General features: G+C 45.9%; 3 protein-coding genes across 3 annotated transcripts; 2 read left to right on the forward strand and 1 right to left on the reverse strand.

Annotated features, from left to right (window-relative positions):
* Window positions 1-14,665: 14,665 nt before the first annotated feature.
* On the reverse strand, window positions 14,666-15,192 carry LOC130046229 (peptidyl-prolyl cis-trans isomerase A-like). The gene has a single exon (XM_056139155.1). The coding sequence runs from the start codon at window positions 15,190-15,192 to the stop codon at window positions 14,698-14,700; it is 495 nt and encodes a 164-aa protein (XP_055995130.1). The 3' UTR covers window positions 14,666-14,697.
* Window positions 15,193-18,304: 3,112 nt separating this feature from the next.
* On the forward strand, window positions 18,305-32,092 carry LOC130046090 (monocarboxylate transporter 1-like). Its single transcript, XM_056138998.1, has 5 exons — window positions 18,305-18,413; window positions 25,599-25,859; window positions 27,169-27,312; window positions 29,051-29,917; window positions 31,860-32,092. Exons 2-5 carry the CDS (start codon window positions 25,643-25,645, stop codon window positions 32,090-32,092), a joined length of 1,461 nt encoding a protein of 486 aa, XP_055994973.1. The 5' UTR covers window positions 18,305-18,413; window positions 25,599-25,642.
* Window positions 32,093-38,778: 6,686 nt separating this feature from the next.
* On the forward strand, window positions 38,779-40,043 carry LOC130046205 (mesoderm-specific transcript homolog protein-like). The gene has a single exon (XM_056139125.1). It carries the CDS (start codon window positions 38,804-38,806, stop codon window positions 39,782-39,784), a length of 981 nt encoding a protein of 326 aa, XP_055995100.1. The 5' UTR covers window positions 38,779-38,803; the 3' UTR covers window positions 39,785-40,043.
* Window positions 40,044-71,790: the final 31,747 nt, after the last annotated feature.

Here is a 71,790-nt window from a genome sequence, read left to right on the forward strand (position 1 = left end):
TGGATTTGCAGGTGTCTGCCTGAGTACCTGCTTTATTTTGGCATAAATCCAGCAGTGGGATTGCGGGATCATATGTTCATTCTGTTCAGCTTGTTACTGTTTGTGTGTGGTGGGTGAGATGGGACGAGCTGGCAGATGCTATGCTCTCTTTTCTATTGGTCATTTATTAATCTTTGGGATTTTTGTTTGTTTGGTTAGTTTTTGCTGTTGTGGTATTTGGGCCACAAACTGTGTGACTGGGGGCTCTGGGCTCACCCCTGGTGATGCTTGAAGAATCCCTTACGTGCTACAAGCCTGGTCGTCCTACATGCAGAGTAAGTGCTCCAGCAAACTGAGCTGTGTCCTGGCCCCACATAGGTGTATATTAGAGGAATGTTTAGTTCTTCAGTTATTTTTGACTTGGGTTGTTTGAGCTTCTGTTGTCAAAATGTGGGCTTCTTTCAGCTAGCACGGAACCCGACTGTGATCTCACCTAACCTCCTTCTCATGCCCTGGCCCGAGAGCACTCAGCGTCATCCATACTACGTGTCACCTCGAGATTCAGACCCTGTACTAGGAGATGCCTAGACACCACCTACATCAACTCTAATGTCCTCCTGCGGCTCAGACTCTTATCTGGTTGGAAACAAGACACAGCTCCAGAAGGTGGAACCCAGGGCTGGGGCACTAACTCAAAAGGCTAGAGCACATGCTTTCAGTCCCTACCACCATCAGATCCTCAGAGCACTATATAGGTGTCGTTCCCAAGCACCATCCGATATGGTCCCCAAACTGAATCCAAAAAGCCAAAACAGAATGTCAAATTTATTTGCCGCTTCACCTCTTTCCTTGCCATTCTCTTTCCTACTTTCCCCCCTAGGATCCCTGGATTGGCAGCAATTCTGCATCTGTGCCAAGCTGGGCCTCTCAGAGAAGCAGATACTAATCTGCAGCCAGACCCCAGCAGGTAAACCCAGCTCTGCCTCGAGGACCCAACTTTGTCATGCCTCAGTCCCACATCTATAGAACAGGGAGTGAGAGGGCCAGCCTTATGTTATGGTGAGGATTCATGGAGAGAGTTCAGAGGCACAGTCCCTGCTCTGCAGACAGGACATCATCCAGACTAACTGTTCAGTCTTTAGGCCTTTCAACTTGCTCTTCTCCCATTTAAGATAAAATTTTTTCAACCACAAGCATGTGGGGGGCGAAGGGTAGATAAGATAGAGAAGGGACAGTATGACAATGATAGCTGGAAATTTATCACGTTGAACAAGAACTGAGTGTTGAAACTAGGTAAAGGGATATTAATGAAAACTTATCATTATGTATATTGCAAAACACAATGCCCAAAAGGAGAGAGAGAGAGAGAGAGAGAGAGAGAGAAGAGAGAGAAAAGAGAGAGAGAGAAGGGAGAGAGTGAGAGAGAGAATGAAAGTGCCTGCCATAGAAACAGGCTAGGGGATTGGTTTTTGGGAAGGAAACTGGGGACACTGGTTCTGGGAAATGTACACTGGTGGAGGGATGAGTGTTGGAACACTGTATGACTGAAACCTAATCATGAACAGCTTGGTAAAGGTCTAAGTCACAGTGATTTAATAAAAAAAAAAAACTTTTTAAATTAAAAAAATGATAAAATTCCTGGCCTGGGTGATAATGCAGTGGAAGGGACACGTGTCTGGGCGTGTACCCAACCCAGGTTCTATTTCTGGCACCACGTGGTCTCCCAAGCATCAGTGGATGCAGACCTGGAGACCCCCTTACACTGCCGGATGTGGCTCTGGAGGTCCCCAGCATAAGAGGCTGCTGGAATCCCCAGCACCTGAGCCACATTGCTTCCTCCAGTCCTTCCACTAAACTACAGGCCCAGTTGTCAGAGAATCTCTGACCTGGGCACTGTTTGAGAGGTTGCCCTCCCCGCCTCTTCTAAAATGAGATGAAATTCGTGGCCATCATTGGCTTCGGACAACCTTTGGCATGTAAGATCCCACTTCAACCACTGCCGGTTCTCCACCAGGCAGCCCAATGCAACAGTTCTGCCATCTGCAATCCAGCCACGCTGCAGCCAGCTGTGAGGGAGCTCCTCAGACCAAGGGATGTGGCCGGAGACAGCACAGGAGTAAAGTGCTCGCCAAGCACGCAGCCAAGCCCTGCTTGATCCCCAATCCTGCATGTTCCCCCTCACCCTCAGCAGGACAGGAAGAAACCCCTGCTGGGTATATGGCTCAACTCCAGCTTAATTCCCTGCACCCCTTATGGTATGGTACCACAAACCAGGAGTGATCCTTGAAGGCAGAGCTAAGAGTAAGCCCTGAGCACCACTGAATGTGGCCCCAAAACCAAAAAATAAGTACAATAGTGAATGTAGAGTTTTGCAGATTATATTTTTATTTTCAAGTTTTATTTTATTATAGTTTTTGTTTTGAGGCCACACCTGGCAATGCTCAGGGCTTATTTCTGGCTCTGTTCTCAGGAATCACTCCTAGTGGGCTTGGAGGAATAATATGAGTTGCCAGTTATAGAACCCAAGTGCAAGACAAGTGCCTGACCTAGTGTACTATCTCTCTGGCCCCACAGATTATGTCTTTTAAAAATGTTTTATTACTAGTGAAATAATGTTATGAAGATGGCTTCATTTTAATGTTTTATTTTTTTTTATTTTGGGGAATACCCAGTGGTAGACGGTGCTGGGGTATCACTCTTGGCAGTGTTCAGGAAACCAAGTGGTTCCAGGGTTTGAACCTGAGCATCCTGATGCAAAGCATGAACTCAGCCCACTGATTTATCTTCCTCATATGGATTACCTTACTCCTTCCCTCCAAGATATGGTGGAAGAAGAATTAAATAAGGCAATGGGAATGATGCAGCTTAATATGTCAATAAAAATACAACAGAAATATCATTTAAAAATTTTGTCATTTTTTAATTTTGCAGGTGAAGTGTTTCACCAAGTAATAAGTAATACGTTCCCAATTTTACTTTTTTAAATTTTTTATAATTTTATTTATTGAATAACCGTGAGAGCAATTACAAAGTTTTTGGGTTTAAGTCTTGGTCATACAATGAAATATCCGTACCTTCACCAGTGCCCTTTCTCCACCACCAAAAACCCCAGTATACCCCCATCCTACGCCTTCCCCCTACCTGTGGGGCAGATGATTTCCACATCACTCTCTATATATACTTTGATCACTTTCAATATTTTGACACCAGACCCACCATTATTATTTGAGATTTTACCCCAACACTCAGATCTGCTGAAAAGGCAACAGTAGACAATTTGTTTTCTATTGCTGGTTAATAATAACATATGATGTTGCACGACTGCAGTAGAGGCCACGCGATTTTGAAATTCTGAAAATTTAACACTTAAATCTGGAGGGATTTCTGCCAAAACCTGCTGGGTTCTGAGATTTGTTCCTGAGTCTCTGGGATCATGGTCGTTAAGCAGCTTGATCAGGAGCCAGAAAGGCCATTCATGGGCGGCGACTTGGAGTTTCGTTGGGACAGGGAGGAAAGAGCTGGCTTCGCCCCCATCCCGTGAGGCCCCATGTGTCTCGTCACTGCAGGCCCAAATCTGACTGTCCAATGGCCTCTGGCGGATGTTGGCCACCCAGCCACCAAGAGGGAGCAGGCGAAGGGACAGCACCCTTTCCTCCCTGGGATAGCCCGGCGACAGTAACCTACTGCGGGGTCTGGACACATTTCTGCCTAAAGCTGCTGGGTTTTGAGATTTGTTTCTGAGTCTCTGAGATCATGGCCGTTTTTAAGTAGCTTGATCAGGAGTCATAGAGGCCGTTTGTGGGCGGCAACTCGGGGTCTCGATGGGGTGGGGAGGAAAGGGCCGGCTCCACCCCCATCCCATCAAGCCCAACATGTCTCATGCGGGCCCTAACCTGACTATCCAGTGGCTTCTGGAGGATGGCGGCCACTGGGCCACCAGGGGGAATAGGCCAAGGCACGAAACCTATTCCCACCTGGGTTGGCCCAGCACTGGTAACCTATTGCAGGGACCAGATGCATTTCTGCCAAAAGCTGTTGGGTTTCGAGATTTTTTTCTGAGTCTCTGGAATCATGGCCATTAGGCAGTTTCATCAGGAACCAGAGAGGCCATGTATCCAATTATATAGCTGAGCCCGACGTGGTTTGTGCATGTGTCTCCCACAAACCTAACTTTTGGCCATTTACTTTCTTGGTAAACTTTGCCCCAAGTTTTTGGAGTCTGACCAAAGGCACAGCAGCAACTTTGGGGTATCTGGAAGTCTGAAGGCGCCATGAGGCTGCTGATGCACTCGCCTCACAGGTACAGATTGACCTGCTGGCGCCACCATACCCCTCCAATTTTACTTTTATAAAATTCTTTTCTCCTTTAATGATGTTCCTTATCCTCTTATCCTATTTCAAATTACTTGAAACCATCCTGAGTCTGCAAGTGACTTTCTCTAAAGCCGTCCACCTGGTATAATACCATTTCAAGTTTTCCATCTTTAAAACGGAAATATAGGTGCCTCTTCCTGTTTGTCCCCAACGCTGTACGAACTTCTTCCCCCTCCAGATTTGTTTATCCCTCAGTATTTGAACCCAGGACTTGGCTTTCACTGTGCACACAAACAGGTGTCCTCTAGGACCCTGGGACGCTCGGCATCTCTGAGCCCCTTCCTGTTCCTCCCCCAACGCTGTGCCAGTCTTCTTTCACCGCCCCCCCAGGTTATACCCCACACACATACCAAGTTACTGTGGGGGGTGGCCTCTTCAGAAGAGGGTGTGGCTTCCATAGAAGTGGGCGTGGCCGAATTTTGGGCCATAGAGCACTCATGCGACCACAAGTAGTTTACTCACACCCAGAACTCTTGTGTAACATCTCAGTCTCCATGCCTCCACACCAACATGAAGAAACAATGAAAATCCCCACCACGTGGGGAGGACAATGAAAAGAGTCCAGAAGCCTCAGTAGGTGCTACTCCCCTAAGGGACCTCTCTGAGAAAGAATTCAGATATGAAGTACTGAAGATGTTCAATGAAGTAATGAAGATGTTCAATGAACTCAATAAAACAGTGAGACAGATATCCAGTAAATTGATGGAGGACATGAAAAAAGCAATGGATCAGACAAATCGAGAAAATACAGGAAAAAATGAGAACAGATATTGGAAAGCTACATACAGAAATGTCACGAATAAAAGATTCCATAGATGAATTTTTTAAAAAACTCAGTCTGTGCCCTCAACAGTAGAATGACCACAGCTGAAGACAGAATCAGTGAGCTGGAAGATCAGCTGCACCAAGCCTACAGGCAATAACAAACAATGCCAAGAGACCTCAAAATAGCTCTAGAGCGAATCAGAGTCCTAGGAGATGATTCCAAGAGGAAAAATATTAGAATCATTGGAGTACTAGAAGGTCAGGGAAACAATACCAATGAAAAAGCCACGGTTAAACATATCATTGCTGAAAAATTCCCAGAGCTGGACAATGCAGCCATTCAGATTCAAGGAGCCCGAAGGGTGCCAGCTAAAAGAGACCCTAACAAAAACACTCCAAGACATATCATAGTTAGAATGGTGGATGGTGCTGATAGAGACACAATACTGCAAGGAGCAATTTCAAAGAAGGAAATCACATACAAAGGAGCACCCCTTAGATTCACAGTAGACCTGATCAGAGGAAACCCTCCAAGCCCGAAGGCAATGGTGGGATATAGTGAAAAAACTCATTGAAATGAACGCTTCACCAAGAATATTCTATCCAGCTAAACTCTCACTCAAACTAGAAGGAAAGGTACACTGTTTTCTGGATAAACAGAAGCTCAGAAACTTCATAGACTCAAAACCAAACCTAAAAGAAGGGCTAAAAGGGCTACTATAAGACAAGACAAACATTACAAGCACAACAGGCCCTTACAGAAAGATAACTCAAACCCCATAACAATAATCTCTCTCAACACCAATAGTCTAAATTCACCAATTAAGAGACACAGAGTGGCAAAATGAATTCAGAGACAGAACCCAACATTCTGCTGCCTACAAGGGACAGTCAGAGCAAACACAGACTCAAAGTTAAAAGATGGAAAACAATCCCGCAAGCAAACAGCTCCCTCAAAAAAGCTGGGGTGGCCATACTTGTATCCAACAACATAAATTTCAGGTCGAAAAAGATTAGAAGAAACAGCAAGATTTTCTATTCATCAAGGGATACGTACAACAGGAAGAAATCACACTCTTAAATGTATACGCACCTAATGAGGGAACAGCTAAATATTTAAAACATCTGCTAACAAATCTTAAGGAGGACATTGCCAGCAACACAATAGTAGCCGGAGACTTCAACATCACCTTATCACCTCTAGATAGATCAACAAGAACAAAACTCAGCAAGGAAACATTGGCTTTGAAGGAAGAAATAGGAGAGGGCTTATAGACCTATACAGGGCTTTACACCCCAAAAAGAAAGAATACACGGTCTTCTCCAGTACACATGGAACATTTTCCAAAATAGACCATGTGCTAGGCCACAAAACATACCTCAATAGAATCAGGAAGATAGAAAATAGTATCAAGAATCTTTTCAGACCACAATGCACTGAAGATAGAAGTGAATCACATGCAGACATGGAGAACCAAATCAAACATCTGGAAATTAAACAACTCAGTGTTGAACAACGAGGGGTTAGGAAGGAAGTAAAACATGAAATCAAAAGATACCTGGAAACAAATAAGAATGAAGACATGAGCTAACAGAACCTATGGGATGCAGCTAAAGCCGTGTTAAGGGAAAATTTATAGCTCTGCCAGAATTTCTCTGGAAGGAAGAAAGGGCCCACATAAACAACTTGACTTCACAGTTCAAGATCCTAGAATAGGATCAACAAAAGGAGCTCAAATCAAGCAGAAGGAAAGAGATCATAAAACTTAGAGCAGAAATGGACAACTGGACAACAACAACCAGAAATGGACAAAAAAAAAAAAAAAGAATTCAACTACTCAACGACATGGAAACCAAAAAAAACAATCCGAAAGATCAATGAAACCAAGAGCTGGTTCTTTGAGAAAATAATCAAGATAGATAAACCACTAGCAAGACTCACAAAGAAAGAGAGAGAGAGAGAACCCTAATAAACTAAATCAGAAATGAGAGGAGAACCAACAGAAACCAAACAACAGAAACCAAAGAAATTCAAAAGATCATCAGAGACTACTTTGAAAGTCTGTATGCCACGAAACAAGAGAACCTAGAAGAAATGGATAACTTCCTGGATTCCTATAATCTCCCAAGGCTGAATCAAGAAGATCTAGGGTACCTGAATAGACCTATTAACGTCAAGGAAATTGAAACTGTAATCAAAAGTCTTCCCCCCAAAAAAATAAACCCATGTCCAGATGGATTCACTAGCGAATTTTTCCAAACATTTAAAGAGGACCTACTGCCAGTTCTTCTCAAGCTTTTCCAGGAAACGGAAGAAACAGAAACCCTCCCAAACAGTTTCTTTAAAGCCCATATCTCTCTAATACCAAAAGGAAACAAGAAAAGAAAACTACAGGCTGATATTCCTGATGAACATGGATGCGAAGATTCTCTACAAAATACTAGCAAATAGAATTCAATAACTCGAGGCTGGAGCAATAGTACAGTGAGTAGGGCGTTTGCCTTGCACACGGGCAACCCGGGTTCGATTCCCAGCATTCCATATGGACCCCTGAGCACTGCCAGGGGTAATTTCTGAGTGCAGAGCCAGGAGCAACTCCTGTGCATCTCCGGGTATGACCCAAAAAGGAAAAAAAAAGAATTTAACTACTCATCAAAAAGATCATACACCATGATGCAAGGATGGTTTAACATTCGGAAATCAATCAACATAATCCATCATATCAACAAAGGAAAAGATAAAAACCATATGATCATATCAATAGATGCAAAGAAAGCATTTGACAAGATCCAGCACCCGTTTATGATGAAAACCCTCACAAAATGGGTATAGAGGGGACTTTCCTCAGTTTTCCACAGTTAAAGTCATCTACCACAAGCCTACAGCAAGCATCATCCTCAATGGAGAAAAACTGAGAGTCTTTCCTCTAAGATCAGGGACAAGACAAGGATGCCCACTCTCTCCACTGCTCTGGAAGTACCTGCAATAGCGGTTAGGCAAGAAAAAGATATTAAGGGCATTCAGGTAGGACAGGAAGAAATCAAGCTCTCACTATTTGCAGATGATGTGATACTATACTTAGAGAACCCTAAAACTTCTACCAAGAAACTCCTAGAAACAATAGACTTGTATAGTAAAGTCGCAGGCTATAAAATCAATACGCAAAAGTCCATGGCTTTCCTATATGCAAATAGAGATAAGAACGTGACATGAAAAAAACAATCCTGTTCACAATTGTGCCCCAGAAAATCAAGTACCTAAGTACCTAGGAATCAGCTTAACTAAGGAAGTTAAAGACCTGTACAAAGAAAACTAGAAAACGTTACTTCAGGAAATAAAAGAGGACACGAGACAATGGAAAGATATCCCCTGCTCGTGGATCGGGAGATTTAACATTGCCAAAATGGCAATACTTCCCAAAGCATTGTACAAATACAATGTGATCCCTATTACGATACCCATGACATTCTTCAAAGAAGTGGAGCAAACACTCCTGAAATTCATATGGAACAATAAGCCCCCATGAATAGCTAAAGCAATTCTTGGGAAAAAGAAAATGGGAGGAATCAACCTCCCTAACTTCAAACTCTACTACAAAGCAGTAATAATTAAAACAGCATGGTATTGGAACAAAGGCAGAGCTGCAGACCAATGGAATAGGGTTGTATATACTGACATCTCCCCCCAAACTTATGATCATCCCATCTTTGATAAGGGAGCAAGAAATGTGAAGTGGAGCAAGGAAAGCCTCTTTAACAAATTGTGCTGGCAAAACTGGAACAGCTACATGCAAAAAACTGGACTCAGATCTCTGCCTAATACCATGTACAAAAGTCAGATCAAAATGAATTAAAGACCTCAACATCAGACCGGAATCCATAAGGTACATTGAAGACAAGGTTGGCAAAACCCTCCACGACTTGAAGCTAATGGTATCTTCAAAGATGTCATGCCACTGGCCAAGCAAGTGAAAACAGAGATAGACAAATGGGACTATCTTAAACTAAGAAGCTTCTGCACCTCCAAAGAAACAGTGACCAAAACACAAAGATAGTCTACAGAATGGGAAAGGATATTCGCCCAATACCCATCTGACAAGGGGTTGACAAGAATATACAAAGAATATACAAAGTACTGGTTGAACTCCACAAGAAGAATACACCCAACCCCATCAAAAAATGGGGCAATGAAATGAACAGAAATTTTCTTAAAGAAGAAATCCGAATGGCAAAAAGGCACATGAGAAAATGCTCTACATCACTAATCATCAGGGAGATGCAGATCAAAACAGCAATGAGATATCATTTCACACCACAGAGACTGGCTCCCATCCAAAAGAACAAAAGCAATCAGTGCTGGAGCGGATGTGGCGAGAAAGGGACCCTCCTTCACTGCTGGTGGGAATGCCAACTGGTTCAGCCGTTTTGGAAAACAGTATGAACGATTCTCAAAAAATTAGAAATTGAGCTCCCATTTGACCCAACAATACCACTCCTGGGAATATATCCCAGAGAGACAAAAAAGTATAGTCGAAGTGACATCTGCACTTGTTTGTTCATTGCAGCACTCTTTACAATATTCAGAATCTGAAAAAAAAATCTGAGTGCCCAAGAACAGATGACTGGTTAAAGAAACTTTGGTACATCTACACAATGGAGTACTATGTAGCTGTTAGAAAAGAGGAAGTCATGAAATTTTCATACAAGTGGTACTACATGGAAAGTATCATGCTAAGCGAAATGAGTCAGAAGGAGATTAATAGAAAGATTGCATTCATCTGGGGAACAAAAAGTAATAAAATCGGAGGTTAACACCCAAGAATAGCCGAGATAAGTACCAGGAAGTTCACACCATGCCTTGGAGGCCATGCTAGGGGAAAAGGCAGCTCAGATAGAGAAGGGAGCACCAAATAAAGGGTGTTGGGAGGATCCTCCCAGGATGGGAGATGCATGCTGAAAGTAGACTGTAGACCAAACATGATTGCCGCTCAATGCCTTTTTTGCAAACCACAGTACCCAAAAGGAGAGAGAGAGGACAAAAGGGAATGCCCTGCCACAGAGGCAGGGTGGGATGGGGGCAGATGGGGGTGGTGGGAGTGATACTGGGATCAGTGGTGGTGGAGAATGGGCACTGGTGGAGGGATGAGTACCCAATCATTGTATAACTGAAACCCAGGCACAAAAATGTGTAAGTCTACAACTGTACCTCATGGTGTTTCACTAATAAGAATTTTAAAAAATAAATAAAACGGAAATATAAAGTAGGGTGGATTTCTAAAATGAAATAATAGCCACTAGGGGGCACTGTAGCCCTCTGATTGCAGTAAAGATTAATCAACACTATTTTGGGTTTTTTGGGTCACACCCAGCAGTGCTTAGGGCTTCTGGCTCTAAATTTAGGGATCACTCCTGGGGGTGGGATGAAGTGGGGGGGGGTCCGGAAACCATATGTGGTGGTGGGGATCAAATCTGCCTCTGAAGCCTGCAAGGCAAGTGCCTTACCCATTGTGCTATCACTAGGGCCTTTCAACAAACATTTTTTAAATCTTACAATATTCTGCTTTATACTGGGACTCTCAGGGAAATGTTTACTCACCTGATCAAATCATTCATTTTCTGGTGGCCTTAGGGTAAGTCAGTCTCTCTGGTTTTCAGTTTCCATATCTGAAAACTATGGGTTTGGTGACATGATTTCGAAACTGCGGATCCTAAAAAAATTTCTTTTTCGTATTACCTTAAAAGCAGAATGACATTTAGAAAAGCATTTAAAAATTGTACTTCCTGTACCAAGCCCATTCAGTCTGGTTTCTTCCCTATCTTTTCTTATTTCTACTTTCCCAGCAACTATCTAAGCGGCACTGTTAATTTTTCTGTCTCAAAACCCTTCCTTGGCGAGCACACCAAGGACCAAGTGCAGCAGCTGGAGCATAGGCTTTGATTGCCAGCACCACCATGTTGGTCCGAACCAAGCAACCAGGCATCTTTCCAGACAGCTCTCTTCTTTGGAGGGTTGGATGTGCCTACTTCTGGCAGTGCTCAGGGCTGACTGTACTCAGGGATCTCTCCTGGGAGTGGTTGGAGGCCAACACGCAGTGCCAGGGATCAAACCCAGGCCTCTGTGTGCAAGGTAAATGCCTTACCCTTACACTCTCTCTCCAACCCTTCCATATTGACATCTGGCAATAACAGGACACTCCCAGAGCACTCCCCAAGGATTTTTTTTTCTGGGGAGGGGCCACAGCAAGCAGTGTTCAGGCCTTACACCTGGTTCTGCATTCAGGTCACTCCTGGTGGACATATGAGGTGCTGGGAATTAAATCTAGGTCAGCCACGTGCAAGGTAAACAAACACCTAATTTGCTGTAGTCTCTCTCTCTGGCCCCGCATTTTCCAAGTTTTACCAATTATTTTCTCTTTGGTTTACACAACAGATTTATAGAACCTGCTAAGGAAACTTAGCTCGAAAAGAGTTTGGTGAATTTTCCGCTTGACATACAATGACTCCAATACCTGCATCCTTCATAAGTCTTCCTTATCAATAGGAGGATACAAGCTTTGGAGAACCTGAAGTGTACACACTTATTCTGCCTGTATTATTTTTAAACTGCTATAGAAAATTACTGAAAATTTTACGACAATAAAATTTATTATTTGAAGTTTTGTAGATCAGAAGTCCAGCATTAATCTTGGCTTGACAAAAATCAAGTCCAGGGGCCAGAGTAATAACACAGCAGGTAGGATGTTTGCCTTGCACGTGCTGATCTGTGTTCGATGCCTGGCATCCCATATGGTCCCCCAAGCACCGCCAGGAGTGATTCCTGAGTGCAGAGGCAGAAGTAAGTTTTGATCATTTCCAGGCTTGCCCCTACCCCCCCAAAAAAAACTAATAAAAAAGCTAAAAAAATTATATCAGGGAAGAGAAAGCATAAGGTTAAGGTGCTTACCTTATTTTTGGCCACTCTAATTTGAATCTTTGGCTCCAAATATTGTCCCCTGAGACCTCCATATATGGTTCCATCCCCCCCAAAAAACCCAAAAATACTACATTAACTTAAAAAATAGAATACGTTATGAAATCCAAGGTCATTAGATTTATCTCTAAAAAGAAAAAAACTTGGTTTTCCTGTTTTAAGAGTTTTGAAAGTTTAGTTCTCTAGCTCTTAGATAAGTACACCTGGCAGTGCTCAGCGCTCAGTGCTCAGGGGACCAGGTGGCGCTGTGGATGGCATGCAGGATTCCCATCATGCATAGTATGTTCTCTGGTTCTCGGAGCCACTTCCCCGGCCCTATTTCATACACATATACATACACATATATATTAATATATCATATATTTATATGTACATGCAAAATATATTTTTCTCTTTGATTTACACAACATATCAGATTTGTAGATACTGTGCTTGCAAACCTTTTGAGGAAACTTAGCTTGAGAAGAGTTTCTTGAATTTTTCACTTGACATAGCTAGATATTTATAGCACCAGACTTTTCAATTCCTATGCATATATAATAAAATTATGTTTTATTTTATATATTTAAGTTTATTTCATCCATTGAATAATTTATGGATATGGGAACCACTGACAATAGGAAATGAAGGAAAAGAAAATGCTGTTAGAATATGGTTTTATTTATATTTTTTATTTCATAAACTCTGAAATCCAACAAGACTCGAGGGCTGGGGGTGGGACAGGAAAATACGAAGCCCAAACAACCACAGAAAGAGCACAATATAAAATTTCAATACATATAGAATTATGTCTTTATATGTATATGTATATAAAGGATGTTAGGAGGGGCATAATTCAACTGTAGGCTTTTGAGTTGTCACAGCATTATTTGTCGGACTTCTCTTATTTCATTTTTTAAATTTTTAAAAGCTTTTTATTTTTAATTCTTTTTTAATGAATCACTGTGAAATACAGTTACAGACTTACAAACTTTGATGATTATGTTTCAATCATACCATGATCCAGTACCCATCTCTCCACCAGTGCCATTCTCCACCACCAGTGTTCCCAGTATTCCTCCTGCCACTCCCACTCCATTCCCACTCTTCCAACCTCCCACCCCCACCCCCGCCTCTGTGGCAGGCACATTCCCTTTTGTTTTCGCTCTCCTTTTGGGTGTTATGGTTTGCAATACAGGTAGTAAGTGGCCATCATGTTTGGTCTATAGTCTACTTTCAGCGCACATCTACTATCCCAAGCGATCCCTCCAATCATCATTTACTTAGTGGTTCTTTCTCTATTCCAGCTCCTTTTCTCCCAGCATGTGAGACCGGCTTCCAAGCCGTGGAGTGATCTTCCTGGCCCTTATCTCTACTATCACTGGGTGTTAGTCTCCCATTCTGTTACTTTATATTTCAAAAATGGGTGGAGTCATTCTATGTTTGTCCCTCTCTCTGACTCATTTTGCTTAGCATGATTCTTTCCATGTTGATCCACTTATATGCAAGATTCATTTCATCTTTTCTAACAGCTGCATAGTATTCCACTGTGTAGATGTACCAAAGTTTCTTTAACCAGTCATCTGTTTCTTATTTCATTGGTCTTCGAGCCCTTTTTGAAAACCCCCTTGGCCCAGGTAGGTTGGGATTGGGAGGGAAACTGGGGATATTGGTGGAGGGAAAGACACACTGGTTGTGTGAAGGAACACTGAATATTGTATAATGAACAACTTAAAATTGTGTAATGAAAATTATGGTGTTTTTAATAAAAATCAATTAAAAAAACCCTTGGCCATATATTTACTTCTGGGTTCTTGATTCTATTGGCCTGTTTGTCTATTCTAATGCCAGTAGAGTCTGTTTTGATTACTGCAGTATTGTAATAAGTTTTGTAATTACTCATTATGAATCTTTCAACTTTGTTCTTCCTCAATAGTGTTTTGAGTATTTGCAGTTTTGTGTGATTCCATATGAATTTGAAAATCAGATTTTCATCTTATATTCATAGCAGTATTATTCACAATAACTAAAACATAGAATCAATCTAAATATCCATCAACAGATGACATCAAAAGCAGCAGTGGAGCTGGATAGATCAACCAAACCAAAAAAAAAAAAAAAAATGGCCTTGGAGAAGTGAAAGAGAGCCACCTAGTGGTTACTATAAGTAATGCTGTGCACACACAGCAGCAAATAACTTTGAATTCGTGTTTCCAAACCTTTAGGCTATATGTCTAGGAGTAATATTATTGGATCATATGGAGTTTCCTTTTTTTTGGCCACACCCAGCAGTTCTCAGGGCTTAACTCTAGTTTTGTGCTCAGGGGTCACTTCTGGTGGTGCTCGGAAGATTGACCAGATGGGGTGCCAAGGATGGAACCCATTGAATTATTTATGGTTAAAATTATGACAATAGGAATTAAAAATAAAACATCTAAGAATATGATTTTATTTATATTTTTAATTTCATAAACTCTGCAATCCAATGTGATGTGGGGGCTGGGAGTAGGACAGGAAAATACAGAACCCAAAAAACCACAGGGAGAGTAGGAAGACCAGAGACTATTCGGAGCACAGCGGGAAGGCCTGCTCTCCAGAGTGGCCTGGTGGCCAGAGGACAAGTCATATTCTTAGACCTGTCCACAGTCATAAATTGTCACTTTCTTGCTGGTTTTGCCATTTTTTGAACCGAAGCGCTCCATGGTCTCCACGATATTCATGCCATCGCGCACCTTGCCAAAGACCACGTGCTTGCCATCCAGCCATTCCGTCTTGGCGGTGCAGATGAAAAACTGCGATCCATTGGTGTTGGGCCCAGCATTTGCCATGGACAAGATGCCGGGTCCCGTGTGCTTCAGGATGAAATTTTCATCATTAAATTTCTCCCCATAGATGGACTTGCCACCCGTGCCATTATGGCAAGTGAAATCTCCACCCTGACACATGAACCCTGGGATGATCCGGTGAAAGCAGGAGCCTTTGTAACCAAACCCTCTCTCCCCAGTGCTCAGTGCACGAAAATTTTCTGCTGTCTTGGGAACTTTGTCTGCAAACAGCTCAAAGGAGATGCGACCCAGAGGCTTGCCGTCGACCGCGATGTCAAAGAATACGGTGGGATTCACCATGGCTGTGCTAGGTCGAAATCAGGCAGTGGTGGTGTCTGCAGGGCATAAAATTTAGTTTCAGATAGGCAAAAAAACTACATCTTTATGGGAATTTACATAGAATCTCTAAGTAGTTGGAGAAAGCAATACTTTTTAATTTAAAAAAAGTGTCTTTGTTTGGGCTATGCTACAGGCTATAGCACAGCGGGTAGGGTGTTTGCCTTGCATGCGGCTAACCAGGGTTTGATTCCTCCTTCCCTCTCCGAGAACCCGGCAAGCTACTGAGAGTATCCCGTCCGCATGGCAGAGCCTGGCAAGCTCTGGTGGCATATTCAATATGCCAAAAACAACAAATCTCACAATGGAGACATTACTGGTGCCCGCTCGAGCAAATCGATGAACAACAGGAGGACAGTGCTTGTTCGGGCAGAAATGATAGTACAATGGGTAAGGAGTTTATCTTGCATGCAGCTGACCTGAGTGATTCTCCAGCATCCTATATGGTCCCACGAGCATCATCAGGAATGATCCCTGAGCGTAGATCAAGGAGTAAGTCCTGAGCACTGCTGGGTGTGACCCAAAAATCAAGCCAGCGAAGTGTTATTATAATTCACTGTAGGCCCTCAGGTGAAACCCAAGTCTAATGCAAATGTGGTAACTCAGGGCAGGGGCTGGTAATGCCAGAAAGACCACAAGCTAGCACTAGAGTGAGGGCTCTGTGCCAAGTAGGAATAGCCCAACATTCAGGAAGAGGCGTGGAGACTGGAGCAGTCACATGGACAATGGTTCACATGATGATGCCTCCATACAGTGATGAACTTGGGATGACTTCCCTGACTAGACATATCATAAAGTTGGCAGGGGGGAAAGAGGGAGCCACACCCAGTGGTGCTCAGGGGCAATGCCTGGTGGTATTCTGGTGAGACTGTATGTGATACTAGAAACTTGAACCAGTTCATGGCCACAACTGCATGCAATGCAACTCCTTTAACCTCTCAACTGTGTGTGTGTGTGTGTGTGTGAGAGAGAGAGAGAGAGAGAGAGAGAGAGAGAGAGAGAGAGAGAGAGAGAGTTGAGTTAGTTAGTTCTTGGTCTTTCTAGCAAATGGCTGAGCCTGCAGATAACTAAGGGAATCCCCAAATCTGTGGCTAAATGACTTAAGCGTGATTTTGAGAACCCCTGATTTTGTAGCTGGAATCTGAAGTTGGGGCAGTTTTGTGGGTAACATTTTTTCAGACCATCCAGCTGGATACAGGCTGCAACTTTTTGAATGTTATAAGTGATTGTTTTAATTTCTACTTGCTTTTAACAAATACTTAGTTGGCTTTATGAGAGGCTCTGTTCCAACATTTCACAAAGAGTAAATATTCTCCTAATAATCCTACTTTGGCACTTAATTTTTTGGATATTGGCTCTTAAGCCTATATTCTGATTCCATCTACTGTTTCAAAAGTGCTGTTTGAGAAGTTTCTTGGGACTCAACTTGTTTTGTTTTGTTTCAAGGCACACCCGGTGGTGTTCAGTAGTTACTCTGACTCTGTGCTTTACTCCTGGACGGGCTGGGGGTTACCACACAGGGTGCCCAAATGGAGTTCAGTCTGACGCTGGCAAGGCAAAAGCCACCCTTGCAGTTCTCTATTTTGGGTCCGTGTTTTTGGTATTTCTTAAAAGTCGAAGCTATTTAATCAGTTTCACAAATACACTGGTACACACGCACACACACAGACACACAGGCACACACACGCTCAAGGACCCGCAGTGACCCAATGACAAGATCAGTCTCTGAAGTCTGACTTCAAATGTCCCGGAAAGTCTCTCAACCACTCGGGGTCTCAGCTCCCGAATTTGTAAACCTGCTTCTCTGTCAACTATTCCCTGGGTAAGAGGAGGTGGCGGTGGTGGTGAGGTGGATTCTGTCTTTCTCAAACCACTGGCCACAAACATATTATGTCCTGAACATTCGAGGTCCCTGGGGCTTTTGGTCTCTGCCTTCTTGTTTCTCCGTGTGTCTATGACACAGCAAACCCCGAGGGCGCTGACCCCCACCCGGCTTCTCCGTGCCCACCTCGGCACCCGGCGCCCACCGCTCTCTGAGTTCACGACCTTGGAGGGCGCGGCTCACTAGCATCCAAACCAGCAGCGCTTATGAGGTCGCCCCCTCGGCTGCTACCGTCTTAGCACAGGAAACGGTTCGGGGCTCTGGTGCTCAGAGCTAACAGGAAACCGGCTCTGAGGCTCTGAGTCTTCCCTGAGGTTACCCGACTCCAGTGACAAGCTCAAGGCTGCGCGCGCTCCAACTGCCGACCGCGTCAAGCCCCCCCCCACTCAACCGTCACCCTCCCCGCAACACGCTCATGCTCACATCAATCAGACACACGTATGCACACCGCACGCACACACATGCACGCATACACACAGCACACATGTGCGCTCACACACGCATACATGCGCATACACACACAAGCGCGCACACACATGCACGCATACACATGAACACACGAGCGCAAACACACGCACTTACAAACACACAAGCGCGCACACACGCACACGCGCGCGCGCGCACACACGCACGCACACACATGCACGCATACACACACGCACACATGTGCGCTCACACACGCATACACACGCGCGCGCACACACATGCACGCATACACACGAACACACTCGCGCAAAAACGCACTTACACACACAAGCGCGCACACACGCATACACGGGCATACACATGCAAGCGCGCGCCCACACGCACGCAGACACATGCACGCATACACACACGAACACACGCGCGCAAACACACGCACTTATTAACATACACACGCGTACACACGCACGGGCTCACACACTTGCACGCATACACACGCACACACGGGCGCGCGCACACACACACACAAACACACAGCCGCTTCAGGACGGCGCAGGGACACGCCGCCGGTTCTTTTTGGCTGACGGCGCACACGGGCGCCTCAGGCGGGTGCAGGTCCCTGCAGATAGGGTCGGGGATGTGCAGCGGAGTGCCCCGGGCTGCAGCACCTGAGCGTGCGTGCTGCTCCCCAGGGCCGCCCTGACGTGGGCGGGGGGTGCCGGGGCTCCGCCCCCTGAGCTCTGCCCCAGGGGGCAGGCTCGAGAGCTGGACCCCGAGTCCACCAAGTGTCAGCGGGTCTCGGTGCGTCTGGGGAGGCCACGGAGTGGCGGACGTGCGGTTCAGAGAGGATCTGCGCCCTGCGGCCGCAGGGTCACAGACGGTCAGTCAGGGGCGTCGGGGCGCGCGGGATGCTCGCGGGTCAGAGGGATAGGACCCGGGCTGGTGTATTTCCCCCTCACTTCTGGTGCTTTTTCTTGATGGTTTTCCTTGCTGGAAGCTTAGAGATCGAGTTTGTGAAATCGAACTGCTGGAAGAACCTTGCGTCCCCGCACGCCGCGCTCACGGTCCAGATTGTGCAGCATCTGGTGGTATTCGCCACCCTTAACTTTGAGAACTTTTTTGTTGTTTAAGAGCCACACCAGCGATACTCTGGGCTCCCAGCTTAGGAATTACTACCGGCGGTGCTCAGCAGACCTTATGAGGTGTTGGGGCTCAAACCCGAGTTGGCTGCATGAAAGGCAAACGCCCGACCTGTTGCATTACCTCTCCAGTCCTAACTATGGTCTTTAAAAACTCTCAAAGTCCTAGTTCCCCTGACACACGGAATAGCCCATTCTCCATTCTCCGCGACTTTGTTCTCTGCGGGAGAATGGAATTCCTTTCTCTCCTCTTCACATCCTATCTGACCCTGTACTGCCGTGTCTTCCTTCTGCTGGGTGAACTTTATGCAAGTTGTACTGTTTCTGTCTACTTTCTCTCTTCTCGTGAATTTTACATTCTATTAAAGGGGTAGTTCTCTTTGTTAGTTTCCAGAACACGGTTATGTAGTAGTGTCTTGAGCAATTTGGGAGGATTGCTGTCATCAATTGAGTCCACCCCCCCACACCCCCCCCCCCCGTTATTACAGGGCATAATTAGATCAAACCAGAGCTCCAGGCTGCTTCTACTTTTTTGTTTGTCTGTTTTGTTTTGTAGTAAGTACAACTACACACAGTTGTACTTACTCCTGACCCTGGGCTCAGGGACAGGTGCCAGAAACCAGGAATTGAGCTCAGGTAGATCTCTTGCAAGGCTTGACCCACTGTTCTATCTCTCCCGCCCCACATTTGATATTTTAACAGAGAAATCCAGAAGCCAGAGAGATAATACATCCGTGCAATATTTCCCCAAGCACCCCTGCAGGGGAATGCCTGAGGACCAAGGGGGCAGTAGCCCCCAGCACCCTGGGTGTGGTCCAAAAATTCAAAAAAAAAAAAAAAAAAGAAAGGTCAGTGCATCTTTGCTTCGAAATCTGGGACAGAACCAGTCATAACTTAATACAGTTGAAGAGCTCATTTAGGCTTCAGAGTTGCTCTGAGTTGGAAGATGTTTACAGATTATAAATCAGACTTCTTTCAATAAGAATTCCTTTATACTTAAAGGACTTTGAAAGGTATAGTCCCTAACTTTATTTTTTCCATCTGTTTTGTGATCATTTTATTATTTATTCATTGGGGGGGGGCACATCTGGCAATACTCAGGGATTCCTTCTGTTCTGCTCTCAGGAATCACCCCTGGTTGTGCTCAGAGGGCCATATGGGATGCCAGGGGTCAAATCCAGCTCAACTGGGAGCAAGGCAAGCTCCTTACCTGCTGTACTATCTGTCCTCTAGTCCCGAACTTTTCTCTTTTTGCTTGCTGTTACTGTTGATTCTTGCAACCTTTTTGTTTCATATTGGTGCCACAACCTATCCATGAGATATACATCTCCAAATCTGTGGTTGGGGAGGGGGGTTGTGGTCATACAGGTATAGTCCTGACCACAGTTTGAAGGTTGAGCTTGGCAGTGCTGAGGGGACTGTGCTGTGCAGGGGATCAAGTTAAGGTCATCGGCTTGCAAGTAAGTACCTTAAACCTGTGCTATGTCTGATAAATCTTTTTAAAATTTGGTCGGGAAAAGGGTCTGTCAATAGAGAGCATGCTAAAATAAGAAATTTCAAGTAAAGAAAGGAATTATTGTTTTGTTTGTTCTGGGGCTACATCCGGCAATGCTGAGGGTTTATTCCTGGCTCTGCATTCAGGAATTACTGCTGGCAGGATTGGGAGACCGTATGGGATACTGGGGATCAAACCTGGGTAGCCAAGTGGGAGACAAGTGCCCTACCTACTGCATTGTTTCTCTGGCTCCACAAACAGGAATTTTTAAATTGGACAGAATTATGTTGAGTCCTTGTATTGTTTGTGGAAAAAAAATGGGGCAGGAGGCATACCCATTTGTGCTCAGGACTTAACTCTTGCCTCTTTACTAAGGGATTACTCCTAGTGGAGCTTGGGCAACCATACGTGGTCCCAGGGATTGGATCAGGTCATGTGGGTCAGCCACTTGCAAGACAAGTGCTTTTAATGATGTACTATCTCTCTCGCACATTTCTTGAAATTTCAGCCCCTGGCAGTGCTGGGGATCTAACCCAGGTCAGCTGCTTGTAAAACAAGTGCCTTACAAGCTGGGCTGTCCCTCTGACCCCCATAACTTTGAGGGAAAGGGGAGTTTACATTCACTTTTTCTTTCTGATTTTTTTTCTTGTCGGGGAGGTGATTGGGTCACACCTGGTGGTGCTCAGGATTTACTACTGCCTCTGCACTCAGGGATGACTCCTGGTGGGCTCTGGGGACCATGTGAAAGTGCCAGGGATTGAACCCAGGTCTGCCATGTACCAGGCAAACACTCTACCCACTGTGCTATTGCTACAGCCCTTCTTTTTTTTTTTTTTTTTATTTATTGAATCACTGTGGGAAAGGTTACAAAGCTTTCAGGTTTATGTCTCAGTCATGCAAATATCAAACACATTTCCCTTTACCAATACTTATTTTTTACCATGAAGAACCCCAATAAAACCCCACCCCCCACCCCTCCCCGTCCCTGTGAGGCAGATGAATTCTAGTTAACACTCTATCTGCTTTGATTAGATTCATTGTTTCAATAAAAGATTCACCACTATTATTTAGAGTTTACCCCCCCCCCCAAATCAGACATGCTGAAAAAGCATTGTGAAGTGATTTGCTTTCTACAGCTGGGTTCAAGAATTAAATGTTGGTTTTGGATTTCTGCTATTTTACCTATTGACCCTGGAAGTATTTCTACTGAAAGTCAGATAGTTAAGAAATTGGTTTCTGTGTTCTGGAGTCGTGGCCGTGCTGGAGAGCCGCTCGCGGGGGGACCGGTGGCCTCGGTAGGGCGTGAAGGGCAGAGCGAAACGCCCCCCTTCCCATGAGGTTTTAGTCGCCCCCACACTCCCGGCTCATACCTGCTACAGCCCTTCTTTCTGAATCTTTTGAGTTTTTGGCCATATGGAGCAGTGGTCAAATGGTCTAATTTTATACAAATCCACTTTCTGTATAAAAGAGAGGTTTCACCACTCATCCCTAGACCTTAGTGCAGTGAGAAACTGCCTTCCAGGAAATAACATTTTGGGGCTGCACTCAGCATGCTTGGGGAACCATGGACTCAAACCCTGGGGCCTTGGCAGTGAAGCCTCCCAGTCCTTGTAATATCAAAATCTGTTTGAACAATTCAAAGAAAAATCCTAGAATGTTCAGCTTTAGAGAGTGAAATTTTGAAGGTGACAGGATGAGCTTTCTCCCAGATAACAAACTACTGCTTTTTACTGGTTGTCTTCTGTGAGGGTTTGGATGAGTAGATTGTAACTGGAATGTTAATGAGTTCACTCATTTGAATTCAGATGTAGTTTGGCCATTTTTTATCCTGAGGACTTACGACAAAGTGTACTCACTATAAAGTAAATTTTTTTTAGTAAATAATAAGCAAGTGCCAAGTATTGACAATGGTATACTTAAAGCACCTACAACAAGGTACAACATACCAGAAATTACATACTTGTTACTATTTAAGATTTTACTATTGCAGGGAGATGATTTTGTGTTTGAGGGAGTGTACATATTTTTCAAAATTCTTTTCAGGACAAAACATTTGAAGACTATAGACTTGGGAATCACTTATACATACTTCCAGGTAAATCTAATACAAAAAGTTAAGAGAAAAAGAAACAGAATATTTGGAACTTTGTATCACCCTTTTTCTTGATCTTTTTATACCTCTCATGAAAGGTGAATTTGATAAAAAAAATTAATAAAAAACGTTAAAGTTGTACAAGAAAATAAGCAAAAGATATTATGGGATTTGATACTATTTTCAGAGCAGAAACCAAGCTACGGACCTGGGTTTCTGTATCAGAAGCAACCAGTGCTTACAAAGATTTGTACCACGAGTGTACAGGAGATCAGTGGGCGAACTTTGGAATAACTCTAACACTATCTCTTTCTTAGGGAAGGTAGTATGTTCTGGATTCTTTCAAGGGTGCTCACTTATTCTTGTCTGTTTCTTCATCAATAAATGGGAATGGGTAAGAAATAATTTTATAGTAATTTTAGGGCATAATCTTACCATTCTTATGAGTAGTCAAAATAGTAGGGGGAGTGGAGTTCATGCCCAATATCAGCTTATTCAATGGCTGAATAAATAGCAGTACTCCTACATTTAAAAAAATAGTAGGGGGAAATCTATGAAGGAAATCTATAGCTGTAATTATTTGGTCCTAGAAAAATTGTGCCCTCCTATCAGATTTGATTACATTTCTGGACTAGAGCAGCTGTTTGGAAAACTCTGATGTTAGGAAGAGTTATCTGAGCACTGAGGGCCCTATTGGATGTACCTAGTAAAGATGTTAGGCCTTGTGACCTGAAAGACAAATAGCAGTACACTGAGTTATTGGAGAGTCCTAAGTTTAATGAGCAAAAAATGTACAAACGTGGAAGATGAACTAACACAGCCAACACCTTGAAGAATTTCAGGTACTCTGCTTATGCTGCAGCATAGTGTCTGAGTGAAGAAACAAAGAGGCAAAGTTCCAAGCAAGGGTAAAATTTTGGATGACTTGTTAATTGTTGTAAGGGTGGTTTATCTAGAACTATGTAAGAGTCTTAAAATAAAGGAGTGAGTTTTACTTCAAAAGATCACTCGGGCTGCCATGCCATCAACAAAATGGAGAGAATCATAAAAAGTAGGGAAATAATTAAGGAGGCTTTTAAATTAACACACATGCAATGTTGACCCAAGTTGAGGTTTAGTCACTATACAATGGTGACAGAAAATTCAGGAGTTTTCAGGGTTAATTAGTTATTTGGTGTTAGGGCAAGTGAGAGAAGGGTAAGTCCTAGGTTTGACTGATGATTTGACCAGGAAATTTGTCAAATACAGACAGTAAGCCACTGAAGTGTATGAGCTTTAAGTCAACAGAATTTAAGATTGTGTGAATATAGGCCATTTGGTGTTTAACATCCATCCAGTATCCTGCATTCTCCCTTCTGGCTATATCACATTCCTCTTATTTGTTTGTTCAATATTTGTTGAGCACCCTGTTTCCATTCCGTTCATTTTTCAGTACAGAGAGACTGACAACAGTAAGATGGAACATAGCTTAGCAGGTGGAGCAGAAACTCAGGAGCCATTGTGATTAGCTTTGAATCCCAACTCTGTTGTGTCCTAAGCAAGACCATTCTGTTCCTTAGGTTGCCCACCGATAAACTGGGAATCGCAATAGTACTTACTTCATAGCGTGATGGAGAACATTCCATCGGTTCATCAAGTACAATGACTTATCTAATGCTTATTACATGAAAATTACAAGAGAAGTGCGGATTTTCTGATAGTCTTTTAGATAGAGCAATAGAGATAAGTAAAGTATGATAAGAAATAGAATGTGAGAGGTTGGTCTAGAATGATCCAGAAAAGCCTACCTCATCTGGGAGCATTTGAACAAAGATTTAGGTGAAATGTTGTTAACAGAAGTCCAGGCAGAGAGTAAATGCAGAGAGCACACATGCTTCACATCCTAAGCATAATAAGAAGGCCAGTGGAGCTGAATGGACAAAGGTGGGAATTGAAATCAGGATACACAATATAGGATCTTTGTTGAGTTTTCTCTTCTCTTCCTTCTGTGTGCTCAATCACAGGCTTCAGAAATAGGTGTGTAAATTAGAGTCAATCAAAGCTTACACTGCAATTAGCCCAGTTGCATTTAGTGCCCAGTCATGAGCTGACCCCGTTTTGATCCCCAGTATAACATATGGTTCCCCAAGCAATACCAAGAGTGATCTTCCAGCACTGCCAGGGGTGAATCCAAAACCCTAGATATATTTATAATTCAAAATAAGATAATAATTCTTTTGCTTTTTTGGGTCACACCCGGAAATGCTCAGGGGTTATTCCTGGCTCTGCACTCAGGAATTACTCTTGGCGGTGCTCGGGGGACCATTTGGGATGCCTGGAATCGAACCCAGGTCAGCTGCGTTCAAGGCAAATGCCCTACCCATTGTGCTATTGCTCCGGCCCCCACTGTCACTGTCACTGTCCTCCCATTGTTCATCGATTTGCTCGAGCGAGCCCAGTAACGTCGTGAGACTTGTTGCTACTGTGTTTGGCATATTGAATACGTCACAGGTAGCTTGCCAGGCTTTGCCCTGCGGGCGAGATACTCTCGGTAGCTTGCAGGGCTCTCCAAGATGGGGCTCCAGCCCCCATTAGATAACAATTCTAAGCAGTTGGATGAAAGATCATCTTTACTGACGAAACATTCTTGTCTTTGAAATGAGTCTCTTATGTCTGGAATGATCTTTCTTTTTGAAAACTTCTGTATAATGAGTAATGGACATTACTATTTTTCCCCCTGACACATTTAAATCAGTCTTTTTAAATCAAAGAACAAAAAAATGAGATAGTAAAGAATATTCTTGGGAAAGGATAAATAACATAAAAGAAATATTTTATTATAAGCCTTTGATAGTGTATTTGTGTCTGCACACAGAGAATTTGAATGAGCTATTTTTCTTCAGTAATGTGAAAAAACTGCTGATGTCAATTGTTAATAGAGATATGCAGGCCAGAGGAATAGAAGAGGGTTTAGAGCATACACAGGGCTTTGGCACACTGGGTCTAAGACACAACACATCTTGGCCCCAACCTTGGACTGTCTGCCTGTTTGGCCAGATACTGCCAGGATTGGCCCGGGGTACCCTAAAGACAGAGTGGGAGCTCTCCCACAACATAGTTGTAACAGGTATGCTTACACACTTGAAGAAGCTACAGCATTTGTTGGAAATAATTTCGTATATGGCTTAAGTGATAAATTTTTAACTTAAAGCCTCTAAAATTCTGCCTTTCTACCATGTTCACAGAGAACTATAATATTGGAAAGTATTTTAGTCATCTGCAGCCTCAGTTTGGAGATTTTGTAAGAGTGTCTTCTCGTTGACCTCTCGTTGTGTACTGTTTTAATTTCACACCCTGTAGGTTTTGAGGTTGGAGCCGTGTTCCGGAGTTCATCTGGACTCACCATGCCGCTGGCTGTTGGAGGCCCCCCTGACTACACCCCCCCAGATGGAGGCTGGGGGTGGGCAGTGATGGTTGGAGCTTTCATTTCCGTTGGCTTCTCCTGCTCCTTTGCCAAATCCATTACGATATTTTACAAGGAAATTCAAGACATATTTCATGCCAGCACCAGTGAGGTATCATGGATCTCCTCCATCATGTTTGCCGTCATGTATGCTGGAGGTAAGAACTACAGAGCCAACTTCTCCCTCAGCTCGCAGTCAGGGCTTCAGTGATGAGACAGCAGGAGTGTCAGTCCATAAAGCTACCTTATAGAAGTCATAGTTGTCATTCCTTTTAATAATAAAAACAATAAAGCAAACTGTGTGCTCTGTTAGATCAGTCTTCATAACAATCACAAATCACAAATCATCCTGTTATTCGTCGTTTGCCTCAAGCAGGCCCCAGTAACGTTTCCTTCATCCTAGCCCTGAGATTATATTCAAGGCTCTTTAGGAGAATGAGACCCATCATTGTTACTGGTATTTGGCATATTGGGTACGACACAGGGAGTTTGCCAGACTCTGCCATGTGGGCAGGCTACATTTGGTAGCCTGCCAGTTTGTCCAAAGTAGGAATGAGATAATAAGATATCATAATAAGATGTCTTCATAACATCAGTTACAATAGTATCAAACATCGCTGTCTAGAATAATTTTCTTTGTTTTGTGTTGATTGTTAGAATGTAGAAAAGCAATTGATTATTTTTGAACATTTGTCCTTTACATTTGCTAAGTTATTGTCATTCCCAGTTATTTATTGGTAGATTTTTCTCAAAAAAATTTTAGATAGATAATATCTCCTGCAAATACTGATAGTTTGGTTTCTTCCTTTCCTTCCTTTCCTTCCCTCTGTCTTACTACACTGGCTGGAAATCCTGTCTAATATTGAAGAAAAGTGGTGATGGTATGCATTCTTATTTTGTAGCTTTAATTTTGTTTTGTTATTGTTTTCATGAGAAACAATATAAACCTTAGTGAGTGAATATGCTCTAAACTCAGAAGTTTGAACAGCTGTGCTCAGACATGTATTTCATCTTCATGTATATTTACTCCAGATGAACATGTCATAATTAAAAGAAGAAAATGTGCTACATACATGTGCTACATACATTGATCATATCTTACATACATGAAGACACCTTTGACTTATAAGTGCAGATGATATTTTCAGTCTATTCTGCATTTGAAAATAGGTTAATATCTTTCGCCCTTTAGTAAAAAATGGTGTTATGCTGTAGGTATAGAGATGTACAATTGATATAATAGTTTTATTTTCACACAACTGATGCTGTAGTTTTACTAGGGTTATACTATTTCTCATCTGACTATTGTAAGGGCAGAAGGAAGTCTTCCTTACCAGTGCTGTCTGTTGCACCTGTTGATTTTTTCATGTGGGGAAGGGCCATTCTTTCCTGACAGTAACGTGATGTGTGGTGTGGACAGGATGGGTGTGCTGCTCTTCTCTGTTATTGAACTGTTGGTTCCCCTAGGTCCCATCAGCAGTACCCTGGTGAACAAATACGGCAGCCGCCCCGTGATCATAGCTGGCGGTTTCCTGGTTGGCAGTGGCTTGATCACTGCATCTTTCTGCAACACTGTGCCGGAGCTGTACCTATGTATCGGGGTCATTGGAGGTGAGTTGTGGCCAACGTATTTTCAAGCAAAAATTTGGGGGGTATGCTAATTAATTAGAGCATTTTTCTGTCAGTCTCTCGAAAAGTACAATTTTCTTCACTAGAAAAATGGCTAGGTCTCTTTTATTTTCTTCCTTTTAAATTGTTTGTGTTTTGGGGTTTTGAGCCACACCCATAGGTGCTCAGGCTTATTCCTTGCTCGGTACTCAGGGATCACTCTTGACGGGGCTCAGAAGACTGCATGGGATGCCCAGGGGTTAAACCCAGGTCAGCTGCTTGCAAGGCAAGCGCCCTGCCTATCTCCCCGCCCTCTATTTTTTCTTGAATTATTAGTTTCTTTTCTTTCCCTCCCTCCCTTCCTCATTTATATTTTTAAATCTGTACTTTTCTGGGGGGCGAGGAGACTTGTTTTTTTTTTGGACCACACGCAGTGATGCACAGGGGTTACTCCTGGCCCTGCACTCAGGAATCACTCCTGGCAATGTTTGTGGGACCATATGGTATGCCAGGGATTGAACCTGGGTTGGTCTCGTGCAAGACAAATGCCCTACCCACTGTACTATCACAGTTTCCACCTTTCCTCCTTTCGTTGCTAAGTTTTTTTCTCCCTCCCTCTTTCCTTTTTTGTGGGAGTGGGAGTGGGGTTAACAAAATCACTTAAGGAAAGGGTGTATTGGCTGCAAATGTCTTTCCATCCAACAAAAAAAATGGCTCCAATGAAAGAAATGTCAACAACAAAGCAGTAATCTTCTGGTCGAGAAGCCAGTTATAGCTCCAAGGGCTAAAGGTCTGGAGGAGACACTTGCCCCACATTCTAATAGCAAAAGAACATAGATCATCCGGCATGGCTGCCCCCCACAATAAATCTCTGCTCTGATGCCATATCCACTCAGACATTTTTGTGCACATAAATATTTTAGAACAAAGGGATGAGATTATGGATAATGTTTCTAGTGGTTTGTTTTTCACTTAATTATAACATTAATACGTGCAAGTCCCTGTCTCGTACTTCTGTATCTCATTCGCATCCCTCTTCTTTTCTGAATTCATGAGAGCCTCTTTCCTTTTTGTTTTTACTTACCTGTTCCTAAGAAAAGCTAAAACTGTCAAGTTAAACAAAAGGCATGATATTTGGGGCTGGAAGGATAACACAGCGGGTAGGGCATTTGCCCTGCATGCAGCCAATCGGGTTCGATTCCCAGCATCCTGTATGGTCCCCCAAGCACCACCAGGAATGATTCCTGAGTGCAAAAGCCAGGAGTAATCCCTGAGCGTTGCTGGATGTGATACACACACACACACACACACACACACACACACACACACACACACACGGCATGACATTTATTATTCATAAAAGGAGGTGCATTCTCCATCTTGGAGATTCGACTGCATCTCAAACTGAGACTATTTTCAGCTTTTTCCCTCTGGAGAAGCCTGTGTTCTCTCTTGAACACATGGATCTCTCTCTGTCTCTCTACTCTCATATTTCTCCAAATAAAAAAATTTTACTTCACTAAAAATTATTTAAATGTTGTTATCTTATATTGGCTACAGAAATATTATCAAATATTTATTTGATAATATTACACTAAATAATCTATCAGTTATAATAGCCTCCCTCATAATTATGATCTGAGTCTTTTACCATTTAGTCTCTGTCAAGTTATTTAATACAAAATGTGCTCCTGCCTTTTTTCTTTTTACAATGTATGACTCTTTTTCCCCATCCCACCAGGACTTGGGCTTGCCCTAAATTTGAATCCAGCTCTGACCATGATTGGCAAGTATTTCTACAAGAAGAGACCACTGGCAAATGGACTGACCATGGCAGGCAGCCCGGTATTCCTCTCAACCCTGGCCCCCCTCAACCAGATTTTCTTTGATATATTTGGCTGGAGAGGAAGCTTCCTGATTCTTGGGGGCATATTGCTAAACTGTTGTGTGGCTGGATCTCTCATGCGGCCAATCGGGCCCAAACCAGCCAAAGTAGGGAAAGAAGGGTCCAAAGAACATCTTCAGGAAATTGGAAAATCTGAGGCAGGAAAGAAGGCCAGTGAGTCACATGCAGAAATGAATGGTAGAAACCTCAAAGCAGAGAAGCAGTCATTCTTCCAAACCATTAATAAAGTCCTGGACTTATCCCTGCTCAGGCACAGAGGATTTATCTTCTACCTCTCTGGAAATATGCTAATGGCTTTTGGTCTGTCTGCACCTCTGGTCTTTCTTAGTAACTATGGAAAGAGTAAGCATTTCTCAAATGAGAAGGCTGCCTTCCTTCTTTCCATTCTTGCTTTTGTCGACATGGTAGCCAGACCGTCGATGGGGCTGGTAGCCAACACAAAGCGGATAAGACCTCGAGTCCAGTACTACTTTGCTGCTTCTATTATTGCAAATGGAGTGTGTCATCTGCTACTACCTTTATGCTCGACATATGTCGAGTTCTGTATCTACGCGGGATTCATTGGATTTGCATATGGATGGCTCAGCTCAGTACTGTTTGAAACATTGATGGACCTCGTGGGACCGCAGAGATTCTCCAGTGCCATGGGATTGGTGACCATTTTGCAATGCTGCCCTGTGCTCCTGGGGCCACCGGTGTTAGGTATAGTATGGCTCTCCATCTCGATGATTCCATAGACAGTTCAGAAGGTGACAGGAACAATGAGTAGCTTGCTGACAGCAAACCTTTCTTATTACCTCAGGGCTATCAAAATATCATTGCTGAAATATTGAGTTGAACTAAGGGAGCCATCAAGATGAAAGGGGTCAGGCTGGAATGATAGCACAGCGGGTAGGGTGTTTGCCTTGCACGCGGCCAACCTGGGTTTGATTCTCAGTATTCCATATGGTCCTCCGAGCACTGCCAGGAGTAATTCCTGAGTGCAGAGCCAGGAGCAACCCCTGAGCATCGCCAGGTGTGACGCATGAAAAAAAAAAAAAAAGATGAAAGGGATTTCCAAAACTATTACAAACTTGAATATTTGTTAAATGAATCTTTTCTGATATTTTGTTGTTTATTGTATAAATACATATTTATACATTCAACTTTTAAAATATTATTGAGGAATACATTTTAGCTGCAGAATTTATCTCAGCATTATATTTATCATAACAACCATAGTTATGAGGGAAGGGTTCATAGAGTGCCAGGGACTGTTCTAATGGTTTGATGTATCCTGTTACATCCAATAAGCCTATAAAGACTGTGTTGTTCCTTCCTTTACAATGAAGGAATAGATGCTTCTAAAAGTGAAAGAATTCTCCCAAGACACGTGTAGACACATTAAGGTAAAGGTAAAGGCCCTCCCGTTGATCGTCGATTTGCTCGAGCGGGCCCAGTAACGTCTCCATTGGAGACTTTGTTGTTACTGTGTCTGGCATATCGAATACTCTCGGTAGCTTGCCGGGCTCTCCGAGAGGGGCGGAGGAATCGAACTCGGGTTGGCCATGTTGGCCGCTTGTAAGGCGATCACCCTACCCGCTGTGCTATCGCTCACACATTAATGTCCAAAAAATCGTTGAATTATTGCTAAAGATACCAAGTCACCCATCTGAAAATTATTAATACGACAAAATACAGCAATAATTTAGACTTTGGATATGACTCTTGCTTTTGAGATTGCATTGTAAAGTAAGGAGAGACGCAGAAATTGTACTTCTTTTGAAAACACCAGCAACTTTTCTCTGTACAGTCAGTCAGTCCCAGGTTCTGCCAGTTCTCACCTTTTCAGATAAGTTCTGATCCTCCATTTCTCCAACACAGCTGCCCACCTCCCTTGGTTGCTGTCTCCTCTCCAGCTGCTCCTCATGGTCTCCTTCACTCTGGTTTGCCCAAGTCCCCTCCAGCTAGTCTTCAATCTCTTAAAACTCTAGTTGTTTTCCTCATTCTTGGGATGAAGAGGAAGTTCCCCAGTGAGGCCTCTAAGGCTCTGCAGGGCCGGACCCACCTCCCTCCTGCCGCTCACCTCCACCTGCCTGTTTGCTCTCTACTCCAGCAGTGTGGCCTTATACCCTCTGCTCCCCACATCTGCTTGTCTTGCTGTTCCTGCCTGGGTTCTTTTCTTCCTGAACATCTCCTGATTTCTGTAATCTTTGGCTTAATTTAAAGTTTAAGAGAAGTTTTCCTGACCCCAACCCCCTGTAGTCTACTTTCAACTTTTCTGTTTTGTTTTTGGGTAACCCCTGGTGTCATTCAGGATTTACTCCTGGCTCTACACTTAGGGATCATTCCTGGTGGACCCGGGGAATCATATATGGTACCGAGATCAAGCCCAGCTTGGCTATGAACAAGGCAAGCTCCCAACCCACAATACTGTCTTGCCAGACCCTGTAGTCTGCTGTCAGTCCCTCCTTGCCACACCTGACATAGTTTTTGTTTTTGCCACACCCAGCAGTTCTCAGGGATCACTGCTAGTGGGTCTTGGGGAATCATATGGGATGCTGGGGAGTGAACCTGGGTTGCCCTTGTACCAGAAAAGTTAACTTCCTCTTTGGTCCCTACATTTGTTTAGTTTTACCCATACAGCATTTTTTTATATTTTTAGGTCATCTCAATGATATATATGGAGACTACAAATATACGTACTGGGCAAGTGGTACAATCCTAATTACTTCAGGCATCTATCTCTTCATCGGCATGGGAATCAACTACCGACTTGCAGCGAAAAAACAGAAAGCAAAGAAGGCAACGGAAAATGAAGAGGAAGAGCAAAAAACAGTCACTATAATGGAATCTTCAGGCACGGGAGGCCCCATAGAGAAGAGTGTTCTCTTCTGAATCCATGCACAAGCAGTGCCGCCCTGCTCTCTAGCCTGCTTACCCCAGAGAGTGACATTTTATTCCTTTCCTTCCTAGCAGTTCTAAAGTGAATGTCGCATTCTTTGGGTGCTGAGCATATGTAAAAGATGTGCAAGGACAATAGCTTTTATGTGAAGTCTTGTTTTTAAAATTTTTATTAAAGCACCATGATTTACAAAGTTATTTATTGTTGGGTTTTAAATATCCTATTATGTTCCAGTACCCTTCCCACCACCAGTGTCTTCAACCCTCCTCCAGGTTTCCCAGATTCCCTCTCACCCCCATCCCCAGCCTGCAGTGATAGCACATCCCCAGCCTGCAGACACCTTTTTAACTTTAGCTGCTAACATTGGGTCTCTCATTTTCAGTGTTGTTGACCATGGTTTGGATATTTGGCTCAACCCCTCCTTTACCCACCCATGGACTCAGATCCCCTGACCCCTGCTTCTCCTTGCTTCCTATCTATCTCTTCTCCCCTCAATTTCTTTCCTTCTCTGATCTAAGAATCCCCCCTTTCATTTTTTTTCCTTTATTGGGGGGGGGTCATACCTGGTAATACTCAGGGGTTACTCCTGGCTCTGCTCTCAGAAATTACTCTTGGCTTGGGGGACCATATGGAATTCTAGGAATTGAACCTAAGTCAGCCATGTGAAAGGTAAATGCCCTACCCGCTGTACTCTCACTCTGGTCCCAGAATATACATATATATATATATATATATATATATATATACACACACACACACACACTCTTTGGGATTATATAATGGCGATGGCAATGTTCAGGGGCTACTCCTGGCTCTACGTTCAGAAATTACTCCCGGAAATGCTCAGGGGACCATATGGGATGCTGGGGATTGAACCTAGGTTGGCCACATGCAAGGCAGTCCTATCTGCTGTACTATCGCTCCAGCCCAGAATCCCCCCTTTGAAACATTGCTTTCCCACCTCCAATTATCATGTTAAATGAAGTAAGCCAGAAGAAGAAAGACAAATACAGGACAATCTCACTTACATGTGGTATATAGAATACTGGATAAAATATTTATTAAGGTATACATCACATGCTTCCTTTTCATCAGAGTAAAATTTCATGACTTTTGATAAGGTATTTGGTCAAATAACTGTAAGATCAGTCCCAATAGGAAATCAGTCCCATTTCCAACAGGCCGGCTCCCTGCTGCCCCTTTGCAGTCAACCCTTTCCCTTACCCATAGTCCCTAACAGCTGCTATTCTGGTTTCTGTCACCTCTGGTTTTCCAGAATAGAATCAGTGGGATCACATAATATGTAACCAGCATGAGAAAGATTTGGCATTTGTCCCAGTTCCAAGTAGGACGTTCCAAGAACCCTAAGAGTCTCTGGGATGATGAGTGTCTTGTGTTCATTACCAAGATGGCTGGTGGCTGGGCCCCTCACCCAACGTCAGATCAGGGTGAGGCTGGTCTCCAGGCTGACCAGTGGTTGCAGTTTCAGCTCACTCTGACTTCCAGGGGGCCAGATAGAAAGCATAAGTTGAGTTCAATGACTAATAGCCAATGAGTTGGTCAGTTCAGACTATGCATGAAATCTCCTGGAAACCCCTAAACTATGGGGTTCAGTTTTGTGGTTGGTGAATCCATTGAGATGTGTGTGGAGGGGACAGGGCGCAGGGGAGTTTGGCCACATACAGCAGTGCTCAGGAATCACTCCCAGTGCTGCATGAGTGGCCATATACAGTGCTGGGATCAAATGAGTTAGCAGCATGCATGGCAAGTGTCTAACTTGTCATAGTGTCTGTCTGTCTGATCCCTGTTTGCTTCTTTAAGATTTATACTCTCACTTTTCAGCTATAAGAAAAGATGAACTCCTGCAGTTCACTGCAACTTGAATGGAACTGGAGGGTATCATATTTAGTGAAATAAGTCAGAAGAATGACAAATATTGGGTGACTTCGCTCATCTGTGGTATATTAAGAAATAAAACATGAGAGTGGACGGGGGGATGGGGATGGAAGGGATACTGGGATCATTGGTGGTGGAGAATGAGCACTGGTAGAGGGATGGGTACTCTATCATTGTATAACTGAAACTCAAGCACAAAAATTTGTAAGCCTACAACTGTACCTCATGGTGTTTCACTAATAAAAATTTTTAAAAAAACATGAGAGTGGACAGTATCAAAGGATGACAAACCCTTGGCCTTAGACTCAGATGACCAAGCAAGGGATCAAGGACTTAGGGGAGGGAGGAATGAAGGGACAGACTAGAAATGACATAAAAAAAAAAAGTGGTAGAAGGGTCTTTGGCATTTTGGACTGCGGCAAAGATGCAGTAATTAGACACTAAACCATGAATGTTAACAGTATTGTAAACATGTGACTAAATATAGTAACCAGATAAACGTTTTTTTAAATGACTTCTGATCTGGGGCTGAAGAGATAGCTCAAGGAGCGAGACTACTCAGAGGCCCTGAGTCCAACTCCCAGGCCAAGGCTTTATTCCACATAGTCCTTCAAGCACTTCTAGGTGTAACCCCAGTGGCCCCCAGTACCTCTGGAACTGAGGGAATCTGGGAGCCCTTCACCTTGGTAGGTCCTCCCTTCTCCCACTTCCCACCCAAAAAAACCCAGATATTCTGGTGACTAAACATAAGAACATGTGACTTGTTATGTGGAACTCATGATAATAACAAAAAAAGGGCCTCAAGTGACAGTTCTGTTGATATTAGACAAAAGGACCAGAAAGTCCATGGGCTGTGAGTCATCAGGGTCTCTGTCCTGGGCAGTGCTTTGGGGGACACCATTCCTGTCGCTCTCTTCAGGCCATTGTATAACTTCACGGGAGTGTATAACTCCAGAAGCCAAAGCGTTCAGTGTTCCATATGTCAGGCATTAAAATTGTTCTCCAATATCATCATTCTGAGATCAGCATGAAAACAATGCATGGAGGTCAAAAAAGGTGACACTGGATGAAGTAAATCTACTTTTTCACACTTTTATCCATGGATATGATTGACGTTTACCACATGCCAGTTCTAAGTGCTGTTCTAGGCTTTGGAGATTCAACAGGGAGTAAAACAAAATGGTTTATGTTCCACTGATGGGCAGAGGAAGACAGTGAATAGTACCTAAGAAGAAAAGAGCAATTTTCAAATGAAGCAGAAGAAAGGAACTTTCTTCATTCATTCCTCTGATATTTCTTAGAGTATCTTCTAAGTGCCTGATTCTATGTACCGGATGGAGGGCATGAAATAAAGAACAAAATTCACTTTCTTTTAATTTGTGGTGCTGGGTATTTAAGCCAAGGCCTCACACATGTGAGGCATATGCTCTGCCACTGACCTACATTACCAGGCTTGCACTTGCTGGACTCTTAGCTCTAATCTCATGGGGAATTCGATCTAGTAGAGATCTGAGCACTGAGCGCATGGGATGTCTCCAACCCAATCCTGGGAAGGCCCAGAAGTGTTTGAAAGTGCATTTTTTTCTAAATTCTCAGAAAATAAGCATGCTTAGTTGTGAGATTTGAAGGTGGAAGGGTGCAATGTCTCTTGAGTGATGACTTGGACTGTCACAGCCTGCGTTCAGTGAGGGACCTTCCACACGTCACATTATTAACTTGAACGACAGCGAGCAAAGAATTGCTCGTAGAGTTTCCATTGTTCTTCTTAGTTACACTTTACATCCAGTCCACAGGAAAATCCAGGGAGGTCATAGAATTTCAAATAAATGTGTTTGCAGGAGTAGCTTTGTCGAGTCCTGCAACTAAAAAGGGGAATCCGTGTTAGAATTGGTCTGTGATTCATTTAATCGTATTGTTAATGGTTAACTTTTTTGTCTAAACAGACCTGATTATGCAAGAGAATAGCAGAGGAAGTAAGGTGAAGAGTAGACAGGAAGTCTCAGTGCTAAATTTCTATAAATATAAATTTATAGATCATAAATCTAAAATTACAAAAAGGAGACCAGAGAGATAGTTATAATGGGTAGTGTGATTTCCTTGCACATGGCCAACCAGATTTGATCCCCAGCACCACAGAGGGCCCTTAAGTCCCAACAGGATTGATCCCTGAGCACAGAGCCCTAAGTACAGCCAGGTGTGTCCCAACAACCAAACCAAACAAAAAAACTAAGATTACGAAAGAGAAACAAGGAAGAGAGTGCAACATTTTGGTCCTGCCCCCTTGGCGTGGCCTTCACCCCAGCAGAAGGGGGGTGTAAGTAAGATGCAGCTCATTGACTAGAGCTGCAGCTGTGGTGGATGGGCCTTTAAAGGCACACAAGAATGCAAAAGACAAACCCAGGGTAATCCTGAAGGTTAATAACTGGTCGGTCACTCAGATCCTGCACTAACATGAAGATGATGTGGAGACCCAAAGAGGTTAGCAATCTCATTTGCAATCTAACCTACTGGCGTTGTAATTCATAATGTGGTTTTTTTTTATTTCCTTGCAGATTTCCTTTTCTACTAGGCATTGCTCTCTCCAGAATTAAAAGATCCTCTCTCTCATTTCATTTACCACAATGCCCTCCAGTTCCATCCGAGTTTTAGCGAATGGTGAGGTTGTATATATTCTTATAGCTACAGAGTATTTTGTTGTGTGTTTACACCCCACATTTTTATCCATTTTTTTTTTATCAAAAAGCCTCCATCTCCCCCCCCCCCCCCCAGAGAGTCCAGCAAGCTACCGAGGATTTCCAGCCTGCACAGCAGAGCCTGGCAAGCTACCCATGATGTACAAAGTATGCCAACAACAGTAGCTAAAATGGGTCTCATTTCCCTAATCCTGATGGAGTCTCCAGCTGAGTTGGGAAGAATGAGAGGGCTTGTACTAAGTAGACGGTGCTCAAGTCAACGAGGTAAGGCACCCTGCAAGCATCTTGCCACCAAGGTGGCCCGCAAGAGCATACCAGACACGGGTGGTGTGAAGAAGCCGCACCGCTACTGGCCCAACACCATGGCACTACACAAGATCTACCAGTTGCCATTCCAGCAGCTGGTGCATGAGATCGCATGGGACTTCAAGACCGACTTGCACTCCCAGAGCTCGGCAGTCATGGCGCTGCAGGAGGCATTCGAGGACAACCTGGTGGGCTCTTTGAGGACACCAATCTCTGCGCATTCTCCGCCAAGCGAGTCACCATTATGCCTATGGACATCCAGCTGGCGTGCCACATCTGAGGAGAGAGCATAAAGTTTAACATACTAAAATCTCAGGGCTGGGACAAATGGAAACGCTACTGGCTCCCACTTGAGTAAAATTGATGATTAACGGGGGTAACAGTGACAATGGTATATCGAAGAAACAAGGGAATAAACTATAACGAACAACAAACAAACCCTGGGCTGTGGCTTACCAATCCCAGATTTGCCAAGCAAGGAGGAAGTTGCAAGAGGAACTGAAGAAGTGGACTGGAAGTGACATAAGAACGGCGGTGGATTGTCTTGGGCACTGCTGGCTATGAGGGGTGGCAGCTACACAACAAGCCCATAGACATCAACACTAGTGTAGGGGTAAGCCCTGAGCACAGCTGGGTGTGGCCCACTTGCCCAACCCAAAATTAAACTGAATATAGTGTAAAGAAATTAAGTCACCTTAAAAACCGGAGCGATATTACAGCACGTAGGGTGTTTGCCTTGCACGCAGCCAACTGGATTCTGTCTCTGGAACCCCTTAGGGTTCCCTGAGCCCTTTCAGGAGTGATTCCTGAGCACAGAGCCAGACGCAAGCCCTGAGCACAGTCTGGTGTGTACCGCAAATCAAAAACAAACCACAAAACTAAGAGACTTGAGCTTGAGTGCTGATTACTTCACCTTTGAGGCTGGAGAGACACTTTGTAGGAACTACTGCCACTTCTCGAAGCTGGGAGAATTCCAAGCTAAGCAGGCTAAGGAAGACGCATGTGCAGGGAGAGGTTTTTGTTGTTGTTTTCACAGTTGTCACATTTATATCTTTTACAGCATAATCTGTATTTATTTATAGATTTACAAAGATATTCATAATTGAATTTTAGGTATACTAGTTCTGGCACCAATTCTGCAAACACTATCAATTTCCCTCCACCAGGCTTCCTGGGTTCCCTCCCAGAGGGTAGGGTTTTTTTCCTTTCTCAGTTTTTTTTGGGGGGATGTATGGGAGGTTTGGATCACAACTAGGGATGCTCAAGGGTTACTCCTGGCTCTGCACTAAGGAATTACAGCTGGCAGTGCTCGGAGGACCATATGAGATGCTTGGGATTAAATCTGGGTTGCCATGTACAAGGCAAATGCCCTACACTGTACTATTACTCCAGCCCCGCAGGAGATATTTTTCTGAGCCTGGAGTTTTGGGGTGTGCCTAAACACCTCCTGAGATCAGCATCAACACCCATAGGTAGTTCCAACTCAGTCTGCCCACCACTCCTTACCATACCCCCCACCATTGCCTTATTAGATTCCTGGGATGACCTTTTTGGGACCCCCCAGCCTCTGTAGCACTCATCACTTGCTATCAATTCTTCAGTAACCCCAATTATCAAAAACTCCCCACTCACAGATTAAAACAGGATTCTCATTTAAATATCAAATGAGCATGCAACAGATGCACTTACCAAGGAGGAAACTAGCAGAAAGGGAAATCTAATCATACAAGGGAACACAGAATGCTGGATAAAAAAAAGAAAGTGAGCCCCAACATGGAGTCCTGTAGCCCAGGTCCTACCTGAGTCAGGATGAGGGAGTGGTGGGTCCAGGTGGGGCTGCTGGCGGTGCCCCTGCTCGCAGCCTACCTGCACATCCCACCCCCGCAGCTCTCCCCTGTGCTTCACTCATGGAAGTCATCCGGCAAATTCTTCACCTATAAGGGGCTGCGCATCTTCTATCAAGACTCTGTGGGCGTGGTTGGAAGTCCCGAGATCGTGGTGCTTTTACATGGCTTTCCAACGTCCAGCTATGATTGGTACAAGATTTGGGAGGGCCTCACCCTGAGATTTCATCGCGTGATTGCCCTCGATTTCCTAGGCTTCGGCTTCAGTGACAAACCCAGACCACACCACTACTCCATATTCGAGCAGGCCAGCATCGTGGAGGCGCTCCTGCGGCACCTGGGGCTCCAGAACCGCAAAATCAACCTTCTGTCTCACGATTACGGAGACATCGTTGCCCAGGAGCTGCTCTATAGGTTCAAGCAGAATCGATCTGGCCGGCTCACCATCAAGAGTCTCTGTCTGTCCAATGGAGGTATTTTTCCTGAGACTCACCGGCCTCTCCTCCTTCAAAAGCTGCTGAAGGATGGAGGCGTGCTCTCACCCATCCTCACACGGCTGATGAACTTCTTTGTCTTCTCTCGAGGTCTCACCCCCGTCTTCGGGCCGTACACACGCCCCTCGGAGAGCGAGCTGTGGGACATGTGGGCAGGGATCCGCAACAACGACGGGAACCTGGTCATCGACAGTCTCTTGCAGTACATCAACCAGAGGAAGAAGTTTCGACGACGCTGGATTGGAGCGCTGGCCTCTGTAAACATTCCCATTCATTTTATCTATGGGCCAATGGATCCTGTGAACCCCTTTCCGGAATTTTTGGAGTTGTACAGGAAAACGCTGCCGCGGTCCACAGTGTCGATTCTGGATGACCACATTAGCCACTATCCACAGCTAGAGGATCCCATGGGCTTCTTGAATGCATACATGGGCTTCATCAACTCCTTCTGAGCTGGAGAGCGTAGCCTCCCTGCATTACCTCCCCTAAGCCCCCATCTGTCGTGTGCTCCACTTAGGAAGAAAGGCCCGGCAGAGGTCCTGGCCACCACACACTATTCTCGCCTCACTTGGTGGACAGCTTAGAGTAAAATGCCAGCAGAAGCTCTGACTGCGGGTGACTGCACTGTCCACCTTCCATTCCTCTGACATCTGATCATGTGTGCAGACCCGCCTTTGTCACTGTGCTATTAGGAAATTCTGACGGGCACAGTTACTCTCCGATGCTGAAAGCCATTCCTTCTCTTACTGTTTCTAAAAAATAGAAACAAAAATTCTTGATATAGTAAAAAAAATCATAACTGGCCCAACTCCAATTGGATCCTAAAGCATGAGGAGTGGGTGCTCCCCTCCTCTCCTCGAGGAGCCTCGAGGGCGGGTGCTGTTTTTCCCCACGGCCTCCAATGAGGGCAGCTCTCCCGGCATTGGATTTGGATTTAGTTTCATCTGCTGCTTCAATCTAGGCATCTTGTTAAAGTAGATTTTAGTTTGATGTAGTCTTTTTAAGTATGCTTTATTATTTACTCTTTATATACATATATGTATCCTTTACTAAACCAGCAGATTTTGTTCTGCTAGAGTAGTGAACCTTACTAATAATCATTGTTTAATTTTTTTTCTGAATACATTGAACTAAATCCAAACTGTTTACAGAATTTCCTAAGGTCACAGGACATTAAGGACCAATAGCATCTGTGCCAGAGATTTACTGTTATTTGCGGTTAGAATCGGTCTTTCCAGCTAATAACAGTACGACCCTTCATACCTCAGTGCTTAGAAGCATCTCCCTCCTAAGCTGGAGGGGAGGGGATCGTCGGCTAGTCCCAGTTACCATGCTGAATGTACGTTATTCCTCTGATGATGATTGCTTAACTTCCCATTGGTCGTCCCACAGAGACTGCCTCATGTAGCTCAGCAATTCCTGTACTTTACATACAGGAAAGTTCCAGAAACTTTTAAGAAAAAAATTTGAAAGACTTAAAAACAATGGTGCTGAATACCTTTTTTTTTTTTAAGCCACAATTTCATTGTTGTAGTCAAAATAGGATGATCGGGTGATTTTTTTTTTTTATTAGCAACCTCAAGTATAACTGAAACTGGAATAAGTGTTTATTTTCTATTAATAAAAATGAATTTTGACAAAAGTGGAAAAAAAAAAGAAAGTGATGTCTGGAAGAGCAGGGGAGCAACTGAACAGACAAGGAGGACTTCACTGGCCTAAAAATATCCTGAGTGGGAATGCTGTACACCAGCCCAGCTGGGAACAGCTTCAAGGAGAGGATCTGATTTTCTGCCCTGTGGAGCTTGGTTGAGATAACAGCTTATACTTGTTCTAGTGGTTTCTCAGGAAATTTATGCATATTCAAGAGGGAGCAGGTTGGTGTGTATGACTGAGGACGAGCAATGAATACAAGCCCATGTTCCAAGAATGCCGAGAAATGTCATGGGGGAGTGGGTTTAGTGAGCTAAAGAGGAAGGAAACTAGAGGTCAAGAAGGCCGTGACTGTCTGGGCTCCACTAGGGAAAACTGGCCCAAACTGGTCAGCTGGGGCCTACGGTCTTTATCAGTGCAAACTGTCCTGAAAGTCCCACTTTGGCCCAACAGAACCAATAAAATGCCTCAGGGAAGCTTCGTCCAGAGAGAGGACAACACTCGGTCACCATAGGACAGGCCTCAGGCCAGTCTGGTTTAGCTTTTCTTTTTCCTTCTTTTTAATTTATTTTTTTTTTTATTTTGGGGGGTTGGGGGAGGCTTCAATGCTGTTTAAGCTCTGCAGTGCCAGGGGTGAGCCAGGACTCCCTGCCGGTGCTGGGGTCTCAAAGGAGACCCTGTGATGCGCAGGGGACCACATGGTGCCAGGAACTGAACCACTGTACTAACTCCAGGTCCTGCCTGTTGTAACTTTTTTTTTTTTTGACCAGACCCGGCTGCACTCAGGGATCACTCCTGGAGGGCTCAGGGACCATATGGGGTGCAGGGGTTTAACCCAGTTAACAGGTGTGCAAGGCAAACGTCCTACCCACTCTTCTATCTCTCTGACACCAGTTACATTTCTAATAAGTAAAAATAAGTCAGGGGTTTAATGAAGATTAGTCTTCTTGTATTTATTTATTTATTATTTATTGCAGTGCCAGGGAATGAACCCAGGGTGTCACACATACAAGACAAGTGCTCTGATGCTGAGTCACCCATTAACAGTTTACAAGACAGAATTGCCTGGTTGTCATGTGGAGTTGCGGAATAAGACCAATTTTGAAGTGCCACAGAGTATTGCCCACATAGCTGTCATTCAGAGTCAAGGGCCATGTGTAACTCCTCTCTAGAGTTTTGGGGTTTTTTCCCTAGATTGTCCTGACATTTTGATTTTTTTGTTTTGTTTGTTTGTTTGTTTTGTTTTGTTTCATCCCACACTTGAAGACTCAGGCTGTGTTTCAGGATTATTATTGGCTATAATTCAGGGATCACTTTTTGAGGAACCCTATGGGGTCCATTAGACTGGATCCCATTGGCCATGGGCAAGGCTTACCCTCTCAGACACCAGAAATTTTGAATTTAATATTTTGCATGTCGCTCGTGATTTCTACTTCGCCTATCAATTTTTTTTGGTTTGTTCTTGTTTGGGAACCACACCCTGTGTGCTCAGGGCTGACTCCTGGCTCTGTGCTCAGGCATCACTCTCGGCAGACACCATATACAGTGCTGGGGATGGAACTAGGGTGAGCAGCATGCAAGGCAGGCACCCAGCCTGCTGTACTACTTACCATGTGCTCCATTTCATAGAGTAAAATTTGTTTCAATTGGCAATTTTTGACATATGGTTAGTACAATAAAGGCTTATTTTTTTATTAATTTGAAGGCTGGGGGGTCCCAAGCAGGTATAAGGGGGCCCAGGACCACCCACAGCATCACCCAGCAGGATCCAGCTAGCCCAATGCTCTGTGAGTGATGAGTCCAGGGCCTCTGGATAATGAGGGGAGCATATGGTTACCTCTGACAGTGCTCAGGGGACCTTATGAGGTACTGGGGAAACAACCAGGTCAGCCTCAGGTTAATAGTGGGGAGTGGGAGCATATGGTTAAGAAAATCGAACTCAGGTTCCTGCACATGTGAGGCATGCTCCCCTGGCCCCCTGAATATCCATCTCCCAGTAAGATTGATAAAGGGTTTTATACTGCTCTGACCGTGCTCCAATCCCCTGTCTAATAGTAAGATGCACTATTGCACCAGATGCACATTATTCCTTGCCCATCCCAAAGCATGTTCTGTTTCCTCGTTTACAGTCAGCTAATGGGATGGTGGTCACAGAGCAGAAGAGAGTGTGTCATACAGGGTAGGCTTCCATCCTGGTGCCTGAGAGCCGCATTGCAGTTTGGAGCCATAAAGGCAATGAAAAGGAGTAACCAAACAGGGCTATCAGCAGAACAATTTCTACAGGGTCTCAGATACATAGGAGGTTTCTACATAAAACAAAAATGGTGCTTCAATAACCCTCCTATCTCCTGTGGTTTTGAGTCCAGGGCAGTTTATCAAGACAAGAGCAGTTGACAGCCACTCCCAGCAGCCCTCCCAGGAAGTGTGTCAGGCATGATTTTATGCAGAATCCCAGGCTCCCCATTCTGGAGTGGGATTCTCTTAAGGATAGAATGCGTATCTGTTGCCCAGAGAGTGGCTCTTGCATCAGTGTTATTAGCAGGAAACAATGGGAGATTATAGTCTGCATGCCTGCCAGTTTTACAAAAATATTAAATCCAATCTTATTATCTGATTTATGCATACACAATTACTTGCTGTTTTCCAATAATTTTTTTCATAACTGGGGTGAAAATGTAACGAATGCTATACCAGCCATCTGCCATGTGTTTTCTAATTGGTACTTTCCCTTTCTAATTGGTATTTTCCTTTTTTATTTGATTTATTTTTTGTTTGTTTGGTTTTGGGTTTTGGGTCACACCCAGCGATGCTCAGGTTACTCCTGCCTCTGTGCTCAGGAGTTACCCCTGACAGATCTCAAGAGACCTGATGAGATACTGGGGGTAGAACTGGGTCAGCTGCGTGTAAGAAAAATATCTTTCCTGCTGTACTGTGGCTCTGGCCCCCATACTGCCCCTTTTAATTTATCACTTATGGTTACTTTTAGTGTTTTTTTTGGGGGGGGGGTTACATACCTGACAGCCCTCAGGGGCTCCTTCTTACTCCATTTTGCTGGGGGGGACCCATGAGCAGCCAGGGATTAAATCCGGGCCCACATGTAAAACATGTGTGTAGCCCCGCGAGCTTCTCGACAGCTTTAGGGTTTGCTTCATTTCTGGGGTGGCTGCAGTGTTGACAGTACTGGGTTGATAGGTGTTTACTGTTGCTTCTACACCTACGGTTCAGTCATCTTGCTGTCTCCCATACTGCTTTCATCCAAGCTTCCAGATCTGGATTGTTAGCGAGCACTCAAGCCTTGGTGTAAGCTGGGAACTAACTTGTTAGTTGACCGAGGCTGCAGGGGTCTAAGGAGAGTGCCTGTTCTCTAGCCTGTGCCCTTCGCCTGCCCCCGAGTCAGTGCCTGGTCTGCTTCCTTGATGTCAGAGAAGAAAGTGGGCAAATCAGAAAGATAGTAGAGTTGTAGGACATTTGCCTTATAAGCGCCTTGTAAGACTCTGGTTCAATTACAGGTACCCCATGTGGTTCCCTGAGCCCTGCCAGGAGTCATCCCTGAGCACTGCCAGGTATGCCCCCACCCCTACCCCCAAAATGAGCAAATCAGACTTCCACTGCTCAGATAGCCTACTTTCTATCATCTTTCCTGTCAGAATAGAGTCATCATATTCCTGACTATGTGTCTACAGACAATATGTGCATGTAGTTTATTTTCTGATGTAGGCAAGAATTCTATATAATCTATTTGTATCATTTGGAAAGGTCCGTCAGTTTTAACTTTGATGCGATAATTAAAAATTTCCAAGCCTTAAATTTTGTTTTGTCTTTTTTAATGTTGTCTTTTTCAGTTTTGTCTTTGTTTTATTTATTTATTTTTGTTTGGGGGCTGCACCCTGTGGTCTCAGGATTTACTCCTGTGCTCAGGAATCACTCCTGATGGACTTGAGGGACCATGTGGGATGCCAGGGATCGAATGAGGGTCAGCCATGTGCAAGGCAAGTACCTATCCTGTGTACTATGGCTCCAACCCACATTTCCTTCTTTAATCATAGATTAGATTGACTCTCTCTCCTTCTCTGTCTCTGTCTCTGTCTCTGTCTCTGTCTCTGTCTCTGTCTCTGTCTCTCTCCACCCAGTCCCACCCTTAGGACCTCCCCCTGGTGCTGGGGATTGCCAGTCCTGGCTCTCCACAGCTGGCCGAGCAGAGCTTCTCTGGCCAGTAGTGTAGGGGTCAGAAGGGTCACACCTGTGACTTTCAGCATCGCTGGAGACAGGCACTCCCTGCCGTGCATATCCTGAGCGTCTCTGAGCTATCGCCCTCAATAATCTCTCTTGTAATCAACAAATCGCAGAAGGTCTTGAAGCAGATTGGGATTTTAGGAATTCTAACCTCATTGATTTTTCCCAGTAGGTTTGTCTGCCTAATTATTATACTATGTTCCCACAGAGTCATCCATCCGTGAAATATTCTGATACTTGACTATTGCAGAGATAATGGCCTTTGCTATTTTTTACCATATGCCAATACCCCATATCTCCTTATTTCCTATTTTCCAGTCATTTTTTCCCTGCTATATTCCACACCAAATAGTTATTCCTGCCTGTGAGTCTGAATTTCTTTCTGAGTTTCCACTTGCCAGGTTTTGTTTGTTCGTTTTGGGGGAGGGGGCACATAGACTCTGCTCAGAGCTTGCTCCTGCCTCTGTGCTCAGGAACCATAGTGGGTACCAGCTCAGCCATACCTAAGGCCAGCACCCTAGTGGTGGTTCTAGCTCTCTGGCCCCATGCCAGGGGTTTCTTGATTGTTTGATAGCTACCTCCAGATCATGGGAACTTCTTAGTCCAAAACTTATTGGTAAAGTTGCAGGTCAGTGATTCTTTAGCTTCCCCGGCCCAGGAATGCAGTTGAATAGCCTCTGAGGGCACATTTAGGGGTCTCCCCTTCCCCCCGGGTCAGGAAAGGAGCTGGAAGAGAGAGAAGCAAAGCAATGCACCGCCCCAGGGGCAGGGCTGGCTGGATCCAGAGCAGGGTCCCAGTCCATTCCGGTGCATAGGTGCGCCCTGGCAGGATGGGGGATGGAGAGCACCCCTGCGGGGGCAGGTGCTACCAGGACAGTGGGCTGGGGGAACCCAAGGCGGGGGTCAGGAAGGCTGAGAGTGGACCAGGAGCTGCAGCTCTGAATGGTGAAAAGAGTGAGCTCAGGCAGAGAATGTTTCTGCTCATTTCACCCGAAAGAACACCATTGGGCCTGGCACTGGGTGGCCTACGATGGCAGGGTGGGGCTCTAGGGAGCACCACTTGGAAGGCAAAACAACAAACAAAAGGGAAAAAAAGCCAGGAGGCTGGAGTGATAGCACAGTGGGTAGGACATTTGCCTTGCACAAGGTTGATCTGGATTTGATTCCCGCATCCCATATGGTCCCCCAAGCAACACCAGGAGTAATTCCTGAGTGCAGAGCCTGGAGTCAAGTCAGAAAACCCAGAAATAGGGCCTGAGTGATAGTACAGCAGGGTGTGGCCCAAAAAAACTGGAGAAGGGCCAGAGAGAAAGAGTACAGCAGGTAAGGTAACTTTTCTTGCACGCAGTGACCAGGGCTCAATCTCCAACCCATGTATGGTCCCCTGAGCACCCAAGAGACTCCTGACCACTGCTGGGTATGCGTCCCCCCCCCCCCCCGCCACACACACACACAAGAAGGGGAGAGTTTCTGAACAGAAATGTACTCAAAGAAGGATATGCAGGTAGCCTCTAGCTACATGAAAAAGAGCTCCTCAGCACTGATTATCAGGAAATGGAAATAAAAATGACAATGAAATATTGCCTCACACCAATGAGAATGGAACATGTCAGAAAACCCAGAAATAGGGCCAGAATGATAGTACAGTGGTGGGGCATATGCCGTGCATGTGGCCCCGGCACCACATATGGTCCCTGGAGCCAGCCAGGATTGATCCCTGAGCACAGAGCCAGGAGTCAGCCCAGCATAGCTGGGTGTGGCCCAAACAAACAAAGCACAAATCTCAACAGTATGAATCTAGCATTCCAAGTTGAGATGTGGGTGAATCCTGAGATTTAGAGATGCTATCTCTGTCATTTAGAGGACTTTCATTTACAAAAAGAATTTCTATTGAAATAACCACCTAACATAAAGGTCAACACATTAGTTCCTTCAAGGAGAGCAGAAGGCCTGGGGACACACCTGCTTTCTCACCATTTCTCAAGGGCTTGTCCAGCTACCTGGATTAGCTTTCATGGGATGGGGGTGGGAGAGATACTGGGATCAGTGGTGGTGGAGAATGGGCACTGGTGGAGGGATGGGTACTGGATCATTGTATAACTGAAACCCAAGCACAAAATTTTGTAAGTCTACAACTGTACCTCATGGTGTTTCACTAATAAAAACTTAAAAAAAAAAGAGTTAAGAGCAAATGAACTCATGCAGCTACTTTCCCCTAAAATTTCAGTTGTTTCAGTTTCTCTGCCACAGAAAGAACCTCAGGGAACCCTCCTGGGTTCTTATCTCCATCAGGAGGATGAAAAGGTAGCGCTCTAAGTGGTTTAAGTGGCTTCGGCTTGTCAGATTGCCCCACTTCCACAGGGTGCAGCCTGTGTGTGTGTGTGTGTGTGCATTGAGGTAGCGCCTGAGCTTTTTGTCTTGCTCTGTTCCTGGGCTGTCTACATCAGAGCAATCAGCTCTGGGTTTCTGGAGCTGCTGGAAGCCTGACTAGGCCCCTGTGTGAGTGCACAGCTGTTAGGAGGATCTTTGCATCTGTTCAGTCACTCTTCCTGGTATCAGCCAGTCACATCTGTCCCTTGGGGTAAGTTCGTCAGAGTCAACAAGTCCAATTTCATTTTTTAATAAAGAAAAATATTCTATATATTTTTTTGTTTGTTTGGGCTACACGGACTAGCTCAGGGCTTCTTCCTGCTTCTGTGCTCAGGGGACTGACCCTCTGAGGTACCCATTTGGCAGCATGCAAGGCAAGCACCTTACCTCTCCACCCCTCGAAATAGTTTTTATTAAAAGAAATTTTTCACATGTGAGAGAAAAGAAAAAGAGGAATATGTATTTAAGAGAGGACATGGACTTCTCCAGAGCGGAAACAAAACAGAGGAGAGAAACCTGTGTTCACAGGAGAGCAGGGGCCTGAAAGACCAAGCATTACTTTAAAAACTTTAAAAAAAAATTATAGATGCCATGATTTATAATATTGTTAATGAGAGGGTTTCACGCAAGAATTGTCCCCAAACCCACCCTCCACTCAAATATCCCTCATGCCACCACCACTAATTTATTTTATTTTGGGGAAGAAGGGGTTTGGGAGTGTCATGTTCATCATCCTTGGGTTGTGGACTGATGCCTCCTTATGAGCAGAAGTGCCTGTGTTTCTTCCTCCTTTGGCCGTGACTTTACTTTCTGCTTAACTACATCTTTGTTGCTAATTGCTAATAAAGTACACTCGAATTTCTTGTGTAATTGGGCTTTTAAATAGAGCATATAACTCGCTGGGCTGGGCAGTCAGGCTGACATCTGGAGTTTTTTTGATGGCAAGGTTTGTCCAGATTCATTCTTCAGTAGGTATTCAGAGATTCTCAGGAGTTAATAAAAATTGAATATACCCTTACGTTGCCTCTTGAGAAATTCTGGGGGCTGGAGTGATAGCACAGTGGTTAGAGCTCTTGCCTTGCATGCAGCTGACCTGGGTTCAATCCTCAGCATCCAGTATGGTCCTCTGAGTACCACCAGGAGTAATTCCTGAGTGTAGATTCAGGAGTAATCCCTGAACATCACCATCTGTGGGCCAAAAAGGAAAAAGAAAAAAGCCAAAGATAATTCTGGTAAGGTCAGTGAGCTCAGCTTAGTCACTACTGACTGCTGTCTTCTTGCCTTCCACAATATTATTCCAAGTCTTTTTTCTCAGAGATGTTACTAGAATGTTCCAAGTCATTTATAATATGGTAAGATGGGATTTTTATTTGTTTGGGGGCCACACCGATGATGTTCAAGGCTTATTCCTGGCCCTGTGCTCCGAGGTCACTCCTGGTGGTGCTCAGGAGACTGAATGCAGTGATGTAGATAAAATCGGGGTCAGCTGCACACAAGGCAACCTTGACCCTAACCCCCAGGCTACCTCTGCACCCATCCCTTTTGCTCATCGATCTCCCTCCCTGTCGTTTTGGTGATGCCCAGACAGAGTTCACACACGGAAGCCTGGTCAGCAGAACCTCTGGGATCGCACTTGGAGACTTTCGTCACTGAGATCTTCCCAGGCCCTAAGACAGTATTACAGTGGTTAGTATGAGAATGAAAGAAAGAAAAGTGCTAGTTGTTATGGCCAGGGTCAGCCTACAGCCACAACAGCACTGTCGTTGTGTCTGAACAGGCAGTTTGTAGTTTCAGTCAGATGCCGAAGACGGTAGAGTATTCCGTTCAAAGCTTGCTGTTCAGGAGCCGGAGAGAAAGAACAGCAAGCCAGGCATTCACCTTGCATGCTGTGACCCAGGTTCAGTATCTGGTACTCCTTATGGTCCTCTGAATCTGCCAGGAGTAAGTCCTGAGTACCACGGGGTGTGTGCCCTCCTCCCCCAATCAAAACAAATACACAACACATTATCATTTGCCGTTTCCAGGCTGGGGAAATGGTACAGACTGTTGGTGTTCGTTCCAGGCACCCACAAAGCCTGGCACCCACATGGCCTGGTGGTACTGCAGGCCAGTGCCTCTGGGAGAGACTCTGGGCTCCCAGCAGTGCTGGAGGCCCCTCATGAAAAAGTTGGCAAAGCTACCAGGGGCCTTATCAGATTTAGGGCAATCATAAGTACATCAAAATTTATTAAGCACCAAACAATTTTTTATTGCTATATGACTTTAACCTATGAAATAAGGAAATTAAAATCATTTAATACAATACAATGAAATTCCTACTCTCATTTACATAATTAAGTTCTCATCTCAAGAATATACGATACAGGGGGCTGTAGCAATGGCACAGCGGGTAGGGCACTTGCCTTGCACACAGCCGAACTGGGTTTGAGTCCCAGCATCCCATATGGTCCCCTGAGCACCGCCAGGAATAATTCCTGAGTGCATGAGCCAGGACTAACCCCTGTGCATCTCCGGGCATGACCCAAAAATTGAAACAAACAAACAAAAAAATTATCTAAGATACATTGCATTAAATTTTATTTTGACTTGGATCTCATTATGGTAATAATCACGTTTTACCTGTTGTTAATAAAAGTAAAAGTAAAGTAAAGGCCCTCCCGTTGATCATCGATTTGCTCGAGCGGGCCCAGTAACGTCTCCATTGGAGACTTTGTTGTTACTGTGTCTGGCATATCGAATACTCTCGGTAGCTTGCCGGGCTCTCTGAGTTGTTAATAAAACATTAAAAAAACTTCTGTATTAATATATTTTGGAGTTTGCATAAAATAGATAAGGCCTACATATGTAAAAAAAATTTCCCCTACACTTTATTTAAACACTGTGTTTTACAAAGTTGTTATGATAATTTGTCAATATTCCAACATATCAGCCTCTATTTTAAATGTGATAAATTTGAATATGGCATACTGCACTGACTAGACCTGTAGGCCAAGTTTGTAAACAATGTCAATGATTTTTCTATGTTTGAGAAAAGCAAAACTTATTGCTCAGTCAATCCTTGCCCATATGTATAGTATATATTGTAAGTACACATGTAATGTAGTGGCAGGATAGGACTAGAGGGGGGTATGGCACTTGCTTTGCACATGACTAACCCTCATTTGATCTCTGGCACCACCTCTGGTCTCCTGGGCACTGCCTGGAGTGATCCCTGAGCAGGCCACAATACATACATTACTCAGAGATTAAGGTGGTCTTTGCCAATATTTCTCTTTGCACAGGCTCACTGGGGAGCATCTGATTTACTCTGCTATCTCACAAGCCAACAGCATACCAATAAGGGCACCTGCAAGTCAGCTGAGAAGCAGCAACCCAGTGGTGGGTAAGAGACTCCTGATTCCATCTCACGCCAGGGTGGGAAAAGCAGAAGTGCAGACTCGCTTAGCTGAGGTGTACCTATGCTGAGCGGAAGTCTGTGTTCACCCAAACCGGAGCAGACTCCAGATACCAGTGTGGCAGAAGTGAGAGAATCTGGTGGTGAGAGCTACGGGCCAGGGGTTAAAGGAGTCGTTTTAACAATCAGAGTTATTGCTCCCAACAACCAGTCGCAGATGAAGACTGTGTGTGCGTGTGTGTGTATCCCACGGGGCTAGAAAGAAGACTCGTCCACTCCTTGCAATATGCTGCAAGGTGTGGTGGGTGAAGAGAGGAGGGGGGCACTTCCAAGACAGGACGCCGCATCTCGGGATCTTTTTTTTTCTTCTTTTTGGGTCACACCCAGCGTTGTACAGGGGTTACTCCTGCCTCTGCACTCAGGAATTACCCCTGGTGGTGCTGGGGGACCATATGGGATGCTAGGAATCCAACCCAGGTCGGCCGTGTGCAAGGCAAACTCCCTACCCGCTGTACTATGGGGCTGACGATAGCATAGTGGGGAGGGTGTTTGCTTTACACCCTCAGACCAGGGTTTGACCCCTGGCGTCCCATATGGTCCCCCAGCACCGCCAGGAATAACCCCAGAGTTTTGCCAGGTGTGGTCCCCCAAAACAACTAAAATAAAATAATTTCCCCTAAGCAAGTTAAGTTCAAGCCATGAACAATTTTTGTCTAAAGGTGAATTTGAGCCCGGGAGGCGGTTCGGCGCTAGGAAGTCCCGGTCTTGCGTGCGTGAGGCTCTGGGCCCCATCCCCAGCGCGAGGAAGGAGGTCCAAGACTTCCACAGCCCCTCCCGGGATTCGGACCCTCACCCTGACCCTGGCTGCTCTCCCAGAACCCGCACATGCTCTGTTCTGCACGGTCACCGCCGTCAAGCGGAGGCACTACTCGCCGCGCCCGAGAGCGCCTTTGTTTCCGGTGGACCCCAGTTAAGCTGGAGAGCGAGGCCGGGTACCGGGACCCCCTCTCCTCCCGGGAGCGCCCCCGCCCTGGGTGCAGCGGTGCGGGGCGCCCTCGTGTGGCCCAGGGAGACCCTGCAGCCGCTCAGCTCCTATCCACGCATGCGCACGCGCCGAACCCAAAGGCGGGGGAGGGGGAGGGGGAGGGGGAGGGGGAGGGGGAGGGGGAGGGGGAGGGAGAGGGAGAGGGTGGGGCGGGACGCGGGTGCCCGGGCGGGGTATAGGAACAGCCCCCGGGGTCGTTGTTCCCGCGGGCGCCTCCTCCTCCTTTCCCCGAGGCTGGTATTCTCAGGGCGAAATTAACCTTCCAGTGTCCAGGCTCGGAACTCAGGAGCCGCAGGGCTGGGTGGCGGTGACCGGGGTCTCTTCGGGGGTCTCTGCCTTTCTGTGGCCGGCCTGAGGGCACTCAGAAGCAGGGTAGATTAACCTCCACACCCACTTCTGTGTTATTCCCTGGGCTGTTAGGGCATGGTCACTGGTCCCATGAGAGCAGATGCTAGTAGGGGAAGAGCAAGCGAGCCCCAAGTGGGGGCCACGCAGTCACTGCGGGTGCGGCGCCCAAGAGGCGGCCCAAAGGCTGGGACGCTCCTTCTGGAGCCGGGCTCGCTCCCCTGCACCCCTAGGTGCTTGGAAAAGGGAAACAGGGCAGGGACCCTGCTGTACCCCAGCTCCTTGTGGGAGAAAGGATTCAAGAATGGTGGGGCCACAAGGAGACTGCCTTGCACAGTCACGCCGTTCCACCCCCAGCACTGCACGCAGTCCCTCAACCCCACCAGGAGTGATCCCTGGCTGGCTCGGAGCCCTGGAGCTACTGTTGTCCAGGCTGGCGACTGTTCCTTCATGCCAGCCCCTGCCCAGGCTCGCCCAGTGTCTCCCCGACCGGCGCATTATTGTGTATGCCACAGCGTGCATGCCCTGCCCCATTCCGGCATCACTGTGACTGTGACCACAGCCAGCGATTTGGAAACCCTTCCACCCTTTTCTCCCAGGCTCAGAGATGCATGATTCTCTTCACCAGGAGTCGCCCAGCCCCTGCTCTAGATGGCCCAGCCACGCAGACACCTGCTTGTCCTCCCTGGAGGTGGCAGACTGCTGCAGGAACAGGAAGACACCCACCTCCATGCACAAGGGAGTGTTCAGAGCAGCAGGTTGGGGTGCTGGAGGGGCCCCCAGCCTACTCTGAGTTGGAAGGGGAGTCAGCTTAGAAGGCAAAGGGGATGGGCGGGAGGGTGCCAGGAAGGTCAGGGAGCAGGAATGTGCACTGAGGTTAGCTGCTCCTTCCCTCCACGCCCAGCAAGGCTCTGGTGCAGGGTAAGGGCCAATGCAGCTCCCAATAAGCTGAGCTCTGGCAAGAAACCCAGGCCTGGGATCCCCTCAAGACCCCTCAACCTATCCCCTGACCTGTGTGGAATGACTGATTTCAGGCTCAGATGGGAGATTCTGTAGCTCTGAGCTCAACCCACTCTCTGGGACCTGCTACCAGCACAAGGAGGCTGGAGGGGAGAGGCCTGTGGCCTCAGGCAGCCCCTGCATCTGCTCCTGACGCAGGGGCTCCACCTGCTCCTCAGGACAGGGGTCAGAGCCAGTGATGGTGAAGGACGCCTAGCTGTGAGAAAGGGCTGTGAGCTCAGCGTCTACACTGGTGAGTCTCTACATGGTCTTCACTTGTGGGTCACCGCCATGTCTACACTGTTAAGTCACCACCATAGTCTACACTGTTAGGTAACTGCCATGTCTACACTAGTGGGTCTCTCCCATAGTCTACACTGGTGGATCACTGTCATAGTCTACACTGGAGGTCACCGCCATGTCTACACTGGGAGGTCACACCCATGTGTACATGGTGGGTCACTGCCATGTCTACACTGTTGGATCACTTCCTTGGTCTACACTGGGGGGTCACTGCCATGGGTCTACCCTGGATGAGCCCTATTGGCCTGGGAGCAGGAAAGGAGGATGGGAGTAGCGCTCTCTTACGTGGGAGCATGCATGAGGGGTCCATGTGAGGCCTGAGTGCCAGTCGCAGTCCCACATGGCTCCTCAGAGCTTGACTGGGTGTAGGGCTCTGGGAACAAGGTAACCCGGTGGGCCTGCGCAGGCTCTCTGACCCCTCAGCAGTACTGCAGAGAGCGGAATGCACAGACAGGACTGAGCTGGTGTAGGGCGGAGGGAGCTGCTGTCTCCCCACAGGAGGACAGGAGTACTTGTTTTTTAATTCTCTTTTTTTCAGGACAGAACATGAACTAGTGCCCCCATATCACATATTCTGCAGTCAAGTTTCCCACATGTGGAGACATCCCAGCACACGTGGAGTGAAATGGATGAGTCTCATCCTGGAAGAATCTCCCTCGGGATGGTGCATCTCCCCTGCCAGGTGAGGGGGCAGGGGAGGCCCAAAAGAGTCCTGAAGGGCTCAGAAAGCAAGTGAAGAGGGCTCTGGGCTTCTTGATTTTTTTGTTTTTTGGGTTTTTTTTCTTTTTGGGTCACACCTGGCTATGCTCAGGGTTTATTCCTGGCTCTGCACTCAGGAATTGCCTCTGGTAATTCAGGGGACCATATGGGATGCCAAGGATTGAATCTGGGCCGGCCGTATGCAAGGCAAATGTCCTATGCAGTGTACTATTGCTCCAGCTCCCCATCTTGGTTTTTTTGTTTTGCTTTTAAAAAAAAAAATTTAGAGGCTGGAGGATAGTACAGTGGTTAGGGCACTTGCCTTGCAGGCACAGCAGCTGACCCAGGTTAGAGCCCAGCACCCCACATGATCTCCTAAATCCTACCAGGAGTAATCCCTGAGCACAAAGCTAGTAATCAGTCCTGGACACAGCTGGGTGTGTTCTTCCGAAACAAATAATCTATTTTATGTTGGCACTATGATTTATGCAGCCCTTGATAGCAGAGTTTCAGGCCTTTATTGTTCCAATTTCAACCTTACTTGCACCTGGGATGATTCCTGAGCACAGAGCCAGGAGTAAGCCCTGAATACTACAGGGTGTAGCCTCTCCACTAAAAAAAGAAAAAGAGAGAAAAAAACTTCAACCCACCACGAGGGCCAGTGTCCCTCCACCAAAGAACCAGGGTCCCCTCCTTCTCCCCACCCCGCCTCCTTAGCAAACTCATTTTATTTCAAATTTGCTTATTATAGTTTGGATGACATGTTTAGAACAATGTTGATTCTAATGGTTTTCATATCCAGTTACCTCTAAACCACTGAAATGTCCAGGACTCTTGCCCAGTGCATGTGTTAGTTATATATAGCCAATCCATCTCTTCTTCCTCCTTACCCCCAACTTCTTCCTTCGTAGCCTCATTTCTCTAACTTGGAACCAAAGATTTGCCATGGAGTATATGTACATAGAGAGACAAGACAGGGAAGGTGAGGTATCAGATGATGACAAACCTTTGGATCAGGATTTGGTGGGGGGAGGGGGTTAAAGGGGAGCACACCTAGCACTGCTCAGGGATTACTCCTGACTCAGAGGTCACTCTGGGGGTAATTGGGGGATCATGTGTGGTGAGGGGATCAGACAGGGCTCAGCTGCATGCAAGCTGTGTTAACCTGGTTAATATCTCTCCAGCCCCTTGGTTCAGGTTCACAGTGGGCTTCAGCGGGGGGGGGGGGGGGGGGGAGAGCCAAGGTGGGGAGTGACAGACCTATGAAAGGTGAGAGGGAGACTGGGTAGTTCAGTTCTATGAGAGTCCTGCCCCCATCAACAATTCTATACCTCGAGGGCTGGAGCGATAGCACAGCAGGTAGGGCGTTTGCCTTGCACGCGGCCAACCTGGGTTCGATTCCCAGCATCCCATTTGATCCCCTGAGCACCGCCAGGGGGCAATTCCTGAGTGCAGAGCCAGGAGTAACCCCTGTGCATCGCTGGGTGTGACCCAAAAGAGAAAAAAAAACCCAATTCTATACCTCGAATTTAATGTGTTAAACATCAACATAAAACATGCTGCCCCAAGTCTACATGGACAGGGCTGTTTTCTTGCCCTTGAGATTCTTCCTACACTGACCATCTATCCATCCAAACCACAGCCCCTGTGCAGATTTACAAACCTGTCAACTACCTGGATATGGACGGGCCACCTGAGATTAGCCTTCTCCATTTGGCTCTTTCCTGATGCACGGCCCTTCAAGCCCCTTCTCCACCCCTGGTCTCTATGGTCCTAGGGATCCTCACCCCCACCCCCACCCAGCCCCCATTGTCCATATTCACCTCCACAGAGGTTTGGGGTGGTCATAGTCAGGAGCTGGGCGAGACATCTGATAATGCTGTGCTACGGCTTCTTATGGCCAGCTAAGCCTGGAGTACCCCAATGCAGTCAACACCAGGCTAAGGACAGGAGTCTTGGACTCCAGCTAGGACTGACCACTCCACACCCCCATCACATTCTCCTGCACCACGCAACTTCCCAACTTATGCCGAAGGCTGGGCAGTTAGTGTACTTTTTTTGTTTGTATTTTTAGGGACCGCACTGACTGTGGTCGGGGTCTACTCCTGACTCTGTGCTCAGAGATCATTCCCAGTGGTGCTCGGGGGATCATATGTGGTGCTGAGGTTGAATCAGGTCAGTTACTTGCAAGGCTAGAGTCCTATCCAACTTCCAGCCTAAAATATGTCATCTGGTTGGTTTTTTTTTTCCTGGTCTTTTTGAGTCACACCCGGCTGTGCTCAGGACTTACTCATGGCTCTGTGCTCAGGGATCACTCCTGGCAGGGGTTGCAAGGTGTTCAGAGGATTTGAACCAGGACAAGCCACCTGTAAGGCCACCACCTTACGTCCTCCACCTGTCTCAGGCCTGGTTGGTGCCCTTTGTGGAAACTCTTTGCACTCTCCATCCAGTCTATGTAAAGGAAGATGAGAGACTCTAAGCTTACCACTGATTTGGATACAAGCCTGGTGACTATTTAAACTGAAACGCATTAATAGCTCTGAATATTTCATGCCAGGTACATTAGAACAACCAGCATTATTTATTGAAGGCTAATCTCCCATAATACGTTTTGCTTCACGGAGTCAGACAGCAAGGAATTCATTTCAAGAAACCAGGTAGAAGATTTTTGGTCTCCGAAGTATTTTTGCGTCAGGAGTGAAATAATTTTTTTTGTTTTGTTTGTTTTGGGCCATACCCGGCAATATTCAGGGGTTATTCCTGGCTCAGCATTCAGGAATTACTCCTGGCAGTGCTTGGAGAACCAAATGGAGTGCCAGGAATCAAACCCAGATGACTTTGATTGGCCTCTTACCCGCTGTACTATCTCTCCAGCCCCAGGAATAAAATCGTGTACAGATGGGAGGTGTGGCCTAGTGGTTTTATCCAACCTCAGTCTGGCTTCTGGCAAAAGTTCTAGAATGTTCATCAGGGGCCCTTTGAACCACCATGTTGAGTGGGAGTCTCACCGCCCTAGTCCAGACATAATCAGGCCAGGCTGGAGCCTGACTCACTCCAGCAGAGGTTTACTCCCCTGTCTATGAACTGTAGCCCAACGCCTAGCTCTGCTTGTCTCTACAGGAGATGGCAAAGGAGCAAAGGGGCCTAACTCATTTGAAAGGAATGTTGTTGACATGAGAGGGGAACTCCAGCAAGTCGGGGGCGGAGGGGGGGGCCTTCTCTCTCTCTGGGCTTCTATCTCCATTATCTCCGTCTCTGGCACTGTTCCTTACCTTTGGCCTGTGCTCTCAAACTCATTTCTCTCCCGGGTTTCATCATCACCACTCTCACTATTTTAAGCTGCAAGAGACAATGCAGGGAACAAGGTGCTGGCAGAATAGTGGCAGGATAGGACTGGTCTCTGGGCGTAGCCTCCGGGGGTCTCCAGGAACTTAACCCAAATTGTCCACTGGAACTCTCTTGAACTTTTCCTATTTTATAGTCATGCAAATGCTAAGTTACTCTCAAATTCAGAAGCTATACAGAAAATATATCTCGAGGGGCTAAGAGATAGTACAGCAGATAGGGCGCTTGCGTGCTGCTAACCTGGGTTCAATTCCTGGCATTCCATATGGTCCCACAAGCACTGCCAGGAGTGATTCCTCAGTGCAAAGCCAGGAGTAAGCTCTGAGGACCACAGGGTATGGCCCCAAAACGAAACCAAAAAAAAAAAAAGTATCTTGAAACTAGAGCAACAGAAATCATTTTAGTTGTCATTAAAGACTTTTTTGGTCATAAATATGTGGCCCACCAAGTCTATGGGAGAGAATCAATTAGAAAGAATGACTCAGAGCCTCTTATGGGCTCATTGATCACAGGACCGGCTCCCTACTGCATTGCTTCCTGCCTGTTGGCCAGCTTTGCTCTAAGCACTTCCCTCAGCTTCTTCCTTTCAAATTCAGCCTCTCCTTCCTGTGGTCTATTAATGTCAACAAGGGTGGGGCTCCTTATTGAAAAAGCAGAGACCAAGGACCATTACAGCTCCCCCAAAATAAAGCCCTTTCTGTTCTTCTATACTTTCTCAACTTGGTCTGGTGATTTGATTTTATTTCTGATGTCATTTTAGATTTGTTTTTTTTTATGAATATTTGAATTAGTAATATAAATTTTACTATTTATATCATATAATTCTAGTAAGATCATTTAGCTCCTATGCATAATTATAAAACAGCGTAATTCATGGGAGCAGAATGGTAGTATAGCTGGTAGAATATGCTGTACTATCTCTCCAGTCCCTCAAGATATATTTTCTGGGGCTGGAGTGATAGTACAGTGGGCAGGGTGTTTGCCTTGGGTTTGATTCCCAGCACCCCATATGTTCCCCCCCAAGCACTGCCAGGAATTACTATTCCTGAGTGCATGAGCCAGGAGTAACCCCTGTGCATCTCCGGGTGTGACCCAAAAAGAAAAAAATATATATATTTTCTGTATAGCTTCTGAATTTCTTTGTGACTTACCATTTGCATGACCATAAAATAAGAAAAGATAACTTAGAGATACTTACAGTGGGCAATTTGGGTGAAGTTCCTGTAGTCAACTCTGGAGGCTTGGCCCAAAGACCACTCCTGGTAAGCTGGTAAGATGCTTGCTTTGCAAGCAATCAATCCGAGTTCGATCCCTGGTTACCCTCAAGTAACCCAGAAGTGACCCATGAGCGGAGTCTGGAATGAGCATGAAGCACTGTCAGGTGTGGCCCCCAAACCAAAACAAACTTAACAACTCATATTTCGCTATTCGTATATATATATATATATATATATATATATATATATAGAGAGAGAGAGAGAGAGAGAGAGAGAGCACTTGCCTTGCCAGTCACCAACCTAGTTCAATCCCCAGCACCCCATATGGTCCTCCGAGCCCACCATGACTAATTCCTGAGTGCAGAACCTGGAGTTATCACCAAGAATTGCCCTATATAGCTCCAAAAACAAAACAAAACAAAACGCTAATCTATTTTTACTTTATTCTTTGTCACTGCTATTGTTAGTGTGGTGTGGGGTTGTGGGGCTGTAATTGTTGGGGTGCTGAAGACTCAGGGCATCACATGCAAAACATGTGTCCTATGAACCACATGAGCCACATGCCCCAGCCCCTGCTTTATTTCTTGGTATATGTACTTTCCACTTCAGATTACTGATGTCAAAAGAACCAGAGGAAAAGGTGCAATGGACTGTCCATTCTCCCCTTCCTGCTATGCTGTCTCTTTAGTGGTAAGAGAAGAGGAAACACTGAAGCTCGTGGTTGACATGCTCGTTAGAATTTTACTAGTTTGGGACCGAAGCGGTGGTACAGGGGAAGAACTCTTGCCTTGCATGTGACTGATCTGGCACCCCATACAATCCCCTGAGCCCACCAGGAGTGATCCCTGAGCACGGAGCCATGAGTAAGCCCTGAGCATACCCCAGTTATGGCCCCAAAATTAAAAAACAAAAAAGAGGGCGTATGGTGCCTCCAGCAGGTCAGTCTGTACCTGCGACGCAAGTGCATCAGCAGCCTGATGGTGCCTTCAGACTTCTAGGTACCCAAAAATTGCAGCTGTGCCTTTGGCCAGACCCCAACAACTTGGGGCCAAGTTTACCAAGAAAGTAAATGGCCAATGTTAGGTATGTGGGAGACACACACAAACCATCTCTGGCTCAGCTATATAATTGGAGGCAAGGCCTCTCTGGCTCCTGATCAAGCTGCTTAACAGCCATGATACCAGAGACTCAGAAACAAATCTCGGAACCCAGTGGCTTTTGGCAGAGATGTGTCCAGTCCCCACAGTAAGTTACTGGGGCCAGGCCACCCCAGGGGGGAAAGGGTGCTGTCCCTCCACCTGCTCCCCATTGGTGGCTTGGTGGCCACCATCCTTCAGAGGTCATTGGACAGTCAGGGGCCCGCAGTGACGAGACACACGGGGCTTCATGGGATGAGGGTGGAGCCAGCCCTTTCCTCCACGCCCGACTGAGAACCCAAGTCGCCTCCCACAAACAGCCTCTCTGACTCCTGATCAAGGTGTTTAACGGCCATGGTACCAGAGATTCAGAAACAAATCTCAGAACCCAGTGGCTTTTGGCAGAGATACGTCCGGTCCCCACAAGAGGTTACTGGTACCGGTCCACCCCAGATGGGAATGGGTTTTGTGCCTTAGCCTGTTACCCCTGGCAGCTCAGTGCCACCATCCTCCAGAGGCCATTGGACAGTCACGTTTGGGCCCGCAGTGACAAGATATGCAGGGCCTCACAGGATGGGGGTGGAGCCGGCCCTTTCCTCCCCAAACCAACGAGACCCCAAGTTGCCACCCACTAATGGCCTCTCTGGCTCCTGATCAAACTGCTTAACGGCCATGATCCCAGAGACTCAGGAACAAATCCCGGAACCCAGCAGGTTTTGGCAAGAAATCCCTCTAGATTTAATTGTTAAAATTTTGGAATTCCAAAATCGTGCAGCCACTACTGCGACCATGTGACATATGTTATTCATAACCAGCAATAGAAAACAAATTGTCTATAGTTTCCTTTTTGGCAGATCTGAGTGTTGGGGTAAAATCCCAAATAATAATGGTGGGTCTGGGGTCAAAATATTGAATGAAATCAAAGTAGAGAGTAATGTGGAAATAATCTGCCCCTCAGATAGGGGAAAGGTGTAGGATGGGGGCTATACTGGGGTTTTTGGTGGTGGAAAATGGGCACTGGTGAAGGGACGGGTGTTTCATCATTGTATGACTGAGACTTAAACCCAAAAGTTTTGTAAATGCTCTCACGGTGATTCAATAAATAAGTTTATAAAAAAGAAAAAAAAAGAACCTTACTGCCTTCCTTCTGGTCTGAAGCAAGCTCTCTCTGGAAGAGATTGGGACCTGCCATGCTGACCCAGACTTAGTTGTGCTGGTCTCACCTCAGGGTGCCTGAAGCTCTGTGGGGACCATGAAAGCCAAGTGCGAGGCAAGCAGTGAGGAACAAATAAGATGAGGCAGATGACAGTACCCCTCTGCTCATGTACACACTCCACAGTCCTACTGAGTTTCACAAACCCAAAAGGCAAAACTATTCAGAATCTCAAGCCACCATCAAGTAAGGGCATAAAAAAGGTTTAGGGAAACAAGAAGAGTTCAAACTATTTATTCCAGGCTTGTTGCAGTCAGACATTTAGTTGTCCTCTTGACCTACAAGGTCTATCACCCAAGCACCAAACCCAGAGGGAAGTTAGAAGGGAGTGAGGGAGAGAGGGAGGGAGGAATAGAAGGAGGAAGGGATGGAGGGAGGGAGGGAAAGAGGGAGAAACAGAGGGAGGGAGGGGGAAAGACGGAAGGAAGGAAGGAAGGAAGGAAGGAAGGAAGGAAGGAAGGAAGGAAGGAAGGAAAGTAGGAAGGAAGGAAGGAAGGAAGGAAGGAAGGAAGGAAGGAAGGAAGGAAGGAAGGCAGGCAGGCAGGCAGGCAGGCTTCCACGGGCAGCTGGGGGCAGAGGGGGCCTTGTATATTTGATGGGACAGAGCCAGGGAGCAGTGAGAGCAGAAAGGCTACATCAGGAGGAATTGTGAGGATGCCTGGGCATGAATCAGAAAATGATCTGGAGAGCATCTGTTCTAGCTGGTCTCTATGACAAGTTTCTCCTTGAAACATGGAACGTCTTAGCAGACCACAAGGGAACCAGTGAAAGCTGAGTTTGGGGGTTTGAAAGAATGTGGTCACTTTAAGCATCAACTTCCAGTCATGGACCAGACATGGTGACATGTTAGGGAGAGACAAAGATGAATAACAAATAAAGGTGACCCTTTCAGAATGAGGTCACCTCCATAGTTGGTCTCCCATGAGGTGGGGCCTAACAAAAGTAGTCTCCAAAATCATTTGGACGACTGGAAGGAGGGAGACTCATTGATCTGAAAGCAGTATGACAGCAGGGCTGGAAAATGGAACACTTTTTTTTTTTTTTTTAATGTAAGAGTACTACTATTTATTCAGCCATTAAGCTGACTGAAGCAGGCATGAACTCCACATTACTTTTTTAATTTTTTAAGGTAAAAAAAGGTAAAGGCCCTCCCGTTGATCGTCGATTTGCTCGAGCGGGCCCAGTAACGTCTCCATTGGAGACTTTGTTGTTACTGTGTCTGGCATATCGAATACTCTCAGTAGCTTGCCGGGCTCTCCGAGAGGGGCGTAGGAATCGAACTCGGGTCGGCCATGTTGGCTGCTTGTAAGGCGAACGCCTTACCCGCTGTGCTATCGCTCCAGCCCAAATTAATTAAAAAATTAATTTTTTTAATTTTTAAATTTTGTTTTCATAAGGTTGTTCACAATACTTGTTTGCATTCAACATTTCAATACCAATTCCACCACCATTACACCTTCCCACCATCATTATTTCTAATTTTCCCACCACTACCCAAGCCTGCCCCAAAAGCAGAGGCTAAATAATTTATTTTGTAATTTTTTGTTATGACTAGTATGAGATATCATGTGGCTATGAAAGTGGAAGCACACTTCTAGAATTCTAACGTTTTTTAATATTTGGAGTCTGGAGGCATCTCTGCGGAATGCTGCTCTCTTCTGAGATTCATTTGTGAGTCTCTGAATCATGGCCATTAATGCACTTAAATGGTGTCCAGAGGCAGTTCTTGGGCGTGACTGCCAGGGAACAAGAAGGGCAGGGAGAAGGGGGGAGGTCGCCCATTCTCAACTCTGTGAAGCCTGGAGTTTGCAGTCACTGGTCCCGCATACCTGGGTTTTTCAGGGGGTTCATTCGCATGCATGGGAGCTTGGGATGAGCCTGTGAAGGTCGGCTGAGAGTGTGGTGGCGATTGGGTTCTAGAGGTTTCTGGTGGCTGTTGAGTTCTAGAGGTTTCTGACTGCTGGGATTCATTTGGGGCAGGCAGAGGGATACACCTGACCCCTCCAAGGTGCCCTGGTGAAATCACCTTGGCGCAGAATAGGGAGACATCTCTGCGGCAAGCTGCTCTCTTCCCAGATTCATTTGTGAGTCTCTAAATCATGGCCGTTAATGCACTTAAATGGCCTGATTTTGATCTCTTTCAAGGTTTATTTAAGGGCCTCTAAAGCAAGGCCAATAAATGAGCTTGTATAGCTGAGCAGGAGGTGGTCTGTGGGCACGGCTCCCACAAACCTAACTTTTGGCCAATTAATTTCTCAAGAAACTTGGTCCCAAGTTGTTGGGTTCGAAAAGAGGGACAGTGGCAATTTGGGGGTGTCAGGAAGCCTGAAGGTTGTTGATGCAGTCACCCCGCAGGTACAGGTTGGCCTGCTATGGCACCGTACTCCCCGGGACACTTTCCTTTATTCTTAGTTCTGTTAAAGCAAAAAAATTTCTGACCGTTGGAGCCAGATATTAGGGCATTTGCCTTGCATGTGGCTGACGCAAGTTCAATTCCCAGAATCACATTAGGTCCCCCAAGCACTGCCTAGCAATGGTCCCTGAGTACAAAGCCAGGAGTAAACTCTGGGCACTTCTGGATGTGGCCCCAAAGCAAACAAGAAATTTTCTGAGCTTTGCTAAAGGGCGGTTTTATTTGGGACTACTGCAATAGGGCCTAGAGAACAGGTCCAACTTCCGGATAACCAAGACAGCAGCATTTCCAACCAGCAAGCAGACAGGGGGGCCAGGAAGGAGCAGATTAATAACAGGCAGAAAGACTTCTGTTAAACTGACTTCACAGGACTCTCAGTAAAGTTAGGTCAAGTATTTGACATCTAATGTGGGGAGAAGAAACTCTTTGTACAGAGTAGGGGATTCTCCCCACTGACCTAGCAGGAATCTTTACAAAGATTGGGAGCAGGTACCTGGTCTGGCCCAGGACAGAGACAGGACAGGGGAAGTCCAAAGCAGGGCTTATGAGTCTCAAGCTTGGAACCTGACCACAGTCTGGCTAAGGAGTCTTGATGGGGTCAGAGGGACAGAATGGTGGGTAGGACACTTGCCTTGCATGCAGCAGACTTGTGTTCTGTTCCGAGCACCAGATCTAGTCCCCCAAGCAACCCCAGGAGTGATCCCTGAGCACAGAATCAGGAGTAAACCCTGAGTAATACTGGATGTGCCTGAAATTAAATTAAATTAAAAAGGAGTCTCGGGGTAGAGCAATAGAACAGCAGGTACAGTGTTTGCTTTGTATATGGCCAACCCTGGTTCAACACTACACACCTCATATGGTCCCCAGAGCACTGCCAGGACTCACACCTGAGCACAGGGCCAAGAGTGAGCCCTGAGAGCACATGCCTGGTTGTGCTCAGACATTACTCCTGGAAGAGTAGAGGAAAGAAGAAAGGCCTTCCCAAGTCTGCCAGGTCCCAGCTGCCTCTGACTGATAGCCACGTGCCACCAAGTGGCTGTTTCGGGGGCAGCCTGCTCTAGCCTATACAAAACAGTTCTTGATTGGTGTGATTCTGCTCCTCTGAAATCCTCACCTGAGCTGCCAAAACAGCCTCAGGGTCAGACCCATCTTCCTGAAAAGGAGCTCCCAGCCTTCCCCTCACCCCAGGAGGCAGAGAGCAGAAGAGAATGTTTTTGCTTCGGCCTGGGTTTCCTTGCTCTCAGGTGCTGTGATTTGCTTATCTGAGGACAGATCAGGAGTCACCCAATGTGACGAATGCACTCGGAGCTCATGCCATCAGACCGTGTCATGCCAGGAGGCCACAGCTGCTCCACAGCACTCCCAGATCATGGTTTGCGGCCTCTCCCCTCTGACCTCTCCCCATTTACTCCAAAGTTCCAGTTCCTATGGTTATAAATAAACAGTTGTCCTTGAAATGAACAGGATGTGATTCAATGCTTGTGATGTTAGTACTTGTTTTTCATGGCGAATTTTCTAGGCCCAAAAATTGCATGAAGGGCCAGAGAGATAGTACAGCAGGTAGGGCAATTGTCTTGCATGAGGCCAACCCAGATTCAATCCCTGGCACCACATATTCGTCTCCTGAGCACCATAAGGAGTGATTCCTGAGTGCAGAGCCAGAAGCAACCAGGTGTGCCCCCCAAAAAATTGTATGGAATATTTCTTTGGTGGGAGAGGGTTTTAGGCCACACCCAGTGGTGGCTATTCCAGCTCTACACTTGGGGGAGTCATTCCTGGCAGTTTTGTGGGACCATATGGAGTGCTGAGGATCTACTCAGAGTTGACCACTCCCAAGGCAAGTAAGTGCTTTATCCCCTGTACAATCTCTCTGGCTGAGAATAAACATTTCTGTGGCTTTAAATAGAGAGAGCTGGGGCTGGAGCAATAGCACAGCGGGTAGGACGTTTGCCTTACACGCAGCCAACATGGCGGATTCAGGTTCGATTCCCAGCATCCCATATGGTCCCCCGAGCACTGCCAGGAGTAATTCCTGAGTGCATGAGCCAGGAGTAACCCCTGAGCATCGCCGGGTGTGACCCAAAAAGCAAAAATAAATAGAGATAGCTATATTCGTTATTGAAAATTGAGATATATATATATATATATATATGTATATACTGGTAAGAATCAAATCTGCTTCTACAGGGGCTGGAGCAATAGCACAGCAGGTAGGGTGTTTGCCTTGCATGCAGCCGACCCGGGTTCGATTCCCAGCATTCAATATAGTCCCCTGAGCACTGCCAGGTGTGACTCCTGAGTGCATGAGCCAGCAGTAACCCCTGAGCATCGCCAGGTATGACCCAAAAAGAAAAAAAAATTGCTTCTACAGGTCACTGTCAATGTCCTCCCGTTGTTCATCAATTTGCTTGAATGGGCCCAGTAACATTGTGATACTTGTTACTGTGTTTGGCATATCGAATACGACATGGGTAGCTTGCGAGGTTTTGCCATATGAGCAAGATACTCTAGGGCTCTCCGAGAGGGGCAGAGGAATCCAACTTGGGTTGACCGTGTCGGCCGCATGCAAGGAAAATGCCCTACCTACTGTGCTGGCTTTAGCTCAGCGGTTACTTCAGCTTCTACAGGTCCTGTGACTCAAATGGGGTTATTTTTGGTTTTGGGACCACACCCAGCCATGCTCAGGAGTTACTCCTGGCTCTGCACTCAGAAATTATTCTTGGTGGGACTGGGGGGTGAGAGAAACCAAAAATATGCCAGAGATTGAACCCTGCTTGCTGTGTGTAGGGCAGAAGCCCTACTGCTATACTATCACTCTGGCCCAGAGGCAAATTTATGTAAAGGCAATGACAGATTGGGACAAAAATTAGTAGGCAATAAGCTCAGAGAGAGTGGGGAGCAGCTGTTCCCCTCCAGGGCTACTGTCCACCCCAGGCCCCTCGGTTCTCAGAATGCGATGAGGGTGGGGGGGGTTCTGGAGGAGAGAATAGGCGCTTGGGCTGCCTCTGCCCCCCATCAGCCCCTGCTCTCCATCCCGGTCCAAGACCTGGACTCAGGCTCATTCAAGACCCGATTCATCCAGACAAGAAGCTTCTTAGGCAGCGATAAAAGTTTACACAAATCTGATTGTCTCACCAGTGAACTAGATTATAATGAATTCTCCGAACAAGATCAGCATCAAATCAGTTTGCTGTGTGTCTGATGGCAGCCTTGGCCAGTTAGGGGAAGGAGCTGAGTGAGCAGACTCTGCTCCCAGCCTTTTCCCCCTTCCTACTCCCCTCCCCACCACAGGCATGGGGGAAGGAGGCACCCTTCACTCCTGCCCATCTTTTGTCTTTCAGGTTCACTCCCTCACTGGCACCAAGGCAGAGCCCTTCCCTCTAGTTCTTCCTGTTCTAGTCCCACTTGTCCTTCCCTCCTTCCCATGGCTGCAGCGCTGCATTCTCCAAGCTTTGTCTCTTTTCCTGGGGTCAGGTGGAGGGGTTAACTGGAGTCAGCTGCACCTGGGAGCAGTAACCGGACCAAGGGTTGGCGTTGAAAGAAAAGCAATTCTTTTCCTCCAGCAGTCTGGCTGGGCAGGGTGCGTCATCCTACCAGAAATGGAAGTGAGACCTCGATGGCAAAGCACACCCTCGGGGCCACACCTAGCTATCACGTCCACCCTTGGTCCACCTTAGTCAGGCCTGCAGCTTGCCCGCTCACTTCCCATCACCTAGGGCCACCCGTGGGTGTCCTCTAACCTCAGGCAGCCTGTGGGGGAAAGGGAATGTTACTCTCGAGCAAAGAGGAGGGGAGAGGCCGGAGGACACTACCCAGCCAGGCTACAGCCGCACCTCACAAGACTGCACTGTACCAGCGCAGGCGTTCACCCAGAGCCCCAGAGCAGCCCCAGCTGCCACATAAGCTAGCCACGCTCCTCGAGAGCCAGGAGGACCAAAGTATGAAAGGGCAGGACTGTCCCCAGCAGAGGCCACCTGGGTTCTGGCACGGTCCCTCTGAGGAAGGGACTCTGTGCACCCCACAGCACAGAATGGGGCTTGAAGACACCCTTTCTTGACTTGCTTACCCTTTAACAGTCTAGGGTGCTTCCGGGACCCCATGACTTCTCTTCACTCATGCCCATGCCTCAGGCAGGGGTTTGCATTAGAAGAATCTCAAAACACCTCCAATTTCTTTGGGCTGGGGGACGGGGGACCAGGGTTCCTGTAGAGGAGTCACACCTGGCGATGCTCAGGGACTGCTCCTGGCTCTCGGCTTGGATATTGTTCCCAGCAGTGCTCAGGGAACCCTAAGGTGTGCTGGTGTTTGAACCTGAGCCAGCTATGTGCAAGGCAAGCACCCTACCCACTGTACTATCATTCTAGCCCCTATTTATCCATCTTTGAAAATGTTTGTGTGTCAGTTGATAATTCGAGTTGAGTGACACAAGCCAAGGGTCTCCTTCAAAAACTCTGGGCATGGGTCTGGAGTAATAGCACAGTGGGTAGTGCGTTTGCCTTGCATGCGGCCGACCCAGGTTCGATTCCCAGCATCACATATGGTCCCCTGAGCACTGGCAGGAGTAATTTCTGAGTGCAAAGCCAGGAGTAACCCCTGAGCAATGCCGGGTGTGACCCAAAAAGAAAAAAAAAACTCTGGGCATGGCTCGTCCATCCATCCACCCACTGGGCACCTCTAAAGCTGGGTGCTCAAACACAGAGGTGCCCCTATCTTTTGAGTGCTCCCAGTTTGGAGGGCTGGCTCCAGATGGAAAGAAGCAGAGGTGGGGACTCAGGTTTAGAGACCCAGAGAGGGTCCTGGAGGAGCTGCCATGGGGGATGTGTCTGGAAGTAGCAGCTGGTTAAGGGAACAGCATCAGCCCCAGGGGAACTGCTAGGCAGCAAAGGAGCAGAGGAGCCAGGGAAAGACGGACCTGAAGTCATTCCTATCAGGTGTGTTCCCAAATTAGGGACACTTCCAAAGCGACCCCAGGCTTGCCCCAACGTCCCCATCGGCTTTGATTCCTTTAACCATTGGTTCAGTTGGATGCCACTCAAGCTGGCCTGTAGGGCTGCACCCAGCAGTGCTCTGTGGCTTCCAGGCTGCACCCAGCAATGGTCAGGGGACCATGCAGTGCCAGGAATGGAATAGGGTCAGCAGCAGGCAAGGCATGCGTCTACCCCTGTGCGTCTCTCTGACCCCTGTTGATTTAATTGTGAACATTTATTCCTCCTCTTACTCCCTTCATTACTTTAGTCTGATGCTGCTGGAGAACCCAGGATCACTCCCATGACCAGTGGTGCTCACTGTAAGTCAACCTCCTTCAGCCGTGGCATTTGTACACATGCTCATCAGGGTCCATGCTCTGCCATCATGGTGCTCATGCACGTTCTTCTGGTGCTCTCCAGGGCTCATAGCAACACTTCTACACTTGACCACAAACCTCATGATTCCTGGCCATGATGCTCAGACATCTTTCAATTGTGCTTTGAGGCTTGCACCATTTGATGGAGTGTACACACACACACACACACACACACACACACACACACACACACCTGACTGTGGTGTGGCTGGAAATAGTGGCACTGGAGAATCATAAAGAGTAGCTAGGATTGGCTTTTTACATGATGAAGCACCAGGAATTGAACTCATGATCTATGCTTGCAAGGGAGGCAGGCATTCTAATAACTGAGCTGAAGATTCCGCTGAACCCAGAGGACCTCAGGCTTTTGTTTGTTTGAGGGCTACACCAGCAGTGCTCTGAGCTTACTCCTCGGTCTCTGGTCAAAGATTACTCCTGGAGCTGTGATGCTGCCAGCAGGTCAACCTGTACCCACAGGGCAAGAACATCAGCAGCGCCTGATGGTACCTTCAGGCTTCCTGATACACCAAAATGTGCCTCTGGTGATACCCCAACAACTGGAGACCAAGTTTCCTGAGAAATTAAATGGCCAAAAGTTAGGTATGTGGGAGCCATGCCCACAAACCACCTCCTGCTCAGCTATACAAGCTCATTTATTGGCCTTGCTTCAGAGATCCATAACTAGATCTTGAAAGAGATCAAGAGTTGCAGTTAATCTCAGATCTGAGCAAGGCTGAACAGACCAGGGTAAGTAGGGGGGGGCAGGTCAGCCTGGTGCCTGCCCAAGAAAAGCCCCCAGCAGCTGCTTTCTCCCACAATCCAAAATCGCCATCATCAGACTAACGCCAGTCTAACGCCAGGCACAAAAGTCAGATCAAAGTGGATTAAAGACCTCAATATCAGACCTGAATCCAAGGTGGAAAATGTAGGCAGAACCCTCTATGATATTGAAGTTAAAGACACCTTTAAGGATGAAACACTGCTGACCAAGCAAGTGGAAACAAACGTAAACAAATGGGACTACATTAAACTAAGAAGCTTCTGCACCTCAAAAAAAAAAAAAAATAAAAGCAGTGACCAAACTACAGAGAGAGTCCATGAAATGGGAAAAAAATATTTACCCAATATCCATCAGATAAGGGGTTAATATCCAGGATATACAAGACATTAGTAGAATTGTACGAGAAAAAAATCCTCCAACTCTATCAAAAATTGGGAAGAAGAAATGAACATAAACTTCCTCAAAAAAGAAATATAAATGGTGAAAAGGCACATGAAAAAAAATGCTCTACATCACTAAGCATCAGGGAGATGCAAATCTAAACAACAATGAGATATTATCTCACACCACAGAGACTGGCACACAACAAAAAGAAAAAGAACAGCCAGTGCTGGCACAGGTGTGGGAAGAAAGGGACTCTCTTTCATTGTTGGTGGGAATGCCGACCAGTCCAGCCTTTTTAGGAAACAATATGGGCATTCCTTAAAAAATTAGAAATTGGGTTTCCATATGACCCAGAAATACCACTTCTGGGAATATATTCCTGGAGTATAAAAAAAGCATAGTAGAAATGACATTTACACTTGTATGTTCACTGCTATCACAATAGCCAGAATCTGGAAACAACTAAAGTGCCTGAGAACAGATCATTGGTTAAAGAAACTTTGGTACATCTACACAATGGAATACTATGCAACTGTTAAGAAAAACAAAGTCATGAAATTTACTTATAAGTGGATGGATATAGAGAGTATCATGCTAAGTGAAATGAGTCAGAAAGAGAGAGACAGACATAAATGACTGCACTCATTTGTGGAATATAAAATAACATAATATGAGACTAACACCTAAGGACAGTAGAGACAAGGGCCAGGAAGATTGCTCTATGGTTGGAAGCCTGCCTTATGAACTGGGGGGAGAAGGCAGTTGGGAGAGAGAAGGGATCACTAAGTCAATGATGGTTGGAGGGATCACTTGGGATGTCAGATGTGTGCTGAAAGTAGATAAAGGACTGAACATAATGGCCTCTCAGTATCTGTATTGCAAACCATAATGTCCAAAAGTAGAGACAGAATAAGAGGGAAATTGTCTGCCACAGTGGCAGGGGGAGGGGTGTGACGGGGGAGGGGGGCGGCAGAAGGATACTGGGGACATTGGTGGTGGAAAATATACACTGGTGGAGGGACGGGTGTTCGATCACTGTATGGCTGAAACTCAAACATGAAAGCTTTGTAACTGTATCTCACAGTGATTCAATTATGAAAAAAAAAAATCACCACTATGGCTCCAGCTGGACTCCATTGTCTCAGTACAGACCTCACCAAAATATAATCTGCTGAAAATTCAGATATGTGAGTTTTGTGACTGAAATCTCCAGGCTTTCTCAGGATAGGCATGGGCTACTTTCTCCCACCTTCCTGTACTTCCAGAAGCCTCAGCAGTCACATCCTCACCCTAAAGCTGCCACTCAGTTAAAAATGCTACTCCAGCCTTTTCTTCTCAATAAAAATACTGAATGCCCTGAACAAACACAATAACCTCTTCCCCCCCCCTTTTGATAAATGTATTTATTTAATTACCATGAGATCAGTTACAAAGTTTTTGGGTTTAAGTCTCAGCCATACAATGATGAAACACCCGTCCCTTCACAAGTGCCCATTTTCCAACACCAAAAACCCCAGTATAGCCCCCATCTCACACACACACACCCTGCTTTCTTTTTGGGCCACACCCTGTTTTCTTTTTGGGCCA

Source organism: Sorex fumeus, unplaced genomic scaffold (genome assembly GCF_029834395.1).
Source record: "Sorex fumeus unplaced genomic scaffold, SorFum_2.1 ptg000131l, whole genome shotgun sequence".
Classification (NCBI taxonomy): Eukaryota; Metazoa; Chordata; class Mammalia; order Eulipotyphla; family Soricidae; genus Sorex; species Sorex fumeus.

Excerpts from the sequence above, each read along its gene's own strand:
- LOC130046090 (XM_056138998.1), top strand. The coding sequence starts at position 25,643 with ATGCCGCTGGCTGTTGGAGGCCCCCCTGACTACACCCCCCCAGATGGA. Across the intron at positions 25,860-27,168 it reads TGCCGTCATGTATGCTGGAG|GTCCCATCAGCAGTACCCTG; the intron begins GTAAGAACTACA and ends TGGTTCCCCTAG. Across the intron at positions 27,313-29,050 it reads ATGTATCGGGGTCATTGGAG|GACTTGGGCTTGCCCTAAAT; the intron begins GTGAGTTGTGGC and ends CCATCCCACCAG.
- LOC130046229 (XM_056139155.1), bottom strand. The coding sequence starts at position 15,192 with ATGGTGAATCCCACCGTATTCTTTGACATCGCGGTCGACGGCAAGCCT.
- LOC130046205 (XM_056139125.1), top strand. The coding sequence starts at position 38,804 with ATGAGGGAGTGGTGGGTCCAGGTGGGGCTGCTGGCGGTGCCCCTGCTC.